This window comes from Hibiscus syriacus, unplaced genomic scaffold (assembly GCF_006381635.1).
Source record: "Hibiscus syriacus cultivar Baekdansim isolate YM2019G1 unplaced genomic scaffold, ASM638163v2 tig00111466_pilon, whole genome shotgun sequence".
NCBI lineage: Eukaryota > Viridiplantae > Streptophyta > Magnoliopsida > Malvales > Malvaceae > Hibiscus > Hibiscus syriacus.
The window spans coordinates 242,538-314,626 of record NW_024063099.1 but is presented as its reverse complement, the minus strand read 5'-3'; the positions used below and the strand labels follow the sequence as shown (position 1 = coordinate 314,626).

The following is a 72,089-nucleotide window of genomic DNA, read 5'->3' as shown; positions in this document are numbered from 1 at the left end:
TTATGTTTAGTGTTTGCTTATGTGCTAGATTTCAATCATGTCCTAAGGAATCACATTTACTAGCTGTTAAGAGAATCTTTAGATACCTTAAGGACACACCTAGTTTAGGACTTTGGTATCCTAGAGACTCTAGCTTTAGCTTGCATGCTTTATCTGATGCGGATTATAGAGGATGAAAAATAGATAGGAAAAGCACCTCCGGTACTTGCCAATTCCTAGGAAATATGATGATGTCATGGTTTTCAAAGAAACAAAATTGTGTTGCATTATCTACCACTAAAGCGGAATACATTTCAGCCGGTAGTTGTTGTGCACAAGTTTTATGGATGAAACAACAACTTTTAGATTATGGAATTGAAGTAGGACTATACCTATCAAGTGTGACAATACTAGTGCTATTTGTCTCACTAAAAATCTCATCCAACACTCTAGAACTAAGCACATTGAAATTAGACATCATTTCATTAGATATCATGTCACAAAAGGAGATATAGTTCTAGAATATGTTGATACATTGCATCAATTAGTGGATATTTTTACAAAACCTTTTGATAAAGAAAGATTTTGGACACTTAGGAGAGAATTAGGTTTAACTGACCTATCTTCACTCAGCGTTTAAAATATTTTTAGCACTTTTAATTAGAAATGAAAAATACTTATAAAAATAATATTTTTGATTGCATTCTTTGCTAATAGTTAGGGTGAGTTTATGATTCTTAGTGAAAATTAATTATATGTTCAAATAAAATTTAAGGATAGATTTAATTGATTGAACATTGTAAATTTTCAATCTATGAGTTGCCAATACCACTAGAACTAATTAATTTAGCATTATAAGTGTTTAAAACAGATTTTTGACATTTTTGTGCAAAGTGCATCGATACACTAGAAAGTGTACCGATGCATTCCTTGAATATGCATCGATACACTACAAAAGTGCACCGATGCATGCCTTGAATGTGCACCAATACACTATGTAGTGTACCAATACACCCGTCGGGTTTTGGGGTATTAAATCCCTAAAACTTCATCTTTTTGCTAAACCCTTAAACTAAAACACTCTCCGCCGTTCTTATTCTCTCAACCCATACTCTCAAAATTGCTTCAAAACCAACAATTTAAGTCGGATTCCAACTCCTAATATTGCTTGCATCAACAAATCCGTGCAAAAATCATCAAATTCCTCTCAAATCCGAAAATCTTCAAGGTATTTTTCTAAAAACTATTATTTTATTAATCTTAAACTTAGGAATAGTTTTAATTAGTTCTAGGTTGAACTTTATAGCGGGCATTGATTATATGATGTTTATAAACTAGTTTCTACAACTAATTTCATGAAAAACACAAGATTTTTCGTAATTTTTCAAACATTTTGAAATAAAAAATTTTATTTTAAAATTGTTGTTTTTGATTTAATTATGTTGTTTTCATGAAAACTATACATATTACAATTTTTCAAACATTGTTTTCAAAATAGTTTTCAAAAACTGCCCATTAGGATATTATTTAGAGAACCTTGACTATTGATGACTCGTATTGAGTTTTGGGATTGATTATATTGAATACATGTGTTTCAAATTTGTAGGTAATCTTACCCTTTCCGACCTTTAATCATGTCTAAATGCCCTAGGTCATCCTCTAGTTGGTATTCAAACCAACCTCAAAATCGACCTCCTATTCCTCCACCCAATCCAAATCCAAACCCGAACGACCAGACTATTCCAAACTCCTGTTTCAATGACCCTAGTCGTAGACAAGATCTTTACCATAGGTATAATAATTGTTTTGTGTCATAAAAATCCAGGAAGAGCGTATCCCCTCGATCCAAGCTATGGTTGATATGAATTTTCATTATCTTCCTACGCTTAAATCCTGGAAATTTGATAAGCTCTTTCACCTTAAACCTATCGTTTATCATCAACTAGTCTACATTTTCTATTCTAATGCGGTTTGTGTCCAAAACGAAGCTCGTAAAGAAACCATAGGAAGTCGATCCTATCTTCTAGGTCAATTCGTTTATATTGACTCTGACACAATCGCTACCAATTTTGGACTAGATAACATAGGTTTAGATAATGAAAAGGAGACTGTAGTGCAAGTACCTTAAGAACTCATCATGAGCGTTTTCTGCACTTGATCATCTCTTGGTGGTTTAGACCATCTGGAGGTAGGTTATCCTCTCTTAGAGTTAGATTTATGGTGGATACATTGTATCCAACATAACAAGAAAATAAATTTGCCACAGATCATTTTCAGTGAATTAGTAGATACCGTAAACACTGTCCCATCCAAAAATGTAGAAACATTAGTTTACGGTTGTCTCCTTAGTAATTTATTTATCAAACTAAACCTTAGGGTCACGCTTGATATTTCCATCCCTCTCAAGAACCAAATAAAGTTCACATTATTAAAGAAATCAGGATGGTCAGAGGACAAGGGTCAATGGTTTCGATCCGTCGAGAAAACACCGGGAGCTAGCTCTTCACAAGTTCCACCGGCACCACCTGCGGACGATGATCCAGAGCTTCAACAACTTATGCAAGATATTGATGATCACGTACCCAGACGAGCCGAAATAGAAAGAGGATCAAATGCCTCCATACTTTCGATCATTTTTGGAGTCTTTTGATCTGAGGTTTGCATCCATAGAGTCCCATTTAACTTCTATAGGGGCTCAACAATTGGAAATTCAATGAGAGATGTGCGCAAACAATGAAGCTATGAACGAACGATTAAATGCGCTTACACTCGAGATGAGAGCACATTATCCTCCTCCTCCCGATCCTCTTATGGATGATTAGACCTTGCATTGCTTAGTTTTCTTGGATTGAACTTAGGATTTATTGTTAAAACACTTTGATGTTTTTGGATTGTTATGTTTTGGATGATACGTATGTTTGAATGTTTGAATTTGATATTTTGAACTTGAATGCTATATATATATATATATATATATATATATATATATATATATATATATATGGTTTTGGTTTGATTAATTTATATTTTTTTATTTAATTTTGCATCATTTTACATTTTAGATAAATATGACCAATTTACCATTACACATTATTTATGAATATTGATTTATGGAACTAATGGTTAACCTTTCTCTTGATTATGATCTTAGCAACTTAAGCTATTTTTATAAATATCAATTGGCTAATTTTTCAATATCTTGTTTTTAAAAAAAAAGTTTTATAGAGTCTTTTTGATTTAACAAAAAGGGGGAGAACATAGTAAGGGGGAGTAATTTTCAAAATTGATTTCAAAAATTATTTTTCATAAAAAATCTTAAAATTACTCAAGTGTTTTGTTATATCAAAAAGGGGGGATTGTTGAAAACATTTTGATGTTTCGATATAACAAATTAAGTATTGTTGAATTTTAAGATTTTACAATCATTTTTAAAAGTATATTCGATTCAATTATTCGAATATCACAAATATTACTCCAAGTTTTTCAAAGGTCAATTTCAATCCTTACTAAAGTGTAAAATTGTGTTTTAAACTTATAATATTTTTGAAACAATTTTTACAAAGTATTTCGAACCTTAATCGAGCCAAAAATTAATTTTTCAAAGATATGTACTGATGCACTATTGAATGCATCGATACACACCTAATTTAATTGAACATCGAATGCATTATGTATACCGATGCACATACCATGCATTGATACACCCTAGGTTTTATTGGAACATCGAATGCATTTTATGTACTGATGCACATACCATGCATCGATGCACTCTTGGCTTTTTTTGAAACATCGAATATAATTAGTGTACCGATGCACACCAAGTGTACTGATGCACTAAGTTAACCAACGGTCAAAATATTTGAATTTTACACACAGTGTACCGATACACCTTGATAGTGTACCGATACACACATTCTCCCAACTGTTTTATTTAATGTTTTTCACACTATAACGACTCTATGGACTTCACCAATGATCCCCAACATTCATAAGTGATCCAAGGTGTATTTAAACAAGCTTAGGAGCCATTGATCAATAACAAGAAACAAGAATTGAGAGAGAATCAAAGAGAAAGCATCAAACCTCATTATTTGAGCATTTTCAAGCCCATTTTCATTTAATATTCATTTTGCTTTCAAGAACACTACTCGTACTCAATTTTTATTCATTCTTGAGTGTTCTTTCGTTGTTCTAGAATTGTGTAAACATCTTTCCTAGTGAGGTTGTTCTGTAAGTTTGCGAAATTTGTATTCTTCTCTTTGAAAGAGAGTGTTCTCAAGAATTTGGGGTATAATTCTTGAGGGAGTTGTAAGGTTACTCTTTGTCCTTAAAAGAAAGAACAAATTAGTGAATTTGTTGGAAAATCCTTAGTGTGGATAACTAAGGTAGTGGACGTAGACTTTGGTTGAGAAAGTCGAACCACTTTAAATCGCTGTGCAAATATTTTCTATTTTCTGCAAAAGCTTCCACCAAAATTTTAATTGCCAATTCACCCCTCTTGGCTATTTCGTCGATCGATTAACTCAACAGATGGTTTTTGTTGTTTTTTTTTAAAAGACTCTTATTTTATACAGTATTTGAAACTTTGGAAGATGATTAGCATAACTAAGCAAGTAGATGATCTATATGAACTGAAAACCTATAACAATAAGGGTTCTTTCTGTTGATTGTAATACTATGAGTTTCGATGTTTGAGATGATATGTTTGATAATCCTGTAAAAAAAGAATGAAGTTATCTCTTAGTTGAGCAATAATGTATCTATTGAAATTGTTTTGAAATATGTCATAGGACTAAGCATAAAAGGCTTCATTTCCCTATTAGTCAGACTATTACAAATTCTTTCTTTGACCTTGTTTATATAGATGTATGAGGACATTTTCTTGTTAAAAGTATAAATGAACACACTTTTTTTTAATTTTGATTGATGATAAAATTAGATTTTTATGAATTTTTTCTCTAAAAGTAAAAAATGAGGTAAGACATTTGATTATTGACTTATATCGATTAGATGAAACTCAATTTTCTGTGAGGATTAAATATTTTATAATTTATAATGCTAAAATATTTGACTTAGTTGATTCTTTCAGGAAAAAAAGAATTGTGCATCAAAATTTTTGCACACATACACTGCAATAAAATAGTGTAGTTGAAAAGAAATGTCAGCAGATTTTGGATTTGACAAGAGCATTAAGGATTCGAGCTAATCTTTTTCTTACCTTCTGGATAGACTGTGTTCTTCATTCTCTATCCTTTATAAATATAACACCTATACCAGTATTGAAAAATCTAACCTCTTTTGAGATTTTGTTTCAGAAAAATTCAACTTTAGATCGTTTGAGATTTTTTCGGTGCTAGGCCTTTTGTAACATTCTCAGATCGATACGGGTGACTCGATCCAATCCAAAGTGTCACATTAGGGCCATCGAAGCGACCGACAATAAAATACAAGAAAAAATAAAATTTTACCAAACACAATTTAAAATCGTAAAACCATGTCAGAATAATTACAAAAATTCAAAAAGATGTTCTTTTGTTAAAACAAGACTCAATAATACAATAAATATCAAAACAAATCACTGACTCACATTATTAGACAAAATATGACCTACATGCCCGTAATTATACTGGAATCGTACTCGCTAACAACACTGAAGAAACTCCCATTGCTGATGTTGATAACTGCACATGATATACTCTTTAACCTGAAATGGTAAGTAAAAGAGTGAGCTTTGGGAAAGCTCAGTAATACAAAACTACCATAAGATGCTAAAGGACAAGTATATAAATGGAAAAGTATAAAACTTGCTTATTGATCCAGATATATACAAGATCAAGTGATGAGTTAAGGTTCCACTAATATTTCTTCATGTAATAGACCAGAAGCTTACAGTTCAGAGGAAACCTTCAGAAGGACAGATTCATGAGATTGAAAATGGGTGTCTAGTGTGTTCCACAAAACCAGAAACAAATGTAAACATAGTAGTAGTTTATCTCAGTAAAACAAATTTAAAAAATATTGTAATACCCTTCATCCGAACACTTCATATGCAGTTCCCCAGAACTGCATCCATAAGGACTTACCCTAGGCACATCGGGCGTAGGAGCCAACCTAAGGAAGCACCTTGGGTCCATAAGGACTTACCCTAGCCGAAGCATAGGAGCCACCTGAGGGGAGTGCCCTCAGGTCCATAAGGACTTACCCTAAGCACAAAGCAAATGAGCCAACCTAAGGGATTACCTTAGGGTCCATAAGGTCTTACCCTATATACCAAGAAAGGCAACATGCATCGAAGGGAAATAACCCCAATCAAATCCCATTGATTTCGGGATCGTCTTTTACCATAATAAGTGGGATTTGTCTCCCCCAAACTGCCTATAAAACTTGCACATGAACAATCGGTGAGAGGAGGCATAAAATATTCGAAACCCACCAAATAAACAAAAAATCAAATAAAGTATATAGATGAGGAAAACTTAGCTTCGTTGTCGATGAGGGGAAGAGTCGACACCGAGGAAAACAAGCTGTCACTTAAGAAATTAAGGGTCGCTAGAGATCAAAGATAAAAATAAGACATTTTAGTCTAGATATACATTGAAGTGATTTGCTTTTGGTGATTCGAGGTTCGAATTTGGGTTCTTGAGAGTGAGACGAGTGTTTTGGAGTATCTTAGTGGTCTCCAGCCACAGTGAGCAGTGGCCAGAATGGTGGAGACGATTGTGGTTTGGTTAGGGAGCTTCGCCAATGGGAGAGTGCTTGAGAGAATTTGAGGTGAGAGCTTTGGTGAGAATGTTTTCAAATGAAGTTGAAAATGGGTTTTTGGGTATTTATATATCAGGGACTGTTGTGTAAATAAAAATAGTTAAATTATTTCTGCAGTCCCCTTATTTTGAAGTGTAATCCACTTTAGTCACCACGTATAATTTTGCCCCTGAAATTTAATTTTATTCAATTTAATCCTCATTTTATTTTATTTTATTTTATTATATGTTGATATATTAACCATTTTTTTTATCTTACAACATTTAATTTTGTTTCCTTTCTTATTTTTTTATTGTTTTTTTCCTAACATTGATTTTATTTTAAGGAGCCATAAATTTTGATTAATCGTCAAAGGTAAAAACTCGGATCGATCATAAATTTTATTTAAACTATAAATTTTCGCAATTAAGATGACTCGATTATCATGTGGTATCGAAAGGGCGATCTGGGGGTGTTAATTCTTCCCTGATTGTAATCGACTCCCGAATCTGACAATTCTTTGGTAAGACGAATATCCTATAATTGGACAAAAATGAGGTGTCTAATGCACATAACTCGAAAATAATCGGTGGCGGCTCCATCACAATGTTCCAAGTTGATGCGTAAACCCAGGGCCACCTGAAGTACTGTTGCGACATCTTGGCGACTTCACTGGGGATTTTGAGAGTCAGGCCAAAATCGATTACCCGATTGTCTTCTTTAGCAAAAATTGTAAGTTTAAATTTTAAATTTATTTTTTATTCATTTTATTTACCTTTGATTTTTTGTTTAAATAAATAGTTGTACTGATGTTTCCTTTCAGTGTTTTCAGATTTTTCAAAAAATCATTTCAAGCTCTATTCCTGAGCTCCAATCCTTTTTAAGTGGGGGTGAAAATGACACATTCATAGGAATTTATTCTTCGCACGGGCCTAGAAATTAGCCTCCTGGGTTCATATACTTTATGTCTTCGTATGAATTCATTATTCACATGAATTCATTATTTGCATGGACATAGAGGAATGTACCCTTCGAGTTTAACTCGGTCCGAATAAGCCTGTGATGGGTTTAAAATCGAGGGACTGGCAGGCCTAAGTGGGCGCCAGCAAGGAGAACTCATAACCTTTTTTAGAACCCAAATCATGTTGCTAGGGGAATTAGAACCACTAAACCTCTTGCAAACCCTAGGATATTTTTGCTTTATTTCTTGCCTTTATTTTACTATTCTAAGCATGCAAACTAGAAATTCACGTGGTTAGATTATTTTCTATTCTATTGGGACTGTCAGCGCATGTAATGCCCCAAATAGTGAATTAAGGACTCTATTTAAAAGATTTAAAATGTGAGAATCTATTTGATAAATTGATAAAAGATAAGAAATGAGTTAGATGAGTAGTTTAGACTATAATGTAACAAAGGAAAAGAAAAAGGGGCATTTTAGTCTTTTATAGGAGAATGAATTTTTAATTAATTTTCCTTAGTGTATATTAAAGAAAAGAAAATGGGAAAGTAAGGGATTCAAAAGTTATCTTCCTTTCCTTCTCCTTCCCGTGGAAAAGCCTCATCCATAGAAAAAGGATTATTTCAAATTTCTAGTTTATTCCTTCATTTTTGGTTGGGTTTTGAAGCATTGAGTATACTAAAAGCTTAAGGAAGGATTAAAGGGGATCAAAACTAAATTACGGATGAAATATTAGAGATTGAAGAAAATAAGTTTTTGAGGGATATTTTAAAATAGGATTTTTATGGATGTTTATTGGTAAAATTGAGTTGTCAAAGAGGTATATGAGAGATTAGAAGCATTGGATTGGATTAATAACACATTAGGAAAAATGGTTTGATTCTTAGAATTGATTGTTCTTGAAAGATTTTAGATGTTTTAAGAGACTAATTGAAGGAATATTAGTATGGATAGTTAAGGAAGAGTTTAATAGTATTGAATGGGGGTAAATATAAAGAAATTTGACCTCATTTTGGTGATTTTCCAGCTGAAAACTGGAATTTCTGGGTGAGGGTATCGATACTACTAAGAATAGTACTGATACTATACGCTAAAATGAGATAAATTAGATGAGTGGTACCGATACTAATTAAATCAATATCGATACCATGATAAGGGTATCGATACCAAGAAACATAGAATCTAATTTTGGTATCGATACCGGTTGGGGGTATCGGTACCATAAAAGGGTTGTATTGATACCAGGGTAAGGGTATCGATACGAGGCAATATCGAACCTATTTTTGGTATCGATACCCGAAAGGGGTATCGATACCATAATATAGAAGTATCAGTACTAGGGTAGTAGTATTGGTACTGTGGAGCCAAAAATGTTAAAATAGGCTGATATTGGTATTAATGATATGTTCTTTTGAGTATTGTTTTAGTATAATGGTTAGAAAATATTCTAACATTGAGTATGGTATATGTTTTTATGAATGCTTGAGTAGATCAGAACCAAGTTCCCGAAACAAGCAAAACTAAGGGCAAGGGCAAAGTACCAGAGTAATCAGCCTTACCTTTTGGATACAAAGTAAGGATAGTCAGGTGAGTGCATTTAATTGTATAATTATATGATGTACTAATCATATATGTATGACTATTTTAAAATGTATGTGGTGATTACCAAATAGGCACTAAGTGTGCATTTCACGGAATTCATCCTATGTGGATGAATAACAGTTTCGGTACTAAGTATGCATTTCACATGATTCATCCTATGTGGATGAATAACCGTTTCGACACTAAGTGTGAATTCCACGGAATTCATCCTATATGGATGAATAATCGTTTCAGCAATAAGTGCGCATTTCACAAGATTCATCCTATGTGGATGAATAACCTTTTCGGCACTAAGTGTGCATTTCATGGAATTCATCTTATGTGGATGAATAACCATTACGGCACTGAGTGTGCAAAACACGGATTTCATAATATGTTTATGAATGTCGTATGGGCACTACGGGTGCATTACCTAGAAATGATGATGAATGGAAAATAAGGAATTGGCATTTTATCTATAAAGGATAATAATATATTGATGCTATTGTATGATTACTTTTTTCCTCACTAAGTAATACTTAACGTGTGTTTATTTCACGCGTAGGTTGAATACAAGCTGAGTAAGGAGAGCATTGTACATCCAAGCCAAAGTCACCTCATTAGTAACCATTTGACATACCTGTCTACTTTTGTTATATTTTAGTTGGCATGTAATAGGGTTTAGTAAAAACACTTTGAGCAGTATTTAGATTAAACCATTGTAAAATGATGAAATGTTTGAACATCTCTTTTTGTTCATCTATTTAAGTTAATGTATGTTATATTTTAGGTGAATTAAAACATTTTATAAAATAAAACAAAATTTTACGGGATTTCAAATTAGGAACAATAATATTAGTGATGCGACATATGTACATTGTATATGTGTATCGGTATACAGGAGATGAGTGTTACATTTATTGGTATTAGAGCTAAAGGTTTAGCCGATTCTCGGCAGAAAACAAATGTAGTTTGATATAAAAATAGTTTACATGCCACTAAGATGTCAAGGTTACTGATAGGGTATAGAATGAATATGAAAGATATCTCTCCTTACTAACTTAAGTATGATTCTTATGAATATTGTGATAGATGTCGGGTTCTACTAATTCAAGAAGAGCAACTAGTCAAGATAGTAGAGACGAATCAGGTAGTGAGAGCTATTAAGAGAATAGCGAACATCCGATTCCATCTGACAATGCCAGTGCACCGACACCTCAGGGTGTGCCTATCCCGGAGTTCAGAGCATTTATGCAAGCTTTAGATGCGATTTTAACAAGGTTTCAACCTCCTCCGCCTCTCCTTGCTCCTCTAGTACCACAAATGCTAATTCCAAAGGAGTTAAGAAGTTTGGGAGCTCCTGAGTTCAGGGGAGAAGAAAGTGAAGGTCCAATGGACTCATATTTGTGGTTGAATGACGTTAAGGCGATGTTGGAAAGTCTGCAATGCTCTGATCATGAAAAGTTGGGCAGAGCAGTATCATTACTCTGAGGTTCGACCCGAGTTTGGTGGATTGGTAGTTCTTTCAAGAGGATTTCAAGAACAAGTATATCGGGGAGTAGTTCATGAGGTCAATGTTGTTGAAGTTTCTTAGCTTGAAACAAGGTGATAAAACAGTGCATGAGTATGAGGCCGAATACAATATGCTCAGTCGTTATGCTACAGAAGTTGTTTCTAATGATAAAGCTTGTCAAGATTGGTTCATAGAGGGTTTGAGATCTAAACTAAAAGAGATGATGTTAGCTTTAAATTTGTCAAGTCTACAAGAAGTGATTAATAGAGCGAAGACGATTGAAAGAGCTCAATAGGAGACTCTAGCTGCATAACAGAGTATGCATACGGGAAAAAGGAGTGAGATGTATTCATATACACATTTTACTAAGAGAGACAAAGGATCCAGTTCCTGATATAATGATAGAATGTATACTGTTGTAGCTACACAGAAGTCTAAGCAGTCCCGTTCTTTTGTTGCGAGCTCAGATAGAGCTTTTGGGGGAAAAATAACCCGTGTCAGACATGTGGTAAATTTCATCGGGGAGTGTGTAGAGTGCTCTCTGGCGTTTACTTTAATTGTGGAGGAACGAGTCCTTATGCTAGGAGATGTCCGCAGAAATCAGGAGATATATCAGTACAGTCTGAGAGATCAGTAGCAGCACCTAGTAGAAACAGAGGAAGAGGAAGAGCAAGCGGTCAAATTGAGGCTAGCTAGAGACTCGGGGAGTGGCCCGAGTATATAATATAAAGACCAGTGAGAACAGGGATGATCCAGAGATCATAACAGGTACATTTCACCTATTTGATGAACCTATTTTTGTTCTAGTTGACCCGAGTTCTACTCACTCTTATATTAGTACAAAGTTGGTTAGAACTATAGAAATTCCTATATAACCAATTTCTAGTGAAATGATAGCTGTAAACCCTATGGGTCATAGTGCAAGGGTAAGACCGGTTTGTAGAAGGTGTCCAATTAAGATTCAAGGGATTGTTTTCTTGGCAAACTTAATGGAGTTACCCTTTGATGAGTTTGAAATCATTTTGGGCATGGATTGGTTGTCTCCACATCATGGATGAGTAAATTGTCACCGGAAACGACTTTTTTTAAAGGATGCAGAGGGCTCCGAGATTATAGTGATTGGTGATAAAGTGAAGTTACCCTCCAATATGATATCAACCATGACAGCAAAAAAATGATGTCAAGAGGATGCGTAGCTTTTCTAACTAACGTCATTGACATTAAAGTTCCGAAAGTTAGATTGTAGGATATCCCTACAGTTAAGGAGTTTCCAGAGGTTTTTCTGGAAGAGTTACTGGTTTGTCTCCCGAACGTGAAGTAGAATTTAAAATTGAGATTTATCCGGGTACCAAACCTGTTTCTATGGCTCCGTATAGAATGACTCCAATGGAGTTAAGGGAACTAAAAGCACAGTTGCAGGAACTGCTTGATAAAGGATTCATCTGACCTAGTGTTTCTCCTTAGGGAGCGCCTGTACTATTCGTGAAAAAGAAGGATGGATCTATGAGGTTATGTATTGACTATCGTCAATTAAACAAGGTAATGATAAAGAACAAGTATCATTTTCCGAGGATTGATGACTTGCTTGATCAATTGAAAGGCGCAACAGTGTTCTCTAAGATAAATCTAAGGTCGGGTACCATCAGTTAAGGATTGAAAAGGAGGATATCTCCAAGATGGTTTTTCAGACTCGGTACAAATACTATGAATTTGTGGTAATGCCGTTTGGATTAACAAATGCTCCTGCAATATTTATAGATTTGATGAACAGAGTATTCCAACCATACATGGATCAGTTCGTGGTAGTGTTTATAGATGATATTCTGGTATATTTCAAGTCAAGTGAGGAACATAATGCTTATCTTCGAATGGTTCTTCATATACTTCGCGATAAGAAGTTGTACGCGAAGCTGTCTAAATGCGAATTTTGGTTAGCTGAGATTGCTTTTCTTGGTCATATAGTATCTACAGAAGGCATAAGAGTAGATCCCAAAAAGATTCAAGCTATAGTGGATTGGCAATCTCCAAAGAATGTTTCTGAAGTTCGGAGTTTCTTGGGGCTTGCTGGTTATTATAGGCATTTTGTGAAATTTTTTGATGTTAGCTCTGCCGCTAACTAAGTTGTTTTGGAAAGATTTGCCTTTTATTTGGATGAAAAGATGTCAGGAAGGTTTTGATATGCTCAAGAGAATAATAACAGAGGCTTCCGTTCTTGTGCAACCTGAGTCAGGAAGGGATTATGTCATTTTAAGGGATGCATCCCATAACGGATTGGGATGTGTATTAATGCAAGAGGGGAAAGTAGTGACCAATGCCTCAACACAGTTTAATAATCATGAGATAAATTACCCAACTCATGATTTGGAATTTGCGGCAGTAGCGTTTGCTTTGAAAATCTGGCGCCATCATCTGTACGGTGACCGTTGTCATGTTTACACGGACCATAAAAGTAAAGTATTTGTTGACTCAGAAAGAGCTAAACTTAAGGCAGAGAAGATGGATTGAGCTCCTAAAGGATTATGATTTGGTTATTGACTATCATCCAGGAAAAGCTAATGTGGTAGTAGATGCTCTCAGTCGAAAGACTTTTGTAGCTTTAAGAGCTTTAGATGCACGTATGTATTTAAAAGAATTTGATGTTTTAATTGCCGAACTAAAGTTAAGGCCGATGTTTTTAGATCGTGTTAAAGAGCTGCAAGGAAGGGATAAGAAATGCTTAATGAGATTGGCACAAGTTGAAAAATGAGAAGCTACAGATTTTAAAATTTGGGATAATGGATGCTTATATTACCGTGGAAGACTTTGCATCCCCGATGATGATGATTTGAGGAGAGATATTCTTGGCGAAGCCCATTATAGTCCTTTGACTATGCACCCAGGCGGGAATAAGATGTATCAAGACTTTAAGAGTCGTTATTGGTGGCATGGCATGAAAAGAGCTGTTACAGAGTTTGTTGTAAAATGTTTGACATGTCAGTAAGTGAAAGCTGAACATCAAGTGCCATCCGGGTTATTACAGCCAATATCTATTCCTGAGTGGAAGTCGGAGTGAGTCACGATGGATTTTGTTTTAGGTCTACCGTTGTCACCAGGTAAAAAAGACTCGATCTGGGTAATTGTAGACAGATTGACCAAAATGGCTCATTTCATTCTAGTTTGAGTAGACTACTTAATGAACAAGTATGCATGGAGTACCGATATCGATTGTGTCCGATCGAGACCCTAGATTTACTTCAAGATTTTGGAAGTCTTTGTGTGAGGCATTGAGTACTCGATTGAAATTTAGTACAACTTTTCATCCCTAGACAGATGGACAGTCAGAGCGAGCTATTCAGATACTAGAGGATATGCTAAGGGTGCGTGTCATTGAATTTAAGGGATCATGGGAAAGGTATTTGTCTTTAGCAGAATTTACGTATAAAAATAATTATCAATCAAGTATTAAGATGGCTCCGTATGAAGCTCTTTATGGAAGGAAATTCAGAACACCATTAAATTGGTTTGAATTGAAAGATCGAGAATTGGTTGGCCTATATTTGATGAAAGATATGGAGGATAAGGTGAAGATTATCTAGAGCAATATAAAGATAGCCTCAGATCGACAGAAGTCCTATGCAGATTTGAAAAGAAAAGAAATAGAATACCAATAGGGAGACAAAGTAATTTTGAAAGTATCAATTTGGAAAAAGGTGTTACATTTTGGGCAAAAAGGAAAGTTGAGTCCGAGGTTCATTGGACCGTATGAGATACTAAGAAGGGTTGGACCCATAGCTTATCAGTTAGCTTTACCTCCGGATATGGACAAGATTCACAATTTTTTCCATGTATCGATACTTAGGAGGTACAGATAAGATCCTTCTCATGTTATCACTCCTGAAGAAATAGAGATCCGACCAGATTTGACGTATGAGGAAGATCAGTGCGAATCTTGGCTGAAAAATCAAAGGAATACGTAACAAAAGGATTTCGTTGGTTGAAGTGCTATGGAAGAATCATAAGGTAGAAGAGGCTACCTGGGAAAGAGAGGAGGATATGAAAAAGTAGTTTCCACATCTCTTCGACTCAAGTACTTCTTTAAATTGAAGGATGAATTTTCTTAAGGGGGGAGAATTATAATGCCCCAAATAGTGAATTAAAGACTCTATTGAAAAGATTTAAAATGTGAGAATCTATTTGATAAATTGATAAAAGATGAGAAATGAGTAGTTTAGACTAAAGTGTAACAAAGGAAAAGAAAAAGGGGCATTTTAGTCTTTTATAGGAGAATGAATTTTTAATTCATTTTCCTTAATGTATGTTAAAGAAAAGAAAAAGGGGAAAGTAAGGGATTCAAAAGTTATCTTCATTTCCTTCTGCTTCCTGTGGAAAAAACCTTATCCATAGAAAAAAGGTGAGTTTCAAATTTCTAGTTTATTCCTTCGTTTTTGGTTGGGTTTTGAAGTATTGAGTATACTAAAAGCTTAAGGAAGGAGTAAAGGGGATCAAAACTAAGTTATGGATGAAATATTAAAGATTGAAGAAAATGGGTTTTTGAGGGATATGTTAAAATATGTGTGTTTATAGATATTTACTGGTAAAATTGACTTGTCAAAGAGGTATATAAGAGATTAAAAGCATTGGATTGGATTAATAACACATTAGGAAAATGGTTTGATTCTTAGAATTGATTGTTATTGGAAGATTTTAGATGTTTTAAGAGACTAATTGAAGGAATATTAGTATGGATAGTTAAGGAAGAGTTTAATAGTATTGAATGAGGGTAAATATAAAGAATTTTGACCTCATTTGGGTGATTTTCGAACTGAAAACTGGAATTTATGGGTAAAGGTATCGGTACTGCTAAGAATAGTACCGATACTATAGGCTAAAATGAGATAAATTATATGAGTGGTATCTATATTGATTCAATCAGTATCGTTACCGAAGAGGTAGTATCGATTCCATGATAAGGGTATCGATACCAAGAAACATCGAATCTAATTTTGGTATCGATACCGGTAGGGGGTATCGGTACCATAGAAGGGTAGTATCGATACCATGGTAAGGGTATCGATACCAGGTAACATCGAACCTATTTTTGGTATCAATACCCGAAAGGGGTATTGGTACCATAGTATAGAAGTATCGATACTAGGGTAGTAGTATCGGTACTATGGAGCCAGAAATGTTAAAATAGGCTGATATTGGTATAGAAAGTTAATGATATGTTCTTTTGAGTATTGTTTAAGTATAATGGTTAGAAAATATTCTAACATTGAGTATGATATATGTTTTTTATGGATACTTGAGTAGATCGAACCAAGTTCCCAAAACAAGCAAAACTAAGGGCAAGGGCAAAGTACCAGAGTAATTAGCCTTACATTTTGGATACAAACCAATGATAGTCAGGTGAGTACATTTAATTGTATAATTATATGATGTATTAATCATATATTTATGACTATTTTAAAATGTATGTGGTGATTACCAAATAGGCACTAAGTGTGCATTTCACGGAATTCATCCTGTGTGGATGAATAACTGTTTCGACACTAAGTGTGCATTTCACAGAATTCATCCTATGTGGATGAATAACCGTTTTGGTACTAAGTGTCCATTCCACGGAATTCATCTTATGTGGATGAATAATCGTTTCGGTACTAAGTGTGCATTTCACGGAACTCATCCTATGTGGATGAATAATCGTTTCGGCACTAAGTGTGCATTTCAAAGAATTCATCCTATGTGGATGGATAACCGTTTCGGCACTGAGTGTGCAAAACACAGAATTCATAATATGTTTATGAATGACGTATGGGCACTACGGGTGCATTAGCTAGAAATGATGATGAATGGAAAATGAGGAATTAGCATTTGATCTATAAAGGATAATAATATATTGATGCTATTGTATGATTAGTTTTTGCCTCACTAAGTAATACTTAACGTGTGTTTATTTCACGCGTAGGTTGAATACAAGCTGAGTAAGGAGAGCATTGTACATCCAAGCCAAAGTCACCTCATCAGTAACCGTATGACATACCTATCTACTTTTGTTATATTTTAGTTGGCATGTAATAGGGTTTAGTAAAAACACTTTGAGCGGTATTTAGATTAAATCGTTGTAAAATGATGAAATGTTTGAACACCTCTTTTTGTTCATCAATTTAAGTTAATGTATGTTATATTTTAGGTGAATTAAAATGTTTTATAAAATGAAACAAAATTTTATGGGATTTTGAATTAGGAACAATAATATTAGTGATGTGATATATGTACCTTGTATAGGTATGGGTATACAGGAGATGGGTGTTACAGCGCACCTATGGCACAGCGGAAAAAACATGATGGTCTTACCAGCGATCCAAGCACGTTAAATATGAAACCAGGTGGAATTTATGCGATTACTTACATTGGGTTCCTTGAAAATCAACAAATACAACGACTAATGAAAATCAACAAATACATCAGCCTCTACTTAGTTCACCCAGTTGAATAGCTGTTAAGACCAAAACCTTTTCCAAAAGGGTTCTAGGAATTTCAACATTTTTTTTAAAAAAAAAGTATAAAATGACTTTTAGACCAATATATCACTTATATATGTGTCGCCCTAGATATTAGGGCTTTTAAGAATTCTAAATTTAATTATGAGTATAATTACTTTAATTATATTATTAAATACGGTATTCTTGAGTGATTAAAATTACTCACTCACTCACACACACATATATATATATTAATATTAAATACACAATTTATAGATGTACAATCGAATTGTACATATGTGACACATTTATGAGTTGCTCTCTTTTCAACCATTGGGTGTGACCCTGTAGGTTCCTGTAACGTTAGTAGTAAAAATTAGAACTATTCTAATATTATAAACAACGAGTGACATCTAGAAATATGTCATTGTTACCTAAGTTACGGGAAGTCATGATTCGACATAACATGTCTATGACTAACTCATTTAATGTATTATATCTTTTTGTTCTTTATATCTAGAATAGACACAAGTCTTGGAACAATCACACTTGTGTAGCCCATATATTATTTCTTGATATCTAGAGTAGACTATAATAAATGAATAATTTGTGATATCTCATATCAACTTATTTGAGCATGGCCATGCATTTGTAGTCTCACTCAATCAAGTGGTTTGTGATATATTTCCTATTATGTAGGAAGTACAAATCCTATCTCGATCATTCACATCCTGCTACATATATCGTGATATGTTCAATGTAAGTCTTTATAGTGCAACCAATTATGGAGTACTCTTAACTTTATCAAAACATATAACAATATATATTGAAATTGTAATGATATCAAGTCTAAGGATTATACATATAGTTGTCACTATGAGCAATATCATGACCATCACATAATAATCCAAGACATATGCTCATAGCGGGTCAATCCAATATATTGTTCTCTGACAATATATTCATGTATTATTTTTGACATCTCTATGTCAATGACAACTATTTGTCATTAATCAATACCATGTTAATATTAAACGTCTTATTATTGTCCATGCCCATAATAATACTCGACTAAGGATCTTTTTAATAATAATCACATTCTTATATGAACATTATTATCTTTTAGATTTTTCGATGCATAGAAATGCAATAAAAGAAATTAACGGTAATGCCTTTATTTGATAAATACGATAAATAAAATGTGTCAATAAAATCATCATATAATTGGTCTTTGGGCATACTCTAACTTTTTGAAAAACATGCGAGATAGAAAATCATGATCGGTAGAAACAAAAGCATGTGGGGGTAGATATCATGTGGGGTAGGAATTGTTATAATTTTTGTCTTAATTATTTCACCATACTAACTCATTTTCTTTTGTTTATCTTTTTTCCTTTTATTTTCATTTGCATAATTGCAAAGAGGTGTTGGTCCACTAAGTGTTCGTCAAACTTTGAATGGCTTTCATTAATGGAAAAAAGGTTTATGATGCAAGAGGCTAAAAACATAGGAACACAATTGTAATCTACGTGATGGCTACGCCAGCTGGCTTCACATCAATCGGCAAAATGATGTCTAAGAGATGCGAAACAAGTGGGGTAAGTAAAGGCATGAAAGAAGGTGTTAATACATCTCTACAGCCCTAGCACAATTATGAAATCCATGATAAAAATTAAGACATGATGCATGATGGATTAAATCTATTTCAAAATGAATATTGCGAGAATGAAGCAGAAGAAGGACTACAATAGGGAACAAACCCAATGAAAATGAAGCATTTATCCGAGAGTTCTTGGGGTCTACCAATCACTATAGAATTTGATGAGAGATGTTGGGGTATTAAGTTATGACAATGACCAATGAAGAAGGGTGACTTGTTGATCTACTAGGAGATGTTTGGAGTTTATAGGAACTAGCCCAAGTGCATTCAAAATGTTTTTGGCCTCATTGTGATAACACTTTTGTCCTAATAAAGCTTATTTATTACGACAAACAACTTTTGGATAAATTCCTCGAAATCCTTATGCATTCATCATACATTCATGCATTCATTATTAAAACATCAATGATTGATAAGATTTGTTTTATTACAAAAAAGAAAAATGAGCTGGACATATCACATCCACATAATTCTCGATTCAAAGCTAGACAAATGGAAGCTAGACTCAAGAAGATGAGGACAACTTCGCCAAACTACAAAAGGAAATGGAGGAAAATTAAAAAAAAACACTCTGGACACCATTTCAGGAAATCAAAATGATCTAGTTGATCAGATTGTGACTAGGCTAGCGGGATTGAATTTCGTAAACGCCCCTAGGGCAGGGGCATCTGAAGAAGCTGTGATACAACCATCGCCAAAGTTAATAATCACACCTGGGGTCTCCAAGGATATCCGTAGAATTCATTAGCCATGAAGTCGTAAGTTCCTTTGAAAGACCCTCTGAATAACCCGAAAGATTACCATATCCCAAATTTTGACGAGGATGACAAGTCTCAAAAAATGGAAGAACAACTAAGACAATTGGAAGACCAGATGAAAAGTTTCAAAAGAGAGGAAAGTTTCTACGAGGTCCATGCCATGAAACTAAGCATGGTCCCAGACCTGATCCTGGATCCGAAATTCAAAGTTTTGGACTTTGAAAATTTGATGGGAACAATTGCCCCTCTGCTCATATAACCATGTTCTATCGGAATATGACGGGGCATATTGGAAATAAACAACTCCTGATTCATTGTTTACAAGAAAGCTTATCATGTTTAGTTATTCAGTGGTACAATCAGCTGAATATGTCTCATATCTAAACTTGGAAGTATTTGGCTTAGTCCCTTCCTTGAGCAGTATAAGCATGTCAATGACATGAGATCTGATCGGGTTGTGTTACAAAGCATGGAGAAAAAGACCAACGAGAGCTTCTGAAAATATGTAGAATGATGGAAGGATGTAGATGTGCAAGTTCATACTCCCTTGGACGAAAATGAGACAAGAAAACTTTTCATACATACTCTCAAAGCTCCCTTCTTTGGACATTTGGTTGCAATTACTTCTGGGAGCTTTGCTGACATTGTGATGGCCGGTGAAATGGTAGAAATGACCATCAAACAAGGGAAGTTATAGGGGATTGAATCTCATGCGGGACCATCCTCACGGAACAAGGAAAAGAAGGTTAATAACGTCACTATCTCAAGGCCAAATTCAACAACACCATTAGGACAAATTGAGCCTATTCCTATGATGTATCAAGAGTTGTTTCAACAACTCTATGATAAACACTAGTATCATCCTATCCAGTGGATCCCCTAAAACAACCGTATCCTAGGTGGTAAGATGAGAACGCGCATTGCGAATACCATGGTGGCATCTTGGGGCATACCATTGAAAACTTCCACGCATTCAAGATGATCATCCAAAGGCTACGAAACATAAATCACATTCATTTCGACGATCCCAATGTGTCTCAGAGTTCTAATCATGAGGATTCAAGAGTTAATGCCATAATGGAAGGAGCTCGTCCATGAAGTTGTGGTGGAAAATAATATGTCTTTTTTGGATTTGTTTTTTTATGTCTGAACTCTTTCCATTAAATAAAAGTCATTTGTTTTTCATAGAGTAATTTAGTTTTTTTTAAATTCAATGAATATCAAATATAATGAAATGCACATTTAAATCGAGGTTATATCATTTTGACATATTATGAGATCAAATTCTCATAAAGACAATATCAATTCATCATTCAACCCAAAAAAAAAAAGAAACAAAGAAACATTTCCCCTACATAATGAAGCTATTAGATACTCAGATAAGTGTGGAAATAGACAAAATAGAGTATCCTTGATATGTGATAAGGCAAGTCTGATTAGCTTGTATATCTATTAAGGAAGTTTGGTGACGATATACAATCTTCACAAGCAGAATGGTGGAATATATGAATTTGGCTTAGATCAGTTGCTTGGAAATTGAGCTCTAAGGATGAAATTTCTTGACTTTCATTGACACTCAGACTATAACAAATTCTTCTTGATGAGCTTAGAAAATCTTGAAATCAAAAAATTAATAGTTAATGTGATATTAATGAATGATAATTTTAATAATGTTGGGGGGTACTCCGTTGAAAGTAGTAGGCTGTTAATCTTCAGAGGTAATGTCTAAATCAGCTATATAGGTAATGTTCAAGCTTTATTAAGTGAATTTCGTTTGAGTTTTTAAGTCAAGGACATATTGAGACTTGAATCCTTTAATTAAGGGTATTTCGCTAAAGTATTGGGCCATGTTAATTGCCCCAACTTTATGAATACGAGTACATTCAGATCATGACACTATTCTCTATGTGTCGAGATGAATCTCCCAACAAAATCTAAAGTGAGGACATCAAAGTTGACAAAGTATAATTTGAAGAAAGGCGATAAGTGTTCACGTTTTGTGAGTACTATAAAATTATACGCAAATAATGTGCAAGTATACACAATTGCTCAAGTAATAAAGTGATGATTGAGTATCATCTCCACATGGTTTGATGGAAATTATAAAGTTTATCCAAAGCAAAGCACTACTCTATCTAAGTATAGTTAGTAATGGTATGTACCAATGAGAAATGTCAAGGCTATATGTATCGGTGAAAATGAAATGATAGTGTGATGTGGTAGCAGATGGAGATGTTGTGACAAAATAAATTGTGTGTAGTGTAATCAAATGAAAAATGTAAAGATAAAACAAAATATAAAAAAACTGATATAATGAAATGACTTGATAATCCTCACACAACAAGCTGCAGAGGGAATGAATAATAAAAGTCACTAGGATATTTAAGCCTAACTTCTCAAGATGATTGTATTTCTATGTTTTACTTGCCTGACAAAGTTTACTGAAAAAGCCATATGCTATCTCTAGTTAAGGGACTTGACAGGATGACAATGCCATGGCAATACATATTAGCGTTAGCAGGTATAGTGATTCCATCAGTGGAATAGAATATGTCATGGCAATACCATTCAGTATTCTGCACTAGCATCTAACCTCTCGACCGAGAGATACTTCTTTTAATCGATTGAAATACTAGCTTTACGATTAGGCTTAGTTACTATCTAAAACTCATTGTTTATGCAGATCTTCCTTAGTTTCTCTCGAATACTAAAGATAAGCTATTTAGTTTCTCTCGAACACTAAATAATTTCCTAAGGAATGACTACTCTCATAAATCCTACAACCTTAAGACATTAGGCTCCATAAACAAAACAAATAAAATCATAGAAAATAACAATCATCCATTAAAGTAAAAACTTAAACATCCATAATGAACTCCTACCAAATAAGGTTAGTTCAGAGTGGGGTTTGAATCATCCAAGAAAAGATTCATAAAAATCATTCGTTCTAATAACCCAAATCAAATGAGAAATAACAACAAAGAGAAAGGAAGAAGAAGCCTTCGACGAGCGCTGCCAGAGCTCTCCTTGACCACCACGGTTCACCTTAGCTCGAAAGCTCCTCTCGAACGCCTAGCTCGCCACTCCTTGGAGCTCGTTAATGGAGGAAAACCACTAAGATGATGGAGAGAAGAAAACAGTAAAGAAGATGAAGAAAATCAAGACGCCGAATGTAAGTGTCTAACTTCACTTTTTCTTTCCTCTCTCATGTGAGGTGTATTAAATAAAAAATATCCAAGGGAATTCATGGGATTTAGCACTCCAAAATACCCATCATACCCTTAGAGTCACTCCTTAGACGTGAGGTATATCCTCCCAGGTGACAGTGGTCCCCAGTAGGTGGTTATACCCATCAGACACGTTCCTTGCCAGCTGTCTTCTTATAAAAATATCTTTTTATCCTTTTCTGCACCAGAAATGCCAAGGCATTTCAATCTGCTTTAGCAACGTGTGATGTCACGACATTCATTCCCAACTTGACCTTCCGCTTTCTATTTCATGTGCATCATTGAAAACCACACCTTCATCCTCATACAACAACTTAACACAATAAAATAACACAACCACCACTAATGCAACTATATGCAGCTACATGCTTCTAAAATGACCTAAATGAGCCTTAAACAAACAATAACTTAAGTGAAAAAGGCCTTAAAAGTAGCCTTTTTAGGGAGTTTTCACATCTCGAAACTTAAGTTATTGCTTGTCCTCAAGCAATGGATAACAATTAACACAAACAAAATGTCATGTCAATTTTCAATAGCAAGATAATAAAGACAAAAATAGAATTTCGACCCTCAGAAAAATTAGGCTCCAACATGCTAGAAATATCAAGAATTCAAGTAATTTCCCTAGGTTAAGATTCTTTGTGGTAGTGTGTGTGCGTGATTGTATCCAATATATACTTAATAAATTTAAGCAATTTCTAATTGGGTCCCTAGTTTTGCTCTGAAATCACTTATTCATTCAACACATTTATACTCCCTTTTTACTTAATAATATTTTTTCATAATGCTGTTATGAGGAGAGTCACCCATCATATCTACCATCCCACACTTTAGGTGAAAGAGAGCATACCTTCCACCCTGAAGCTAGTTAGGTAGAGTCATCCCGTGACTGCTTTCATTCACTCTTATGCATTTAGCTATCATTTATTCAAGAAAGTTCCAGTCAATGCCATAGCAAAGAGGAGTGTCCCTCTACAGCTATGCCGAAGCATTTATTCACAATTTCAGATATAAGGGAGTTCTCATTGATTTATTATTTTAGCACAATACCAAATTTCAATGCCAAGGCTAACCAAAGTTCCTTTATAAAAAATTCCTAAATTTCTTAAGTATAGAGAATATACAAATCGTGTAAGAATAATTAACAAAGCTTCAATCCCCAGAGTCAGTTCTATCATTCTCAACAGTAATTTACATTTAATTTCTAGCCTATAAAGTTTATCATCATCGGGTATCACCAAAATATTTCATCTAAATGTCCTACCATTTACTGATGCATGGCATATTGTTATGCTAAAACTATTATGCATATGTTATACCAAGAAAACTCCCCCAAACTTAAGGAAGTCGTTGTCCCCAATGCTTAAAGAGAACTAATTAATAAATGAAACTAAATACCATGTTATGAAATGCAAAATGAATGAAAAGGGAGGTACCTCACTTTTTCGATGGTAGAGTTGTAGTGGAGGTGCTAGCAGCTCTTCTGTAACATCCTCAATACCGGGTTAGTGACTAAATTGTAAAATTTCAGCATATGGGGATAAAAGTAGAAAAGTTGAATAGTTTAATGATTTATGTGGAGATATTTCCTGAAGGTTATTAGTAATTATTAAAGGAGATTAAGGGCAAAATGGTCTTTGTTATCTAAAGATAATTATCTTATCTCTTTATTAAGAGATAAGCTTGTGGGGAGAGTTATCCGGAAAACTCTTCTCCCTTCTTCTTCCTCCACGTGAGAGCTCAAGCAAAGGTAAGATTTATTGTTGTTGATTATTAGTTGAAATTTAAGGTTGAGTTTTGATTATTAGGTGATAATTAAGCATAAGAAGAGCTTAAATTATCTTGAAACAATAAGATGAAGAGAATATAGGGAATTAAAGGAAAGAGAGGAATAAGTGAAATCTTAAAAGAGGGTTCTTTAATGAGGTTTTAGAGTGAGTTTTACTTGTTATCAATCTAATTAGCATGTATGAAGTGATAGAATTAGATTTGTAACATGTTAAAATTTGGGTATGATTCTTGAATTTCTTAAGGAGAATAGGATATGGAGGTTAAAGAAGTGATTATTAAGTAGAAATGAGTGCAAATATGTATATGTAAATTAGAAATATGAAAGGGGGTGAAATATGAAGCATTTGAGTTGAATTAAATGGATTTTCGGGCTTAAAATGCAAATTCTGGGCAAGGTGTATCGATGCACATTGAATGTGCATCGATGCACTCTTTAAAGAAGAAACATCGAATGCAATTGGTGCATCGATGCATAAGGAGTGCATCTATGTATCCCTTTAAAAATGAAAACATCGAAGGTAATTTGTGTATCAATGCATGGGTAGTGCATCGATGCACAGGTTAAAGAATGAATCGATGCACTGTAGAATGCATCGATGCACTTCAAGGGAAAATTGAAATAAACATTTCTTTTGGTCTAAGAAATGATAGATTAGTGTATATCAATTGGATACTGATATGTATCAATGTATGATTATATAGATATCGAGCACGAACAAGTCCGGGTCGATTGGCAAGTTAAGATTCGATCGAAAGAGAGGAAAATCATAAAGTGTATTGGAACGTAGTGAGGCCAAGGTGAGTGCACATTAGATAGTGTATTATGTATTAATGGAAATATGACTTGTGACAAGTCTATTTCCTATAGTAGAATGCATGAATTCATTAATATGAGCATATGTTTGACATGTTATGTGTGTGTGTTATTGATTGTTACATATGTTAATGATATGAGTGAATAAATGTTTATATGATACATGTTAATTGTCCATGATATATGCACACTTGATATTATGATATAAGTTAAATTATGTAATATGATACATAACTATGAAATAAGTGAAGAAATGTATATATGATAGAGATTATGTATGTGATAAATGAATGATATGAAAAGTGACAGGAACTACGTGAAAAGAAGCTACCTGATTACAGGTACATGTGAAATAAGTTATGAGTTTATAAGAACATGTGATATGAATGTGTATATGTGATATTTGAAAGTGAATCATATTATTACATGAATATGAGAAATGATATGATAAAAGCTATGGTATATGAGATATGATTATGTGAAACGATATAAAATAGAATGCCCATGTAAGTGTTAGGAGAGCTAGAGATATAGTTGGCATGCCAAGAGTCGAGGGTCTACGCGGTCCTTCGGGATATAGTGGTCCTTTGGGACATAGTGGTCCTTCGGGATATATGTGTTATATGTAGTCCTTTGGGACATCTACGTGGTCCTTCGGGACAAATTCTATGCGCCCCTAGTGGGAATTATACGAGCTGTGGTGACAGCATAGTGCACAACCTCAATAGACTCACATATCTACAGTTCTCACATGTGTACATGGGCTAATAAAGAGATAATTGTGAAATCAATGTATGTGATATATGTATATGAATTGCATGATATGATATATGCTTGATATGGGTAATTGTATCTGTTACATGAATATATGTTGATGTATATGTGAGTGAGTATAAATGACTTATATATGATGATATAAGAATTTGTTATAAGTTATAAATATGAATGTAAGAGATCATATGAATAAGAAATAAGAGATATGAAGTATAATAGTATAGGAGCAAGATAAAAACATAAATGATGATATGTATGTAATTGCTATATGAAAAGCATATGAGTGAGATGATTTGATATGATGTGTATGATATGATAATAATAGTTGCTCCTGCATGATTACACGTTAGAGTTTACATTATATATTTATTCACCTCACTAAGTCATAGACTTAGCGTGTGAGTGTTTCACACGCAGGTTCTTACAAGCTTATGGATTGTTGAGGTGCAAGTGAGGTCAGCATTTTTCCTTACAAAGTTCCAGATCAGAAAATAGATGATTTAAATGTATTTTATGGTATAAAAGTCTAGTTGGCATGTATTTAAAGGATTTGAATTGTATAAGCTCTGAATAGTTCTGTAAATATTTTGAATAAGTTATATGTTATAAAAGTTTTTAAATTACTCAATATTTTATACAAGTAAATTTTTTAAAAAGTCAATGTGACACCTCAGACTCGGATCCAGGTCGGATTCGGGTTGGGGGTGTTACATCTTCGTCTTGTCCTTTTGCTGAGTGCTGCATGGCTGGAATCAGAAGAAACAGAATAGTAATGGGATATATTGACACATCAAACCAAGGTCTTTTTACGAAGGCTGCTTTGGCGAGCGGGAGAAGGTTCAAGTATAGGAACGAGACTGAGGGTTTTTTCAGCTGGTACCATAGGAGAGTCTAGAGTCGGGGAATGTGGGTCTGGAATCAACTCATCAACAAAAGGGTTAATATCATCGGGCTCAAGAAATGCCTCAACATTAAATGTTGGCAGAATCCCATTGGGGAACCCTGGGAAATTACGTTCAATTTGAATAAGAATTTCTTGAAACATGGCTTCCACTACATCATCCCTATGCTTAACATAACTATAATAAATTCTTATGTCACCATGCAAAACATGCAAATGAGTCTGTGTTTGTAGGATAGCTTCCTCGAGAGCAAGCATTCTTCCCTCGGCATGGGAAGGTGTGTCATCCGTAGACTCTTCATTAATAGTTGCCTCAGACTTTGGGTTCTCCAAATCCAACAGTAATGGCAACCTAGTCCTAGTTATACCTGAAACACCAGACAAAAATTCATCAAAAGAACTCTCACAAACTTTTTTCTTTCGACACAAAGTAGTAATAAGATTTGGAAAGACCAAAGCACTAGCTTTCTTACCCAAGCTTTCATGCACTTGCTCAACAATAATTTTACCCACATCAATAGAACGTGTGACCATAATAGAGTGTAAAAGCAGTAACCAGGGGAGGGATACCATTTTATTGTGGGTAGTTGGCATAAACTTATGCTTCATGAAATGGTTCCAAAGCTTTGCGCGTGGTTGGAGGCGTTCGTGATTGACAGAGTAACAGCTGATCTGTCGGCCGTTCCAAGTCATGTTCGAAAAGCATAAATCCTCTAAGACTCAATCGTATGTGGAACTATCGGTGTCTTTCTCAAAGCATGTTGGTTTTCAACACTCTGTAAATAAAAATACTAATTAATGGAAGAAAGGGTGAATCGAATGTACTTACCTCGAACGTAAACTATATGTTGGTTCGGTTTGGAAGTATTCGCGTTGAACTCTTTCACCAACGATGCATTCACGGAACCATGGTGCCTCGTAAACTTGTGCCACTTGTTGGGTTCGACTATATCCATTACGTTTGGTCCGAAACCACTATCTTGTTCATAAGTGAAAATGAACCCCAACTCAAAGAAAAACTTATAGTTTTTAAAGTTTTGAAATCGTTGCTTTGTCGCGTGGTCAATGAACTGTTGTGGAATAGGGGCTTTGGCCTCTACAAGTCTCGTTCATGCCATTTTTATGCCGGTTTGAGAGTGAAATAAAGAAAAGTTGAGAGTTTTGTTTGGCTTCAATGGCATCGACTATGGAGGAAAAATGAGAGAAGAAAGAGATGAAGATAAAAAGTTAAAAAATAATGAGAGAGATGGAGTGAGTGGACGGTTAAGAGAACATGAGTGGATGGGGTAAATGGGTAGGTGAAAAAGTAATTGCAGGTAATAAATGAGATGTTAAAAAAATTAAAAAATAGAAATAGAATAAAAAAATAAAGAAAGAATAAAAGAATATTTCATTTTTTTCCATTGCTTTGTCTTTTTCCTATCCTTGGTAACCGCTCCAATGTATGGCTGCAGTATTGGTGGGTCCATATAAAACAAAACAAAATATAATTATTCACAAGATAAAATAAAAATAAAATGAAAGAATAAATTTATTATTTATGCACAATTAGCGAAATTCAATGTCGTGGCATTGAAATTTGGTTTTCAGGCTGGCACACTGATGTGTCGTGCAAGTAAAGCACCGACTTGTCGCAAATAGGTGGAGCTCCATTGTAAATTTTCAGATGATGGACATTGACTTTGAAGATTGTCCCATCATTTATGTTCTTTATATCAACTGCTCCAGTATAGAAAAAATGCACCTCAAATGGTCCTGACCATCGAGATTTGAGCTTCCCAGGAAAAAGTTTAAGTCTAGAATTGTAAACCAACACTTGTTGGCCAACATGAAAATGTCGCGGCATAAGCTTTTGGCCCTGTAACTTTTTAGTCTTTTCCTTGTATATCCTGGCATTCTTAAATACTTGTTCCCTAAACTCTTCCATCTTATTGAGTTTCAGCAATCTCTGTTATCCAGCTAATTGAGCATCAAAATTCAATATTTTAACAGCCCAATACGCCTTATTTTTGAGCTCAACAGGGAGGTGGCATGCCTTCCCATACTCCAAATTGAATGGTGACATGCCTATAGGAGTCTTGAACGTTGTTTTATACGCCCATAATGCTTCATCTAACTTCGGTGACCAATCATTCTGCCTTGGATTCACCGTTTTTTCTAAAATTTGCTTTATCTTGCGGTTGGATATTTCAGCTTGAATATGTTTCCAGTGTGTTGGTATCGATCTCCGAACTTGTAAAATGCCTGAGCATCTTTGAACAGAGTTGGCCAATAAAATCCTGACTACATAACCTTGGTAGCAGTCCTTGCTCCTCCAAAATGGTCTCCACTAGAGGCCGTGTGACAATGGTATAAAATGTCTCGTTGCTCATATTCAGATGCACATCGTCTAATGAGTTGATCAACACAATGCTTGAATAAATATGGCTCATCCCAAAAATATAACCTTGCATCGTGCTTGAATTTTTTCTTACCTTGGTTGTTCAAATCAAAAGGCAGTATTCCACTAACAAGAAAATTAAGAAGGTCAGTGTACCACGAGATTGCGTTGACATACAAAATTTTCTCATCAGGAAATTCCTCTTGAATATATACAGTGTCATGGCATTCAGAATTGTTCTCTAGCCTAGATAAATGATCATCAACTTTGTTCTCAGTACCTTTTCTATCTACAACCTCTAAGTCAAATTCTTCCAAAAGTAAGATCTAACTAATAAGTCTAGGCTTGGCATCCTTTTTGTTCACTAAATATTTTATAGCTGAATGATGAGTGTGAACAATAACTTTAGTGCCTATTAGGAATGGTCTAAATATATCAAAAGAAAATACCACAACAAGAATTCTTTCTCAGTGGTTGTGTAGTTCATTTGTGCTTCATTTAAGGCACGACTAGCATAATATATAACATGAAAAAGTTTACATTCGCATTTCCCTAAAACAACTCCTACGGCATAGTCACTCACATCACACATTAGCTCAAAGGGTGATGTCTAGTTAAGAGGAACTACAATGGGTGCTAAAATTAAACGTTGCTTCAGCTTAGTGAATGCGCTGAGGCATAACTCGTCAAACACAAAGGGCTGGTTTTGTTGAATCAATGTGCATAAAAGCTTAGAGATTTTGGAGAAGTCCTTGATAAATCTTCTATAAAAGCTAGCGTGTCTAAGAAAACTTCTTATACCCTTGACAGAGGTTGGGGGTGGCAATTTTTCAATAACTTCAATTTTCGCTTTATCCACCTCAATGCCCTTGTGAGATATCTTGTGCCCTAATTCAATGCCTTCTATCACCATGAAGTGACATTTTCCCAGTTCAAAACTAGATCAACCTCCTCACATCTTTTGAGAACTTTTGCCAAATTACCAAGGCATCGCTCGAAATCGTCTCCAAAAACGGAGAAATGATCCATGAATATCTCAAGAAAGTCTACAACCATATCATAAAATATAGCTTGCATGCAATGCTAAAAAGTTGTCGGGCCATTATAGAGTCCAAAAGGCATCCTCCTAAAAGTAAAAGTGTCATAGGGACAAGTGAATATAGTCTTCTCCTCGTCCTCTGGTGCGATGACAATTTTATTGTACCCAGAATACCCATCTAAAAAGTAGTAGAATGCTTTACCTACCAATCGATCCAACATTTGGTCGATGAAGGATAGAGGAAAATGGTTATTCTTTGTATATTTGTTGAGCTTATGATAATCCATACATATCCTCCATCCAATGACAGTGCAAGTGGGCAGTTTCTTATTATCTTCATTGGTAACCACAATCATGCCACCTTTCTTTGGTACACATTGCACAGGGCTCACCCATGAGCGATTTGATATAGGGTAAATCACTCCAACATCAGGCCATTTCAGAATTTATTTCATTACCACTTTCTTCATAACATGGTTGAGTCTTCGTTGGGGTTCTATCGAGTTGACATGGCATTCTTCTAGCAGAATCTTGTGCATGCAAATAGTGGGACAAATTCACTTCAAATCAGCCGTAGTCCAACCAAGTGCTTTCTTATGCTACATCAAAACACTTACAAACTTTTCTCTTGATTAGTAGTAAGGATAGAGGAAATAATCACAGATAAAGTATTATCGCTACCCAAATAAACATATTTAAGATGCCCTGGCAAAGACTTAAGCTCTAGGGTAGGTGCATGCAATAACGATGGATTAAGTGGAATAAATTCATCAAAATTCAAGGGTTCAAAGTTCATACATGATCTAGCTAGTAGTAAGCTAGATTTTTCCACCCAAATTGCAAATTTGTTATAGTCCTCTAAGCTTTCATCATCAATCAAACATTCATTATCTGCTAGATGAATGAAATTGTTCTGGAAAAGGTGTTTGGTTTCTTCTTCAATTAACGAGTTTAATTCAGACATGACTTGGAATTCTTCAGGGTCATTAGCATACTTGAGAGTACGAAACACATTGACAGTCACACTGGTCGACCACTCTCATGGTGAGTTCACATTTTTTCCAATCTATCAAAATACGATTAGTGGTTAGGAAAGTTCTACCAAGAATGATGGGTGCCTTGGAATCAACTTCACAATCAAGAATAAGAAAGTCGACTAGAAACACAAATTTATCTACCCTTACTATGACATCCTCGACTCACCCTTCAGGTTTAACATGGGATCAATTGATAAGTTGTAAAATCACAGAGGTAGGTCTCACATCTCCTATGCCAAGCTTTAAGAATATGGATTTCAGCATTAAGTTCACACTTGAACCAAGATCACATAGTGCCTTTCCAACAAAAATTAGCTCATATAGAACAGGGAATAATGAAGCTGCCCGGATCATTTTTCTTTAGTGGCAACTTACTCAATGAAGAGCAAAATTTTGTTGCAGTGGCAACTATCTCATACTTCTCCACTTTCCTTTTCTTGGTGCAAATTTCCTTAAGAAATTTGGCATACGTCAGCATCTGTTCAATAGCTTCCAAGAAAGGTACATTGATATGGAGCTGGTCAAGAATATCCATAAAATTCTTGAATTGAACTTCGTCATTATGCTTCTTCAGTCTTTGCGGGAAATGTGGTGGGGGTGTAACTTCCTTAACTGCGAGAGTCGGAATTGATTTGTCTATGGCATTTAAATTTTGCACCTCGGTAGGCTCACTAGTTGAATGAGCCTCTTTTTCCTTTTTGACAATGATATCATCGTGTAATTCAGCTTTAACTTATTCAGTAATGGGGGTAAAATAATCATGTTGTGTCCTCCCAACCTTGACTTATTGGTTAATTTTCATTTCACTCCTAAGAGTTAACACATTGTATTGTTCTTTTTCATGCGATTTAGTGACTTCAGTGTCACTTTGAAAATGTCCTTGCTGCTGATCTTGTAATGTCGTAACAATCTAACCAACTTGACCTTCCAAATATCTCAAAGGCGAGCTATGGCTTTGAAGTAAGGCACCTTGACTATAAAGCAAAGCTCTTTGATTTTTAATTGAAGTAGAATGGTATTGCAGCATTGTCTTCGTGGTAGATATGAAATCTTGAATTGCAGCTTCCAAAAAACTAATGCTCGCTAAGATGAGGCTCCCTTGTTAGCATTATGCCATGACATAGTGTTTTTGTAGCCTTAAGATTCAGCGTGATTCTGCTGACGAGTAGGTTGACTAGCATTATGAGCTCATTGATTACCCCATGATAAATTGGGGTACTGACGCCATCCTGCATTATAATTGTTAGAATAAGGATTATTATTGCCTCAATTGAAATTACTTACAAAGTTGATGGACTCATGATTGGTTGGACATTCGCTCTCATGGTTATTGCCTTGACATAACAGACATACCGAGCTAGCTGCTTTCACTTCCTTTACCTCAGTGGAGCGTTGTAAAATTTTCAGCATATTAGTAATAACTGAGAGTTGAGCGGACAACGAGTTCTTGGTATCTAACTCAAATGCTCCAGGTGTTTTCCTCCTACTCCCAAGCCTCGAGGAAGGAAATTGATAGTCATTGTTGGCAATTCTATTCAAAATAGCAAACACCTCAGTAGATGATTTATCCAGTAATGTCCCATTTGCCGAGGCATCAAGCATCATCCTCATGGGTGCCTTGACTCCATTGTAAAACATAACTACTTGAGTCCAATCGTGAAAACCATGATTTGAGCACTTTTGAAGTAAACTCTTGTAAAGATCCCAACACTCATACATAGATTCGTCGTCGCCCTGACGAAAAGATGATATGTCATTCCTTAACTAAGTGTTCATGCTCGGTGGGTTATATCGCAATAAGAAACTCTTGCAAAGATAGCCCATGATTCCATCGAACCGGATGGAACAACACTCAACCAAGCCCTTTCTCGGTCATACAAAGAATATGGAAACATTAATTTCAGCACATCTTCATGCACTCCTTCTTGGCGGAAAGAATCACAAACCTCTAAAACGTTACGAATATGGTGTCTGGCATCTTCAGTTGACATTCCCCCAAACTGCCCTATGGAATTCAAAATATTAAACATGACTTGTTTTAGCTCAAAATGTGTAGCTTAAATTTCGAGTGCCACAATTCCAGGATCCAGATCATCTAGAATCGGATTGAAATGATCGCGAATAGCACGATGCCTATCAGCAAGTCCAACATTTTGGATTGCCTTGACATTCTGATTTATGTCATCTTGACCAATGCCCTAGTTCCCAATTTTATACATATTTTCTCTAGCACATTGAGCAAGTCTTCTTTGTCTGAAAAGTCTCTCAATCTCAGGTTATATTGGTTCCAATGGCTCGTTAGAATTTTTTTAGCATACACCAAATAAGCCTGAAAAAGAATGAAGAAAAAATATCAAGTAAACTATACAAAAAATAAAGAAGCAAAAATAAAATGCTCTGGAAAAACTAATTAACTTCAAGTTGTTAATCCCCGACAACAACGCCAAAAACTTGTTCGTGTTTTGTGATTACTATAAAATTATACACAAATAATGTGCAAGTATATACAATCGCTCAAGTAACAAAGTGATGAGTGAGTATCATCTCCACAGGGATTGGTGAAAATTATAAAGTTTATCCAATGCAAAACACTACTCTATCTAATTATAGTTAGTAATGGTATGTACCAATGAGAAATGTCAAGGCAATATGTATTGGTGAGAATGAAATAATGGTGTAATGTGGTAGCACATGGAGATGTTGTGGCAAAATAAAGTGTGTGTAGTGTAATCAAATAAAAAATGTAAAGATAAAACAAAATATTAGAAAGACGAGTAGAATGAAATGACTTGATAATCCTCACACAATAAGCTGCAATGGGAGTGAATGATAGGAGTCACTATGATATTTAAGCCTAACTTCTCAAGATGATCACATTTATATGTTTTACTTTCCCGACAAAGTTTACTAAAAGTGCCCTATGCTATCTCTAGTTAAGGGACTCGACAGGATGACAATGCCATGGCAATTCCTATTGGTGTTAGCAGGTGTAATGATTCCATCAGTGGATCAGAATATGTCATGGTAATACCATTCAGTATTCTGCACTAGCATCTAACCTCTTGACCGAGAACTACTCCTTTTAGTCGATTGAAATCCTAGTTTTAGGATTAGGCTTAGTTGCTATCTAAAACCCATTATTTATGTAGATCCTCCTTATTTTTTCTTGAATACTAAAGATAAGCTATTTAGTTTCTCTCGAACACTAAATATTTTCCTAAGGATTGTCTACTCTCATAGCTCCTACAACCTTAAGACATTAGGCTCCAAAAAAAACAAATAAAATCATAGAAAATAACAATCATCCATTAAAGTAAAAACTTAAACATCCATAATGAACTCCCACCAAATAAGGTTAGTTCATGGTGGGGTTCGAATCATCCATGAAAAGATTCATAAAAATAATTCGTTTCAATAACCCAAATCAAATAAGAAATAACAATAAAGGGGAAGGAGGAAAAAGCCTTCGACGCGCGCTGCCGGAGCTCTCCTCGACCACCACAGTTCGCTTTAGCTCACTAGCTACTCTCAAATGCCTAGCTTGCCACTCCTTGGAGTTCGTTAATGGAGGAACACCACTAAGAAAATGGAGGGAGGAAAACGGTAGAGAAGATGAATAAAATCAAGCTGCCAAGTGTAAGTGTCTAACCTCTTTTTTCTTCTTTCCTTTCTCATGTGAGGTGTATTAAATAAAAATATCCAAGGGTATTCATAGGGTTTAGCACTCCAAAATACCCATCATACCCTTAGAGTCACTCCTTAGGCATGAGGTGTATCCTCCCAGGTGGCAGTGGTCCCCAGTAGGTGGTTATACCCATCAGATACGTTCCTTGCCAGTTGTCTTCTTATAAAAATATCTTTTTGTCCTTTTCTGCGCCAAAAATGTCAAGGAATTTCAATCTGCTTCAGCAACGTGTGATGTCATGACATTCCTTCCTAACTCGACCTTCCGCTTGTTATTTTTTGCACATAACTGAAAACTACACCTTCGTCCTCATATAGCACCTTAACACAATAAAATAGAACAACCACCACTAATGCAACTATATGTAGCTACATGCATCTAAAATGACCTAAATGAGCCCTTAAAAACATTAACTTAAGTGAAAAGGCCTTAAAAGTAGCTTTTTAGGGAGTTATCAGCAAGTCCTAAAGTAAACGTGGATTGATAATGAGTCTCAATGAAAGGTGGACTAAGGGAGTCTAGAAACATCTATTATAGTTGACTAGAAAAAAACACTCAGGAATTTTGTTTTTAGATCGATATTTCTGCACTATCTCTGCTGAAGGAGCCTATGTAACTTGAACAAATGGAAGATTCTTGAGAACTAAAACAAAAATGTTGTCTAAGATGTTTTTGCATTGAAATGTGCTAGTTGTATTATTTTTCCCGCTTCCGAAAACATTCCATGAAATCCTAATGTTGAAAACCATGAAACCCTAATAAGACAAAACCAAATCACATCGCCTTTGCAAATCACCCATGGATCTTGACACTTGTCAAAGGGATACAATTTTTTAAATCAACTTATGTGATTTGTTTATTTGATATTTAGTAAACTAATACTTTGATTCAATTGCTCTGACATCATTTTTACACTAAACCTTTTAAAAAAGACATCTTTCAAACAAGACATATTTTATCAAAAAATCAGTTAAAGAACCTGAAACGATGTGGGGCATCTAAAAAATTCTAATCTCTTCCCTTTCCACCACCTGTGCCTCCTGATGTGGTTCCTATCAAACTAGATCTTGACGCCATGATGAAGAAGACAATATGGATGGTTACTTCTTCTACTATAATGTCTCTCTTTACAATGAATATGGTCGTCCGAGAAGGTGCAGGAGACCTACAACAATGAGTTAGCTGGAAAGAATTTTGCCTATGATGGTAAGAAAAGTTTGGTCACTATCAGATCCCTTTTAAATAACTGTACTTGAGGATGCCATATAGAAGAGAAACACTGAGAATACAAGCCTTGATGGTAATGACAACCCAAATGAGCGTGAAAAGAAGAGAGCAAGATGCCCTTATAACTCAAAGACGTTTAAAGTGGAGATAAGCTTTGCTGTCAAGATTCTCGTGCAAGAAATTCAAAGTACTCCGGGAGTACAGGAATCTGAGAACTCACAAGAAGCACTGAGGGTGTTTGATATAATTTCAAGACATCATGCCTTCTTGTTCGCCAGTCTTTCTTCCGTGACAATCAAAATAATTTTACAGACATTGGAAGAGGTAGCATTGGTTGTAGAGATTGTCATTTGAGCTTCCAAGCCATGTAAGGAAGCCTTTCACTGAATATTTATGTGTCAACTACGACGATATTCAACTAGTTTCAATAGTTGATTATCGATCAATATTTAAAAGAGTCTTACTCCCTCGAGTAAACCAAGGCTAAAAGAGAGCTTACGAATCTTAGGATTAAAATTGATCCATACAATCAAGAGTACAAGAACACTAGATTGAGTTAGCAAATGAGCAAAGATATATATTTTCCATGAAGCCATCAGTGTTGGGGTAAATCAACTCTAAAGACAAAGCCAACAGATGGAGAATGAGACTTCGTCTATGAAATAAAACAATAATTGAAATGATTCATTTTGTACACATCTTAGACATACTTAAGATCATTGCATTTATCATTCTACATATGCATAATTTTTGCAGCTTTAGAGTCAAGTTTCAAATTTGCGATGAAGGATACTCGATTTAAAAGTGTCTTCAAAAATCGATGGAGGTTTAGCTTAACTCAACAACGAAGAGCTACAACTCAACCAACTTGACCTAAAGAAAGATCGACAAACCTTGGAGTCAACTTCAATTCCACGACAGAGGATGTAGGATTCGAGAGTCAATTCAGAATCAACTGCAATATAGCTTAACTTAACAACGAGGAGCTAATTTCTAATTAAAGTTTTTAAGCTAGATTTCAACTCTACGACAGAGGATATCCAGCTGTAAGAATATCTCACATGGCTTTCCCATGAAGGGGAGTCATCCAAGAGCATATCATGGTTTAGACCCGTGAAGGGGAACCACCTGAAGAATATCCCACTTGGCTTTCCCACGAAGGGGAGTCAACCAAGGAATCAAGATAGACTTAAACCGCGAAGGGGCTTTCCCATGAAAGAGAGCCATCCAAAGAATCCTTCACTTGAATGAATCATTTACAACATAACTTAAGTTGAGATGAGCTATATGTTAACCAAAGCTTTCAAGTTAAGGTTTCAACTTCACGACGAAGGATGCTTGACTCGGAAGCGCATCAAGAACCGACTGTATTTTCGCTTAACTCAGCGGCAAGGAGTCAAATTTTTTTCGAAGTTAGTTTCAACTCCACGACGGGGGATATTGGGTTCAGAAAAACAATTCAAAATCGGCTGCATTCTAGCTTAACACAGTGGAGAAGAGCTGGTTTCTATTCAAAGCTTTAAGGTCAAGTCTCAACTTCACGACGAATGATTCTTAACCTAGAAATGCATCCATAACAGGCTGCATTTTAGATTAACTCAGCGACGAGGAGCTATTTCAATTCAAATGTTTTCAAAGTTATTCTCAACTCCACGATGGAGCATATTCGGTTGGAAAAAAATAATTCAGAATTAGTTACATTTTAGCTTAACTCAACGGCGAGGAGCTAGTTTCCAATCAAAGTTTTCCAGCCAAGTCTCAACTTCACGGCGAAGGATTCTTGTCTCGAAAACACATTGCAGTTTGGCTTAACTCAGCGGTGAGGAACAATTATCCAATCACATCTTATAAAGTCATATTTTAACTCAACGGAGGAGGATATCCGGCTTCAAGAACAAACTTCTATGACTTCGACTCAGATTTTAACTTCGCGAAGAAGGATATCAAGTTCGAAGAAATCCCAATTCAACCAGATATTTGATCTGATTCTTGAAGAAAAACTGAACATCCCAAAAGCAAGCTTGCTTTTGGAATCTCTTTATTTTAAGATCGAAAAAAAATCGTCTCCTTTTATCTTTTCCATATTGCCATTACACGACAATGAACAAAGAGAGATAGCTGTAGACACCCATTTTCATCAGGGATGTCGGATTTTTTATTATAATATTTATGTTATATAGTATATATGATAATATATAAAACAATATATATATATATATATATATATATATGAAAACATATTATACTGTTTTTAAAGTATAATATATATTATATAGTTTTTAATATATATATATATACATATTACTATTATTATTTTATTATTACAGAATATTTTTATTTTATTTTTTTATTATTTTTCTTTATTTTCAGGTTTCAGTCCAAGTTCCAATGTCCAGCGGAGGTGACAAAGCCTAGCAGATAGGCATGTCTGATCCAGCAGGCCGAATCTGCCAAGCTCAAGAGGTAAGTCCAAGGAAGGTAGGGTTTTATACTTAACCTTGGCGCTGCACAAACATTAACTGTTAGATCAAGATAGAGATCAACGGTCGGGATCATAAGAGAGTTAGAGTTTTTAAACCCTAAACATATCATCATAAGCACAACCAATCTTGGACCGTTGGATCTGACCCAATCCAACGGCCAACAAATCAACTGGGAGATTCTATAAGGCTCAAATGCACCAAGAAAATCGAATGGTCAGCGGTCATCAATTTTTGGCACGTGAAGACCATGCGTTGACGAGAACAACACCAAGCTCACATTCACACGCAGAAAAGAGCCATTTCAAAGATTATGGCAAGAAAATCGAAACAAATCCAAAGCCAAATCATTAACACAATCGACAGAATCAAGTCAAAATGGCAACGAATCACAAATCAAATAAAGAAGCAAACGCGTCCCCTGTTAAAAATGAATCAAAACTGAGAAAGGAAACATACATCGAAGGGAAATAACCCCAATCAAATCCCATCGATTTTGGAATTGTCTTTTACCAGAATAAGTGGGATTTGTCTTCCCCAAGCCGCCTATAAAACTTGCACATGAGCAAACGCTGAGAGGAGGCAAAAAATATTCGAAACCCACCACAAAAACATAAAAAATTGAAGAAAGCAGAGAGACGGGGCAAACTTAGCTTCCTTGCCAAGAAGGGGAAGAGTCGCCGTCGAGGACACAAACGACCACTTAAGAATAAAAGGGTCGTCGGAGATCAAAGGTAAAATTTCGGTCTAGATCTGCATCTAAGGGATTTGCTTTTGGTGATTCGGGTTTTGGATTTGGGTTCTTGATAGTGAGATGAATGTTTCAGGGTGTCTTAGGGGTCTCCAACCACCGTGGGTGGTGGTCGGAGCAGCGAGGGAGCTACGGCCGATGGGGAGAGAGCTTGAGAGAATTTGGGATGAGAGCTTTGGCGAGAATGTTTTCAAATGAGGTTGAAAATGGTTTTTTGTGTATTTATATACCAGGGACTATTTTGAAAATACAAAATAGTTAAATTAGTTCCGAAATCTCCCTTATTTTGAAGTGTAATCCACTTTAGTCACCACGTGTAATTTTACCCCTGAATTTTAATTTTATTAAATTTAATCCACATTTTATTTTATTTTATTTTGGTATATTAACCACTTTGTTATCTTGCAACATTTAATTTTGTTTCCTTTCTTATTTTTTTATTTTTATCCTAACTTTGATTTTATTTTAAGGATCCCGTTAAATTTTCAATTAATCATCAAAGGTAAAAACTCGGATCGATCTTAAACTTTAATTTTTCGCAATTAAGGCGACTCGGTAATCGTGTGGTATCGAAAGGTTGATTTGGGGGGTGTTAATCCTTCCCCGATCGTAATTGACTAACGAATCCGACAATTCTCTGGTAAGATGAAGATCCAATAAATATTTAAAAATGAGGTGTTTATCCACCTAACTTGAAAGCAATCGGTGGCGACTCCATCACATGATTCTAAGTCGAAGCGCGAACTTGAGGCCACCCAAAAGACCATTGCAACACAAGAAATAGGCCTCTACCATGTTTCACTAAAGACAGCGAGCATTTATTTTAGAGGTAAATTATAATGTGATTAAATTATGAATTTTATTTTTTGGGGAAAGTATATAAATAGTCCCTAACTTTTAGGGTACTTGTATTTTGGTCACCTAACTTTTGAAACTTACAATACATTCATCGAACTTTTAGTTCGTTTCTAGTAAGATCGTGTTGTTACCTTCGTTAATTTATTTTTGTGCTGATGTGGCTGGTAACCTCACATTAACCTTATCTTCTTCTTCTTCTTCCCGTTAACTCTTCTTCTTCCTCCTCCAAATAAAGCCACATCACCTATAATCTCAAAAACCAATCTAATAAGGCAATGAAGGTCAAAGTAGTGAAAAAGTGTCCACTAAATTCTAGCTACCTTACTGATACGACCCATAAAGAATCAATCCAGCAAGGAATATTACCCTAACAAACCCATGATTCCTCAAATGCAACCTTAAATTCAACTAGAAACTAAAAAATACAACACACAAAAATAGGTTAACATAATATAAAGTTGGAATATTTTATTTCTTGATAAGCCAATATAATCAAATTCTCACACTCAACTTATAGCAGTCAATGAATACCAGTGAAGTCAAAAAAGAGGGAAATGCTTACTTTGCCCTGTTTTTTCAATTTAAAGAATGTATCAGAAAGGCCAAGAGTTGGAGCAGTGGTTACGGTAGCCATTGGAGTGAATCTCTTTCCCTGACTTCTACTATATACATTTGACTAAGTTAGAATCCACTGCTGCGCGTGTCATTCTATTTTTTTATCGTAATTTGGCATTGCTGTATTTGTCCCAATTGTGAGGGTTGTTTCTTATGCAATTGACACTTCTCTGACACAGAGAAGGTGCAAGGGTATTTGGGGCTATGTGGATAGAATACTGGGACAACCATCACTTATCAGAGAATCTTCCAGAGGAAAGTATCCTTGGTCCAACATGTTTGCACGGTCTATGAGCACTCTATCTCGCAATGACAATAAGGTATCATCTTCAAAACCTGGAAGTGGCTTTGGTAATGTGATTTTACATCATCCTCTTCAAAAAAGAATTCAGCAGCTAGCTGGTACAACTTCCAATACAAAAGCCCGCCAAGCACCATTTTAGGAACATGTTTTTCTATGGCCCTCCAGGAACAGGAAAAACGATAGCTGCAAGAGAACAATCTACTAAATCTATATGAGCTCTTATACCTTCGTTTTTCCATTTATTGATAGCAACTTATATACCTTCTGTTTTACAGAAGTTCATTTCTTCATTAAAAAAGAATTACTAATTTTTTTTCTAAAGAAATGCATACTTCAATTATTTGACCATATTTTAGATTCCGTTTGGTAAGAATGTTAAGAGTTTTGGTGTATATTAAATTGCATGGACAATCATGCAAGCACTGAAATTTGTCAATCATGCCAGATTTGTTGGTTTCGTATGCTTGAATGCTATTAGAGTATCTAGAATACACGATTGTATTCTAGAATATGCAATGTAAGCATATGCTCCTAAATGAGCATTGTGTGTGTGAGCTGTTAAAGTTTGTTATGAATGTTAGTGTCTGTTTTGAATCTGTTATAGAGGTAGAGTAAACTTAAAGCACAACTATTATATAAGCTGATGTAATGCAGAGTATTTTATGACCATTAATAAAAGCTTCATTTGTCATCTCCTCCATGGCAGCATTCTCACATGGTATCATTCGCCAAAGATCCTGACATCGTTTTCTCTTCCACAGTTGCGCCGACGATTGAGTTCCTTTACTCTCACTTTCTTTCTTCTCCAAAACTCTCACCTCGTCCTCTTATTTTTCTCCGATCGTTCTCCCTTTCTCACTTGAAAAGAGAGGTTGATTCGCGTATTCTAAAAACCTGTTGCTATTGAGAACTCTAATTTTTAACTTGATTTAATCGATTCTGGAATAAATGAAGTTGAAGATCAGCAAAGCCTGTGATCTTGGCTCCATCTCTGTTTTTCCTCCTCATACAAGGAGATCAAGCCTGCCGCTGAGTGTACCGCAATCATCATAACTTAGATCACAACCATCACAACAATCGTTCTCACAGGGGATTTCTTCTCAGTATGCCTTGTTTTCTCAGATCTCACAAAACTCACTTGATGAAATCATGACAACTGATTAGATTCTGCAGAAAACATATTTGTTTTCCACTGTTTTTGTTGAGATTGCAACTTGGAGAAAATACAATTTGGAGCAGTTACATCTCCGACAGTTTTCCCTTCTGGTGTTCATGTCGCTTCACACGGTATTGGCCCTCCAAGTCCATCTCGATCAGAAATTCAAATGTCTCACCATGTTTATGAAGCCGAGAATGATTGTAGTTTTTTCTTTGAGAAAAAGAACTCAAATGAATCTTGTCTTCGTTTGGAAGATAGTGAAGCTGAAGCAGAAATAACTGCTTCTGTTGTTGTTGTTACAGCTATTACTAGTGACGATATTGTTGGGAAAGTTACGTGTAGCACCGTCGTATTCCGCTGGTAGGAGGCCTACAGGTTTCTCCTTCATGAATTCAGCTCCTTCTTCCTACAACAGCGTTCCGCCACCGCTCGACGGCATCGAGATGGCCAAGCAGAGAGCTCAGGAGGTTGCCGCTCGCCTTACTACATCCTTGCCTCTGCTGGCGCTGAGCTAAAGCGCCCTCGTGTCGAAAACGGATCTGGCGGTGGCTTTGATTACGAGAAGGGATTTAGCTCCGCTCCTTCTAATATAAAACCTTCATCAAACTCTACTCCTTCAGCCATACCGGTTTCTTATGGAAGCTACCATGGTAGTAGCAATAAGATTGATATTTCTCAAAATAGGTTGGTGTTATAATTGGGAAAGCTGGAGAAACCATCGAATATCTTCAACTACAATATGGGGCAAAGATTCAGATCCAAAGAGATACTGATGCAGACCCAAATTCCATGACTAGGCCTGTAGAGCTCGTGGGTACTGCTGAACAAATAGCTAAGGCGGAGCAGTTGATAAATGATGTTCTTGCGAGGCTGAAGCAGGGGGTTCTGGCATGGTTTCTCGACGAATGATTGGACAGAATAGAAGTGTACGGAATGATCGGCACTTTCGATTCATGTCGAACGGAAGAAGGTATCGGCACTTCTAATTCAAGTCGAACGGAAGAAGGCATCGGCACTTCCGATTCAAGTCGAACGGAAGGAAGCTTCGGCACTTCCGATTCAAATCGAACGGAAGGAAGCATCAGCACTTCCAATTCAAATCGAACGGAAGGAAGCATCAGCACTTCCGATTCAAATCGAACGCAAAGAAGCATCGCACTTCCGATTCAAGTCGAACGGAAAGAAGCATCGCACTTCCAATTCAACTAGAACGAATGGTTTACTAAATCATTGTCCAAATCTTCATTTGCGCAATTTTAACCCAAAGTGCAGGTTTTCTCATTTGCTCAAGGAGAAGGAAAAGAGTAGGGAGAATATTAGAGTATCTAGAATACACGATTGTATTCTAGAATACACAATGTGTGCATATGCTCCTAATATGAGCATTGTGTGTGTGAGTGAGCTGTTAAAGTTTGTTATGAATGTTAGTGTCTGTTTTGAATCTGTTATAGAGGTAGAGTAAACTTGAAAGCACAACTATTATATAAGCTGATGTAATACAGAGTATTTTATGACCATTAATAAAAGCTTCATTCTGTCATCTCCTCCATGGCAGCATTCTCACAAATGCTGCTACAATAATTCATGACAAACGTTTGAAATCTGTTTCTTTTTTATTTATTTCATCTCATTCTCTAATATTTTTGTATTAATCTTCAGGGGCTAGATTATGCATTGGTGATGGGTGGAGATGTTGCTCCACTTGGAACACAGGCGGTTACCAAGTTACACCAATTATTTGATTGGGCAAGAAGTCCAAGAGAGGCTTGTTGCTGTTCATCGATGAAGCGGATATGTTTCTGTGCCAGTTTGAATTTTGCATGGATAAACTAAAAGCAAAGTTGAAGAATTTAGAAATAGGGTTTGTTGATTGGGTTTAGATTAGAGAGAAGCAGCAAGAAAGAAGAAGAAGAAGAAGAACATGGGATTAACGGAAGGTTAACTGCCACGTAGGCAAAAAACTAACGGAGGTAATTAATTCTCGATAAGATTATGACATGTATCATCATCTTATTAGTAAAAAATTAATAAAATAGAAATAAAGGGATTTTTTAAGAAATGAAATATTGTCATTCAATTAGAGTATAAATAGAACTATTAAGTACATCATTTGGTGAACATTTGAATGATTTCTTTTTTAATAAATTCTAAATCCTACTTAGAGGGAAGAAGAATGAGAGACTCCAGAGGAGAAAAGAGGAGTGCTTCTAATGAATCTGGAAGACTGGAACTAATAATCTAAAAGAAGATAAACAAATAAAAATGAACACTTAATAAACAAACCAAATGTACACGTAATAAATTTTTATTGTTTTTGATTTGTGTTGTATGTTAATTTTCTCTTTCAAAATCATCGACATCAACATTGCAGACAATCTGTTTCCAAGTCGTTTACCTCAAAATATAGTATGTATGTACAGTGGCGGAGTCCCATATAATTAAAGGTGGGGCATATTGGTCTAGTGAGATGAGATACTAGGTCCCTTAAACAAGATCAGGGTTCGAATCCTGACGTTTGCGAATGGAGTAAACTGGGTTGGGAGGGTCGCCCTCGCCTCTGCAATACCCGATCTGGATTAGTCGGTCAATAGATCGGATACCAGTGATTAATTCAAAAAAAAAGGTGAGACACGTTATCACCCTGAAATCTAAATTTTTTTTGATTAGTTTCTTATTTTACCGATGATGTCTATATAAGATTTTATTTATACTCTTCTCGTTCAAAGTTTTGTATTGCAAATTTATAGGTATGTACCCTAAAAATATTTATGGACCCGGCATTATTTTGTATTGTATCATGCCGTTTGTTTTCTATGATAACAAGAAGATTAAGTTTTCAAACAAAGTCACAGCTGATGAGGTTGATCTTGTAAATAACGACCCAACTATAAAACAAATATTTTGACTTTAATTATAAGAAAGAGACATATTTTTTTATTACTGTGATGCACAAACGATAAATAATCAAAATTCAACAATCCATTGACTTATATTAATATGTTTTTTAAAAGAAAAATAGAATATGTGTACCAAAAATAAAAAGAAGTGTTATTTTTTAAAATTTTGAATTCAAATAATTGTTTTTATAGAATGTGTTATTAATGAATAAAAGATTATGAACTTATATTATATGATATTATAATTATCATATATTATTAAAACATCAATTTAATTCAATTGTTTCTTTGTTTAAATTTATGTTTTTAATTTCGAAAACAATCAGAGAACAAATAAATTTATTACATTAGCCGTCGAATTGGTAATTTCTACATGATTTCTAAGGTCAACTCCCTCCCATTTGTCTTGTTCATTTCTCATTGGATTTATCTTATTAAGCTCCTACTTTTGGTATTCTGCTTCAACAACAAACAGTTCGGCCATGAATTAATACGGTTCTAGGTAGCGTGAGCAAAACTCAATTCGACTCGAAAAATTAAATTTTTTGACTTGAAAAAACTCGACTCGAATTGATTTCGAGTTGCAATTTCATAAACTCGAGTCGACTAAAAAAATTCAAATTCAAATCGAGTTGTAAAATGCAACTCGAAAAACTCGAAATTTTTAGTAATTAGTGAATTTATTTTCAAGTTTGAGTCGAGTCCTTGGACATTGTATGGTATATGTATATCACGTATGAAAAAATATGAATAAATATATTTGAATTTATATATGGTTAAAGATAATCACTTAAATTGGAATAAAATAATAATCTCGATTTTCTTTTTGTAATTTATCATTGGAATAATGTCAAAAAACTACTTTTATTTTACACACTTTAGTCTCTTAATGATTCATTTCTAAGTAAAATGATATCTAGAAAAACTTCAGTAGACTAATGGTCAATGTTTGTGATTGATGTGGTAAATTTTATATATAAAATAATACGTGACACATACAACGTGTACATAAGTAATGACGTGACACATACGTGTACATAAGTAATGACGTGGCACATACAACGTATATTTAAGTAATGACATGACACATACAACGTGTGCATATTTAATGAATAGGCATATTCTACGTATACATAAGTAATGATACGATACACATCATGTCATCACTTTAAATTAAAAAAATTGTCATGTCAACAAGAAATGGGATCATTAGTCACCTAAGGATTCCCATTTCTTATATACACATAGTCAAGGTTAAAATGCTTTAAAAAATATAATACAAGTATTTTATCAAATCTTAGGGATAAATTTTAAGCATTAAGCATTAAAAAGAACCAATATTTGGCGTGAGGTAAGAGTATAAATTAGATGTTGGGATGGTGAGAAAACCTCCATCCCTTGCTCCAATAAAGAGAAACTAAACAACTAGAATATATAAAATGGATTCCAAGCTTTGTTTCGTCATCTTTTTCACTCTTATATCATCGACTATGAGTGATATCTGTCAACCACGATGCGGCTATCAGGAGATTAGCTTCCCATTTCAGCTCAGAAACGAAAACCGCTGTGGATATCCAGGCTTCGACCTCTCATGCAATAATCAGAACGACACCATCATCTCGTTTCCGTCGTCGGGTAATTTCAGTGTCGAAACGATAAACTATTACGTACAATTCATCGCGATTGGCGATCCGGATGGTTGCCTTCCAAAACGCCTGCTGGAAGGTTTTGATACCGCTGCTACTCCGTTCCACCAAGATTACCTGCAAAACTTCACGCTGCTCAATTGCTCCTATAATGTGCCCTATATGGACATATATGTGACATATATTCCTTGTCTTAGCAGTGATGGTAACTGTACTGTGGCGATACCCGTGGACCGACCCGACCTGTTCGAACCGTTTTCATCGTGCCGGGAAATAGCGACTGTTTCGTTGCCGTTGCTAGAAAAGTGGGAATATCTTTCCGATAGGATATGGTTAAGGTGGAATGAACCGGATTGTAAATGGTGTTTAGAAAGGGAAGGCGTTTGCCGGTACAAGAAAAATACAGGCTTCGACGTTGGATGCTCTAGTTTTCTGGATCCAGGTATGCTTTGATTTTGCCAATTAGCCTTCAAAAACTTGTACATTCTTTTTAAAATATAGTTTTAAGTTTTTTTTATTATTCAGGGTATGGAGAGAATTTGTTTTTAACAATTTCTACTTCGGAGAAGAACAACTAGAATTTTGTCCAATAAAAGTTAATTAGTTCAAGTTTCTAGAGCAAGATTTATTCTATTTGGTAAAGTATACATAGGATACTTTGATTACATGTTATTTTGTTGAGTCTTCGACTATTAAAAGTTATAAAATGATCATTCGACTATTCATATGTTTTAATCTCGTCCTTTTCCATTAAAAATTTGACAGTCGTTTGAGCTGAACGGTAACTTCCTGACTGAGATATGATAAAATCATATATTAATGATGTTTACTGACATCACCGTTGATTTCAACCCCTAACTCAACGACATAATATTTCAACCACTGACTTGATGACATAATATAAACAGAGAATCGATCCACAAAATACAACTTAAAGGGTTATGAGATCAGATTTTATTATGTCATAGTCAACAGGTTAATATCAAACTCAGACAACATTATTTTTAACAGAAAATAACGATTTTAAAACATATAAATAGTTTAGTGACCATTTTGTAACTTTTAGTAATCGAAGGACCTAACAAAATAACGCCATATAATTAGATGACTATTTTGTAACTGTTAATAGTATTTGATTCAACAAAACAACGCCATACAATGGTATCATTTATTTACTTCATCCTATTTTATTCAACAAACTAATCTATAGTTTATGTTGTCTGATGTGATGTAGCATGTTTTAATTATTTGAGTTATAAAGGGATTTTTTTTAGTTTTACTTCTTTTTTCCTAATACTAAACTTAAAATATTTCATTAAATTATTGGTCACATTCTAAGGATTCCACTTTAATTTGCATTAAAATCAGGTGCTTCAGACGTTGCCAAATATTTCCCACTGTATACGGTGCTTTGTCTCATGGTCTTGGCGGCGCTTGTACCATGCATCTCAATCCTGAAGCAATACATTCATAAACGGCGCGGCACCAACACTGAAATCTCCTATGCCTCATCGGTCCTACAGTCGGAAAGAGGTTTGGAGCAGCGGGCGATCGAAATGTATCCGACGACGTTGGTCGGCAAAAACCTGGAACTGCCAAACCCTAACGACGTTATATGCTCTATCTGCCTGTCTGAATACAAAGCCAATGACACTTTAAAAACTAAACCATTTTGCATGCATTATTTTCATGCTAATTGCATAGATGAGTGGCTTAAACGTAATGCCACATGTCCTTTGTGCCGTGAGTAAGACGTTTATAGAAGGATGTTGCTTTACTAAAGTAAAAATGTTATTCAATCAATGAAAGAAAAGATCTGCTACATTGTTATTGTTCTAATAAATAAGTGGAACTCGGATGTCATTGCTGTTTTCTAATAAGATGGAAAAAATACCAATGGTAGTTAGACAGAGAGAACAACATAAAGAAACATGTCACTGCAAGTGTATCAAATAATGAATTATGGCTTGATATTTATAAGGAAAATCATGGGTAAATTAGTAAAAATAAGATGGAGGCAGTCATCATAAAATTTTAATTGTCCTCAATATCTTCTTAAAATAGATACAAAATCTTATTTTAAAATAATACTTTCGCTTCATTATTTGCATTATCTAATAATCTCACACTAATGTAAATAAGTAAAGAATTTTGAATGTAGAAAAAGAGCAACAACATAATTAGTCATTTAAGTATTAGTATATATTATATTAGAATTAATACGTATTGAAATAAGTAATTATTCTCTCAACAAGTGAACAAAATCTTGAACTTGTTAAAAAATGAGTAAACTTATGACAAACGACTAATCTTAGATTCAATTTTTTTGCTCAGCAAAAGAATTTTATTAAGCAAACCTAAGCCAGGAGCCTCATTAAAAACCTCCCTAGTCCTAGATGGAGGAAAATAGTACCCCTAACTAGGCAAAAGTACAATAGATCTGACAGAAATCATAACCAAAAAATTGAGTTCCACAATAGATCAATCAATTTAGTGAGTACACTTTAGGATGTTGGTAGGTTCTCCAAAAATATAATCCAACGTCTTTCATGAAAGGTGGTTAGTTCTTCGTATATATGTAGGTGATTTGACCAAGTCTACCTCAATATAGACCACTCGAATGAGGACTATGAATCATTAAAAACATTTAGTAAGTTCAACCTCGTAATTTTTTAAGATTAAGTGAATTCATTAAGCCCATCTCACAGCGACTCCTCAAAACTTGGGATATGAACTCATTAAGAACATTTAGCGGTTCATCCTATCAAATCAATAAATTTATCAAGTCTATCTCAAAAAGGACCACTCAAAGCCTTATGAACTTATTAAGAGCACAATAACTCATCCCTTCACATCGATGGATTCATCAAGTCCTTCACATCAGGATCACTTAAAGCATGAGCTATGGATTCTTTAAGAGAAAAAGCTCAACCTTATTAATGTACATGGTTTTCCAAAGGGATAGATAAAGATGCAAACTGTGAGTTTTTCCATGATTTCGTTTGACCACATTGAACTTAGAATATTAAATTAGATATTTTGAGCCATGTTTGAATTGATTTTTTTTGTCTTGCTTAAACCATGATAAGTATGCCATTGTGTTTTTGATATCTTTTAAACTTATGCATATTATGTTGTCAAAGCAGTAAGAATGTGACCAAACATTAATCCATAGTTAGCAAGGTGAGTTTAACATGAGATCATGTGTTGTTCATGATGAAATATTAATTAATATTTATGTGATATGTACGATTTAGATTTCTTATGTACATTATTGAATCTATGATAAAATTGATGATTTGTGTATATTTTAAGTGCTATTGATTATGGCATATGTTGCACATGGATTAAGTAAAGTTTGATTGGTATTTAGCATGTTTTATGGTTGAATTTGACCAAATAATGGGTATCGATACTAATCGCAAGAATATTGATAACTAAAATCATATTATAATATATCATTTTGGTATTGATAATGAAAATTAACATTGGCACTGTCACATCAATATTGATATCCAAATTTTGAAATTGGTATTCTAAATAAGGTTCAAGGTTTATGAACCTCAAATAGACATCAATATTATCTAAGAGTGTAAGTATTTTATCCATACAATATAGATATCCAAAGATTAGTATAGATGGTAAAAGAATTGTTATTCATTGAGGCCTCGGGTTCGAGCACAAAAAATGCTAGGGGTGTGAGCGCTCAATGCCAAATGGTGAAATATTATCTATGAATAGATACTTCCTAGTACTTATCTCGATTAATAAAAAATTAGTATCGATGGCAATTGTTTAAAATAGTTAAATTATTCAAGTAGTCCCTCAATTATGCAAAGTTTATCTTATGACCTCTTAAGTTGTTGTAATTACATGTAATTTATATTACCAACCTCAAACATTATAATTTTCATATAATAGTTATTAAACCATACTATTGACTAATTGACTCTATGAGAATTTAATTAGGGCTCATAAAATTATCAATTATATTATGATCAGTCAATGTAACATCATCGATTTGGTTCACGACCATATCAGGTTGAGGGTGTTACACCCCTAATTTGGACTCTTGAGTTGGTTCAATCGATAGATGCTCATAATCATCCACATAGGTCGTGCTTGAGTTATGATAAAGCTAATTTTCAACATGTAGCCATTGCTATATTTATTTGTATAGTAGTGTTGATGGTACAACTTAGGGTCCATTTGTTTCAATAAAAATATTTTCTGGAAAAATATTTTTCGTAAAATAAATTACATTTTCTGGAAAACATTTTTTAGAAAACATTTTACGGTGTTTGGAAGAGGTTGGGTATGTAACACCCTAAACTTGATTGGGCCTAAAATGACACACTGTGCTCCTGAGGTAATCCTTGATTTTCAAAACCTGTTCATTTTCTTTTCAACATACTGAATGATATCGTAACAAAACATAAGTAACTGATATAAAAACATTTTACAAAATCGAACTCCGTGACACATAATTTTAAACAAAATAATACACATTCAAGTTTACAACTCAAATACATAAGTAAGGTTCTATGAATACACATGCCCACTAAATCTACACTATAATACTCTGTCAGAGATGCTGGAAGTCTTGTTACAACGGTGCTCCACGAACTGTCAGAGCTACTGACATGCCAACGAAAAACATCTGAAGGCTGAGTTTACAAAGACCAATAGTATAATCACTAATCTAGAGCATCATAAGAATTTCATAAACATAGACATGCTGAGACGTGGTACTAAGAAGTAGATACATGCATGACCTAGATCAAGTGCAACCTACTTAAGTCTTTACTACTCTATCACTGAAGAAGGGTTCTCACGTTTCCCTTAATCCTATGCTAAGGGCCTCGCCATGAATACACCTCTAAAGGGTCTCTAACCCTAACAACTAAACATGTTACACATTATCTAAATGCGAACCTGACATACTGTACATTATCTGAATGCAACCTGACTAGTATCTGGTCTCACATAGCTCTCAGATACTAGTTACTGAGGGATCCCCGGTGTCACATAGCATCGGCGTAATTCCCATAAAACATACTTAATGATCTAATGGTCCTCACATACCCACCAGGTAGATCATTGAGGGGAACTCGGTGTTATATAGAATCGATACAATTCTCGTACAAACTAAAGCTTTGGATCAATCTCACATAACCTTCAAGTCATTCTTTAACATATCTCACATACTGAATTGATGGGACTACACTTGCATGATTGACACAAACAGACATGGGAAAGGTCTAGTGGTGTGGTCGGAGGAATTTACGTGCATCACATAGCAACGCCCTAGCCCACCTTTAATACAAAACAACCTAAGGGTAAGAACCAAAATTTACATGCATCGAAAGCTGATCGCGTGTAAATATATAGTGCTGTGGCATTCAAACCTATGCAAGTATACACAATCGATGTAAGTAATATAGTAGTGAGTGAGTATCATCTCCACAGGGATTGGAGGGGCTTTTAAAATATTGATATAGCTAGGAATAAATGTCACTAACTAATCCTAAGTATCTAAGTCTAATGATATAAACAAGGAAAATATACAGTGACAAATGGTATGAACAAATGGAAAAAAGTTTCCAGAGGTAAGAAAAGTGTGAAATGAAGTAAACAGATATATTTTGTCATGGCAAGAAAAATATACAATAGTAAATAAAAATAAGTTGCTAAGGCTAAACTTGTCAAAACACTGGAAAGATACTGGCGACCTCACACAATCAGACTTCTAACGAAGCATTTGGGTTGGGTTTGCTATGATGAGAAATTATTCTATGGCTAGGATTATCTAAGTCACTATGCCTATGTTGCCCAACAAGATTTACTAAAGTGTTCCAAGAGTATCTTTAACACGAACCTAATAAACTATTGCTACGGTAATACTAATCAGCGTGAACTGCAACCCTTTGTTTGTCAAACTGCTGTTGTGGCAATATCGCTCAACGTAAACTGCAGCGCTAGCCTATCTACTCAAGCATTTATCCTTATTAGTCGAATGAAATCTTTTCCTTATCTCTAAGGCGGATTAGAACCTCACCATCCCAATTAGATCCCTGGTTCAAGTAGATCTAACCTAACTCTCTCGATATTAGGTATCAACTCCTTAAAAAACAAAAATCTTTCAAAACATCTAACAAAGACTAGGAATATTTTGCAAAGGCACCATGCAACCTTTCAAAAGCTCTTACAGTGCTACGAAAAAAGATTAAAATGGTGAACAAAACAACATTTGAAAAAAACATACTTAATCATCCATTAACCGTAAAATAAAATATCATCCAACCATTTCCATCACCAAATAAATCAGTTTATGGTGTGGCTAACATTATCCCAAAAGATAGTCATTAAGTACAAGCCCTTAAAAAAGAAATAATAAATGAAGAACAAGGGTAAAAAAAAACTCCCAGAACAGAGCTTTGACGTGACATAAGACCACCACCAAGACTGCTCTAGCGCACTAGCCTCTCTTGAGGGCCTAGCTATTGCTTCGGCGAAGCCTGGCTATGGAAGGCACAAAGGACGAACGAGATGGGGAATAGTGGAAAAGAGGTGATGCAACTGCCTTTCTCTAAGCCTTTTTTAGGGTATATGATATAGAGTGTCTCATGTGGTGGGCATCATGTCCTATTTATAGTGAGGAATTTCTAGGATTTAGTGCCCTTGAAATTTTCCTAACTACCTTGAATTCACACCCATTGTGTGAATAAAATGGCAGCTGACAATTTTCTCAAATCCTTAGCAGGGGTAGGGGTTCGCGTGAGGTGTATTGGACAATAGGCCACACGACGTCAGTAATTTTGTCTCGTACTGCGTTAGGCTTGCAAGATAAAAATTAATGCGACAAAAGTAATTCCTCATGGTCACCGTCTTCAGTTCCTTTATCCCTAGCACAAAATTTGTCACGAAAAATAAATTCTTCCTCAGTCATTTCCTATCACCTGCGTCATCACAACCAACACACAACCTTTCTGATCAGCAACATCTGTTTAATCAAATAAACTTTGCAGAGGCAAAACTTATCCACCACATGCAGAAATGTCCTAAATGAAACTATATATAACTAAAATTCTATGTCAATGTCTTTTAGACAATCAATAACTTGAGTAAAAAGACCTAAAATATAGTCTTTTTACGAAGTTATCTAACCCCCAAACTTAAGCTATTACTTGTCCGCAAGCAAAGGATAATGAGAAATAGAAAAATGAAATGTTATGATAATGTCTAAATTAGGTCAATCAAGTGGTTTAAAATTTCAACCCTCAGCAACAAGTTTGGCCTCAACATGATAGACTAACTGAGAAGTCATGCACCTTTCCCTAGATCAGGATCCTTGTTAGTGTGTGTGTGTGATTGTATCTAGTCTATGATTAACGAATTTAGAAAGCTCCTAAGTGATTTTTTTGGTTTACCAAGGCAAAAAATTATTCATTAAGCATAGTGTCACTCCTATTTATTCAACACTTAATTTCATATATATTTTTCTTTCTTTTCTTAACAATGCTACGAGGGGAGTCAGCCCATCACACCTACCATCCCACACTCTAGGTGAAAGGGATCATACCTTCCACCCACGAGCTAGTTAGGTAGAATCATCATGTGACAACTTTCATTCACTCATGTACTAAGGCTACCATTTATTCAAGGGGGGTGTTTATACCATTGCACAGAAGAGTGTCCCTCTACAATTATGCCAAGGCATTTATTCACAAGTCACCACAATTCAATACATTAAAGAGTTTAACTTAGCCTTTCAAACATTGATATAACAGTTTAGTTCATTACCAGAATTTTATACCATGGCGCACAAAAGTTCTTTCATAAAATTTTTCTAAGTTCCTTAAGCATAGAAAACATACAATTGTGTTCAAAGAGTCACAAAGAATCAAGTTCTATGGTTGGTTCTATCATTCTTAACAGTCATGTACAATAATTTCTAGCCATGACAATTTTTTATCATCATCGGGCATCATCAACTTATTCCAAGTAACCTGATCTTAACTAATACCATAACAAAAAAAATCTACTAAACATTATCAATATAAATGACTAAGTATGAACAATACACCCCCAAACTTGAGGGATGTATTGTCATCAATGCATTAAGACTAAACTAAAGATGAGATGAAATGCAATGTACCTTGACTAACATCCATTTTGATGGTGTTGCTTAGATTCCTCAGGTGGAGAAGTCCAAATATGATTGGTTATCCTCTTTAGGCGATGCTTGGCGACAAGTGTTGCAATTTACTGTGGTACTTGTGCATATGGGTGGACATCATCAGCAATGTCATCGTTTTTGCCAACATCAATTGAGTCTTCTTTCTACGTAGGTGCAACTACCATAAGGGTGTCCACATGTTTGGAAGTTTATTATTCTAAAAAAAATAATATTAAAAGTAAATAAATAAATAAATAAAGTAAATAAAAACAAACACACAATAAAAAAAATTAAAGAGGGTTGAAGGGATGCAAACTCCAAAATATCCTGAATTGATATGGCAGTTTTGTCACGTTCGATCAGAGCACCTGTATAGACCAAAATGCCCCACACATATAACATTTCCACCTTCACAATATTTTGCCCTGGCATTTTGCGTCTTGCACATCTGAATTGTAGAACATTTGCAGTAGTCATCTCTCCTTTAAAGCGCTCTTCGCATGAAGCTGAATCGTAGTGGAATAGGATCTCTTCGTTATGCTCTAAGATTCGTTGTTATTGCTAAATCCTTTTTGTGGTTAAACTCACTCAACTGAGTTAACTCACTGCATAACCTGACAACCTCTTTTACTTGTTGAACATAGGAAACTCATCATACCACACCCTGAGATCTTATGACGCTTGCCAACACTATCTCGATACCAACTATTGAAGAGTTGATGATAATTCTCGACCAACGTTGATCTCTATGCTTCTTCTGCACAACTATGATTCAATACTCATCCACAAAACCTCGATGTTTCTCATACACTTTACAGCTTGTATAAGCTTTGCTCACCTGATCGAGCCCTAAGATACTCAGAACTAAAAATCGGTCACTCATCTAACGAAACTTGCAACATTGACTCTCCTGGAGAGTACACAACGCAAGAAAGAGATCTTATAATGCTGAACTCTGACTTAGGGGTTCTAAGACTCTACATCTTGCACTCACTAACATTTACCATCATGGAGGTAGTCGATGACAGCTAAAGCTAATCACACAACACTTAACGAACTTGATTTTCTTTAATCTAGATCACCCAAAGTCTGTAATACTACACAACGATGCATACTGTTATGTGTTATATATTAGCTCAAGCTCATATATCAAAATGAAGACATAACTAACAAGGCTTGGCTCACTTAGTTGATTCACTTATTGTTCACGCGTAAAACATATTGAAAAAATAAGAGGAATCTTTGTACCTTGAGACTCGCAACTCACTACCTGACTTATGGTACTCTTGGTACTTGGGGAGGAACTTTGAAAATAATTAATCAAAATATAAATCATACTAACTTACTCATCAAGAGTACTTGGGGAATTTGCGCCCAGTTAGTATATGAAGTACCATGGCACTAACTAAGGTACATAATGACGTTTCTGGAAAATAGAGTGATCGACATACTAGTTAGAGTGACTTGGGTATTCTTAACACTCGTGAGATCTTCATCTCTAACGCAAAACTTAGGATTTAAAAATTTTAGGTAGGTTGATCACACAAACCCTCAAAGAAAATCTAAAACAAACTTTGCTTATTTTACTAGTTAGTAGACATTTATGTGGTGTTTGTTTTTACTGTGCAAGGTCTGCAAAGCTCTTATGTTTGTGCCGCACAGACCACACGCAGACATTGGGCTTCGCAGACCGTTTGTTTTTTAGAAGACAAAAGCTCTTCTAACGTCTGCGTGAGGTCTTCTTAGTGCAGACATGGTTTTATGTATTCAAAGGTCTTCAAACCTCTTCAAAGAAAATAAAATTATTTAAATCTATTTTAAAATTTTATTTTAAAATATGGATTGATTTATTTTAAAATATGGATTGATTTATTTTAAAATATGGAAAATTTTATTTTAAAATATGAATTGATTTATTTTAAAATATGGAAAAATTTATTTTAAAATATGGATTGATTTATTTTAAAATATGGAAAATTTATTTTAAAATATGTATTGATTTATTTTAAAATATGGATTGATTTATTTTAAAATATGGATTGATTTATTTTAAAATATGGATTGATTTATTTTAAAATATGGATTGATTTATTTTAAAATATGAATTAATTTATTTTAAAATATGAAAAATTTTATTTTAAAATATGGATTGATTTATTTTAAAATATGGATTGATTTATTTTAAAATACGGATTGATTTATTTTAAAATATTTATTATTGTAGTTGTATGGATTATTTAAATTTCAGTATTATAAAACTAAATTATTTAAATTTCAGTATTGCAAAACTCTTTTAAGTTTAAAAAACCAGTTTATTTATATTTCAGTTTATTTTAGCAGTCTGCAGACGTTAAAAAACAAACAATCTTCTTCTTGCATACTGCAGACTTTTGGTCCACCTCTTCTGCTGTAGATGCCTGCATATGTGGTCCGCAGACTGTAAACCTTTTACCTCTGCAAAAACAAACACCACTTTAGATCCCCACATGATGGTTCTCCTTATCTAGCTTACTTAATACCAAAAACGAATGCATGCACTCGTGCCTACTAAAGTAATATATAAAGCTGAGACATCTGAAAATATACCTAGCATCTCATATGATTCATCGACATCTTTACCTTACTCCTCTGCTATCTGAAAAAAGGATCGAACATCGTCGATCCAGAAACAGGTTGAATAGCTCATCTACTATCCTGCCCAAACATAAAACCAGGGACAACCAAGCTGGGACAATCCCTCACCATATGTGCTAAGGATCCACATCCATAACACTTCCTAGAAAGCTTGAAACATCTCCCACAATGATTTTTTACCACAATGATCGCACTCGGATACCTCAAAACTCTATCAGATACTCCAAAGCTCGCCATAGACGGTGAAACTGGCGGTCTCCTACGAGACCCTACGTCAGACTTCTGACTGGAGTGACAAAGCTGATGTCACTCTCCTTTGCTCTCGAGACCTGTAGTTCTTTCTTCCACTGAATAAGTTTGCTTGTACATGAGTCCTTATACTTGGGCTACCTGAATCACATAACAAAATCTTCCTCATAGCTTGCTTCATCTCCAAGGGCCCGTGTCAACTCTGAAAATACCTTTGACGGATTTGTCGTCAACTACTCATAGATGTCAAGTTGAAGTCCCTCAAGGAACCTCTTGAACCTTATGGACTTAGTCGTAACTAACTCTTAAGCGTAACATATCAACCAACCGGAGAAAATCTCTTTCGTACTAGAACACTAAGCAGTCCCCCTAAACTAACTGAGAGAAATGCATCCTCAAACCATCTATGCACCCCATGCCGATATACTTGCCTATGAACCCATCTAAGAACCGATCCCACATAGGCACATCTAGATATAGAGTCATCTCTATAGTCTCCCACCAATCGATAGCATCACCCTTGAGCAAAGTAGTGACACACACTGACTTACCCTCTGGGGTAAGATGAAGATGCCTCAAAGTCCTCATGGTCTCTCTCAACCACTGATTGGTCGAAATCGGGTCATCATCGCCTAAACCACATAAGTCAACTATATTATACCTCCTTAGTCTCTCTACTGGGGTCTCGATCGACACTAACATATTCTGACTGGTTGGCTGAGCAGTATGCAATCTAGGAATGATGTTCTTTATCTCCATGAGAATAAAGGTCAGACCTCTAAAGAAGGTCACCTCTGCGACTCCTGCTCCTAACTTAATCCCCTGATCCTCTACCCTAGACAGGAACTCCTCACTAACATTGATTGAATGAGATACTCAGATCTCTATCCTATCCTCAAAACCATGCTCAAAATTATCAGCAATCAAAACGTTCTACAAAACAGATGAAGAAAGGAAGCACCATCATAATTCCAGACTTATAAAAATACTTTAAGTACCTAGGGGCATGTATTCACTAATATCTTACTAAAAATGACCACTGGGCCCTACAACTGACTCAACCTGACACTCTAATACCACTAAATGTAACACCTTAAACCCAATTGGTATAAAGTGCCACACTGGGCTACCGAGGCAACCCTTGATTTTCAAAACATGTTTATTTTCTTTTCAAAATACTGAATGGTATCATAACAAAACATAAGTAACTGATATAAAAATATTTTACAAAACCGGAGCTCTGTGACAGATAATTTAAAACAAAATAATACACCTTAAAGTTTCTAACTCAAATACATAAGTAAGGTTCTATGAATACTCATGCCCAATAAAGCTACAGTACATTACTCTATCAGAGACATTGGAAGTCTTGCTGCGACGATGCTCCACGAACTGCCCAAGCTACTGACATGCTAATGGAAAAACATCCGAAGGTTGAGCTTACAAAGCCTAGAATTATAATCGCTAATCTAGAAAAGCATAATAATTTCATAAATTTAGACATGCTAAGATGTGGTACTAAGATGTAAGTACATGCATGACCTAGATCAAGTGCTACCTACTTAAGGCTTTATTGCTCTATCACTAAAGTAGGGTTATCACGCTTCCTTTAATCCTCTACTAAGGGCCTCAGCATGAATATACCTCTAAATGGTATCTAACCCTAACGACTAAACATGTACGCATTATCTAAATGTGAACTTGATATACTGTGCATTATCTGAATGCAAACCTGACTAGTATTTGGTGTAACATAGCTCTCAAACACTAATTACTAAGAGAACCCCGATGTCACATAACATCGGCGTAATTCCCACAAAACATACTAAATGATCTCCTAGTACTCACATAGCCATCAGGTAGATCACTAAGGGAAACCTGATGTCACATAGCATTGGTACAATTATTGTACAAATTGAAACATTGGCTCGGTCTGATATAGGATTCGATCCAAGCTTTAGAATATCTAAAATACTGAACTGATGGGACCGCACATGCATGACTGACACAAAAATACATAAGAAAGGTCTGGTGGTGTGGTCAGATAAAATTAAGCGGCATTTCATTCCTACGGCTTAAATTACCTGTACGTTGACATCTTTCAGTCCCAAAAGATATTAGGCCAAAAGAAACCGCATTCAAGAATTTTATGAGCTGTATGTTTTGGCCCAAAATGACCATCACAAGAATAAGAGTGACAAAATTGTAAAATTGAATTTACCTCATTTTCTGCAATACATCGCCGAATTACCTCATCTGAGAAGTGCTTCCATAAATAAGGATCATCCCAAATATAATATTGGGATTAACACTTAATTCAATTGATTTTAGCTCTCAATAAATCTAATGGTAACTTACTGTGGCCAAATAATTAACCATGTCTGCAAGCTATAGGGTTATGCTTTGCGCCACCATCAATTTTTCTTCAAGAAATTCTTCTCTAAGTGGTAAGTCAGATGTGTAAAGGGGAATTCGACTCAAGTGATCTGCTACCAGATTTTCATATCCCTTTATGTCTTTGATTTCCAAGTTAAATTCATGTAAAAGCATGATCCATCGGATAAGCCTTGGTTTTGCTTTCTTTTTGCTCATCAAATACCTTAAAGCTACATGATCATAAAAAATAGTAATTTTAGTGCCAAGAAAATAAGATCTAAATTTTTCTAAAGCAAAAATTATAGCAAAAAGTTCTTTTTCCGTAGTTGAATAATTTTTCTGAGTCGAGTCCAAAGTTCGGGATGCATAGGCTATGACATGTGGGTTTTCCCTATTTTTAGGCAGAGAACGGCTCCAACATTAGTATCCAATGCGTCACACATAAGTTCAAAAGGGTAATTCCAATATGGTGGCTGAACAATTAGAGTTGAAATAAGCTTTTCCTTTAGTGAATCCAAAGACCCCTTGCATTTTGAGTCGAAATTAAAGGCTTGATCCTTTTGAAGAAGATTGCATAAAGGTTGTGCTATATTCGAAAAGTCATTAATAAACCTGCGGTAAAATCCTGCATGGCCAAGAAAATATCAAATTTCCCTCATAATTGTGGGGTAAGGAAGTGAGCGTATAATATCTGTTTTAGCTTTATCAATTGCAATCCCTTTTGAGGAAATAATATGATCTAAAATTAACCCTTTATCAACCATAAAATGACATTTTTCATAGTTTAAAACAAGGTTATATTCTAAGCATCTTTTTAAGCACATTAGTTAAATTATCAAGACATTCATTAAAAGAATCACCATAAACCGTGAAGTCATCCATAAAGACTTCGATGCCCTTCTCCACATAGTCTAAAAATATACTTAACATGCATCTTTGGAAGGTGGCTGGTGCGTTACAAAGACCAAAGGGCATTCTTCTATAGGAAAATGTACCGAAGGGACAAGTAAAAGTCATTTTTTTCTTGATCCTCTGGTGCTACTGGAATTTGGAAAAACCTGAAAAACCATCAAGGCAATAGTAATGAATTTTCCCAGCTAATCTTTCAATCATTTGGTCTATAAAGGGAAGAGGAAAATGATCTTTTCGAGTAAGAGAGTTCAACTTCCTGTAATCAATACAAACTCGACATCCATTTTGAATTCTTATTGGCACTAACTCTTTTTCTTGATTTTCGACTACTGTTACTCTCTTTTTCTTGGGAACCACATGAATCAGACTTACCCAATTATTATCCAATATCAGATATTACGTCCACATCAAGGAGTTTTTGAATTTGCTTCTTTACTACTTCCATCATCAGTGGATTTAATCAGCGTTGTCCTTCTCGTGATGGCTTTGCTCCTTCTTTGACTTTGATCTTGTGCATGCAAATCGAGGGACTTAATCCTTTAATGTCAGCAATGGTCCATCCTATGGCTTCTTTGTGAGAGTGCAACACTGTTACCAAAGCTTCTTCTTATCCTTCGGATAATTTACTTGAGATGATCACCAATAAGGTTCCATTTTTCCCAAAAAGGCATATTTCAAATGTTCTGGTAACTGCTTCAATTCTATGTCAGGTGCCTACAAAACAGAAGGTAAAATTTTAGTTTTAGAGGATGGTAAAGATAAATCGGAATTGATTGAATTAATATTTTCAAACTCCCTTTCTTCATCTTCGTGGCAAAGTTCATGATCCTTGGAAAAATCATAAGAGAAATTAGATTCAATATATTCATCAATTAAAGGATCTAAAACATCAACCGAATTAATTTTTTCAACATGATCAGGGTATTTTATTGCTTTGTAAACATCAAATTCAACGATCTCACCATCAAATTCCATCAACAGTATACTAATTCTAATATCGATCTTTGTATATGCAGTACTTAGGAAGGGTCGGCCTAAAAGTATCTCGGAATAAGTATCTGACCTATCATGGTCCATGTCAATGACATAGAAATCTTCAGGAAAAAAATAATATATCGACTTTTGCCAAGACATTTTCTATCACTCCCACTGGATAGATCATAGATCGATCAACCAACTGTATGGTTATTCCTGTTTCCTTCAAAGGCTCGTTAGTAATCATTTTATAAATAAAAATGACATAACATTAATTGAAGCTCCTAAGTCACACATTACACGTTTAATTTTAAAATCACCTATTTTACAAGGTATATCAAACATACCTTGATCCTTCATCTTTGGTGGGAGCTTTCATTGAAAAATTGCAAAGACATGTTCTCCCAAATTTACCTTTTCATGCCCCATTAATTTCCTATTTGTAGTACAAAGTTATTTTAAAAATCGAGCATACCTCGGTACTTGTCGAATTACTTCAAGAAGAGGGTATGTTAACTTTAAATTTTTGGAACACCTCTAAGATCTCCTTTTCTTTATATCTTTTATCACGCTTCATCAACCTTGATGGGAAGGGTGGTGGCGTTATTTCATTAGAAGAAAGAGAAGGATGTGAGTCAGACTTACCTTGTATATTTAGAGGTGGCATTTCCTCATGTTTTTCCTGGTGTGCAGCTTTTTCTACTGGAACTTCGGGTGAGATAACTGTTCCACTTCGTAGTGTGATGGCACTAACATTCTCTCTCAGATTTAACTCCGTTTGAGAATATAGTCTTCCTTGTGATTCTAATTTCTCCACAGTTTGAGCTAGTCGACTTACTAGGTCATCTAACTCTTGAAGATGTGTCTCAGTTCAGCTTTGGAATTTTTCCTGAGTTGCAATGAACTTTTCTTGGGATGTAACCATATTTTCTTGTGAAATTGCTAACTTTCCTATGATTTCTTTCAATGATGGCTTTTGCGTTTGCTGTTGGACAGGAGGTCTTGGTTGATAAGTTGGCTTTTGATTTCCCACATAGTTGAAGTTTGGGTGGTCTCACCATCATGGATTTTAAGTATTGTTGTATGGGTTGTATTGTCTTTGTGGAGGACCTGGAAAGTTTCATACGACATTGATTTCTGCATTGCCTCCTTCTTGTATCACTGGCCAGTAGTCCGTCGGATGGTCTTGCTTCGTACATATCCCATATGCTCTTATTGCTCCAGATTTCCTGCAACAAGTGAATTAACTACTTTAGTTAATTTGTCTAACTTCTTTTCAAGGGAAAATGTACTTATCTCGTGAACCAGTCGGCTGGGTTCACTTGAAAACTATTGAGAGTTGGCTTCCATGGTTGAAATCAATTCTCTTGCTATTGTTGGGGTCATGTTGACTAATGCTACTCCACTGGCGGCATCTACCATTTTCATCTCCATTGGTAAAAGACCTTCATAAAAGTATTGAATTAACGTTTGCTCACTTAATTCGTGTTACGGAGAACGTGTTCAAAGCTTTTTAATCCGCTCTTAATAGTCATAAAGACTTTCTTCACTCTTTTACTGAATGAAAAGAATGCTCATTCGTAACTCGCTTGCTTTAGCCGCTGGAAAGAACCTGTCAAGAAAAATTCGACTCATGTCTGCCCATGAATTAACTGAATTTGGAGGCAAATAAAATAACTAATCATTAACCAAATCGGCTAAAGAGAAAGGGAAAGCCCTCAATTTAATTTGATCTTCGGTAACTGCCTCTGGTTTCATGCTAGTGCAAACCATGTGGAATTCCAACAAGTGTTCGTACGGATCTTCAGTGGGAAAGCCATGGAAGGTGACAAAAAAGATGAATAAGTCTCATTTTTAATTGAAACAGAGTCCCGCCACTAGGAAAATTGATGCATAATGGCGTCTGAGTGATAGGAGCTGTGGGTAGCTCTCGGATCGTTTGTTCTTCTTGTTCCATCGAGATTTGACCTTCGTTGTATGTGTCTGCTTCAGAGTTTGTCTCCAGATTTGATTCTGCTTTTGAACTCTACTCTTGTTCTTCTAGTCTTTTTCTCTTTTCTCGAAGCGTTTGTGCGTGGATTCTTCGTGCTTGTGCTTCGATCTCCGGATCTAGATCTGTTAATTCACTTGGGTTTCTTCTGGTCATAAATAAAAAACTAGAAAAATAAATCAGTACTTGTTGTTAGTCCCTGACAATGGCGCCAATTTGAACATCGTTTTGCTATCAAAATAATTTTGGCTTCTTAATAAATAGAAAGGAAAAGTAGTATAGAGAAGCATGATCGATCCACATGGACTGTGGTGTTTCTGATTTAGTAAAACTCTTTCTTGATTTTAGAAGAAGATAGAATTTTAGATGAAATTGAAAAGATAGAATAAAATAAAATAAAATAAGAAAAATAATAAAATAATAAATAATGATTTAAAGATAGTAATAAAGATAAAAGGGGGTTTTAAATTATTTAAAGAAGTATAATGAGATAAAATTAAATAAACAAATAAATAAAATAAATAAATTGGGATAAAGAAAACTTATGGTAAAAGCACCCTTAGACTTCAGCTTTGTCTCAAATTCTCGGACCATCGAAACAAATCTTTACTCCAAGATTCATGTCGGTTTACAAGGACAATTCTTCGCTGCCGACTCGGATTATGTTGTTTCAATAATAACTGATTCCGATCTCGGTTTCCTCTTAGCAAACAATTTTGCTAAGTGTGTTTTTGGGAAGTCGAATGTGCTTCAATAAGCCAATCCTTCTTCCAACGTTAACCATAACAACATCTAGACCAACGTCAACTTTTGGTTTTGAAAATCGTTTTGATTTGAAAAGTAAGCTCAGAAAATAGAGAGAAAAATCGAAGCGATTTATGTGTCTTACAATTCTCACGTTTGGAATTAAGCTTTCGCTTTAGCCTTCAACTTAAAGAAAATTAGCTAAGCATGAACAAAGTCAAACTTAGCTAAGCATGAACAAAGTCAAACTTAGCATATTTGAAAACAAAATTTAAATATGCGAAAAATAGAGAGAAAGCTAGAGAGAAAAAGAAGATTTAATTCTCAGACGAGAGATATATGTTTCTAGGCTTACCTTGAGAGGGTATTTATAGACTTCAAATTCCTAAAAACAAACTAAAGATAATTTATAAAATAATATCTTAAATCCTAATTAAAACACTTAAAACTATTTAAACTAAAATTCCTAAAACAAAGGTAAGAAAATATATTAAAAATAATATCCTAAATCCTAATTAAAATACTAAAAACTATTTAAACTAAAATTTCTAAAGATAAAATTAAAATAATATCCTAAAACATGAGTTTAATTCGAATCTAAATTGCAGAAACGTGCGGCTGATCTATTCGTTCTTCTAGAAGCGCTGACTGGATCATCTAGAAACTGCCACGTCAAGCCGTGTCATGCCCAGAGTTGTTCTCACCTAACTATTTTACTGCCTCACTAGGTTTTACTTAGCACGTGATGATTTCATGCGTAGGTTAGGAAAGAGGAAAGAACGTGAAGTGATGAGCATCTTTTCAGCAAATTGTACCTAATATCAGTATCAGTTAGATATCTTATCTTTGACTTATTAATGGCATGTATATTATATCAGTTTATTTACTTTATCGTAATAATTTTCAAATGGCCTATAATAGTAAACTAAGACCAATTATTTTGGTTAGTTTATTTATATTTAAATTTTTGCATGAATATTATATTCACATTTTATATTATTAAGTGATTTTCAAATTAAGCAATATTTAGGTAGTTTTGAGTTTGGGATACAATCACTAAATTGTCTAGTCGCTGTCAAAAATCGGATTTGTTTTAAAAGGTTAAATACTATTTTTTGATTTTACACGAAAAACGAAATAGATGTAAAGTTCATAAGAGGGTGTTTTGTAATGAAACAAATTTTTAAGCATTTATGTCCAACGAAATGTCTATAAGGTTGATGTAACATCTTTAACTTGTACTTCGAGACATAAACGGGATATGGGTGTTATATTTATTGGTATCAGAACTGCAAATTTAGCCGATTCTTGGCCTAAAATGAGCTTATGTTATGTTGAAAATGTGTACATGCCACTAGGATGTCGAGATTACTGATTTGGTGTGGTTAAGTGATTTTTATTGATGATGTTGCTCATTAATAATGCGATTTTGAAAATGTATGTGTTAGATGTCGGAAGTTAAGAATCAAGGTAAGAAAGTTAATGATGCTAAAAAGAAGATCGAGAATGAAATCGATCGAAACAGACCCGAGAGGACTTTAGTATCTCGCCCTAGAAGAGTTGAAGTTGTAAGGGATTTTCCTCTATTTTGTGGAAGAAATGCCCCAACGTTTAATGAGGTTACTAAATTAGAGGAATCTATCAAAAGGTTTAAAAGGGTTACAAGAGAAGTTGAGTCTGATGAGGATTCGAATATTATTGAATTTATTAGTGATTCTAGGGTTTCTACAGGTAAGTAAATTATCTGCAAAAATTTTAAAGAAAGCTATGTTCTTATTGAATCAAATGAAAATTATGTTATCCTCGAAAGCATTTAAAATGAGTTTGAATGACAGTAGCTGTTGACCTGAAAGACTTGAAGGGTTTCAAGATTATAGCAACCGAAGTAAGATATCTCATCTTTGACTTATTAGTGGCATGTATATTATATCATTCTATTTACTTTATTGTATTAATTTTAAAATGGCATGTAATAGTAAACTATGATAATTTATTTGGGGTAGCTTTATTTGTATTTAAATTTATGCATGAATATTATATTCACATTTTATCTTCTTAAGTGGTTTTCCAATTAAGCAATATTTAGGCAGTTTTGAGTAGTTCGGGATACAATCACTAAACTATCTTGTCCCTACCTAAAATTAGATTTGTTTTAAAAAGATTAAATAATATTTTATGATTTTTCATGAACAAATAAATAGATGTACAATTGATAAGAGGGTGTTTTGTAATGAAACAAAGTTTTAAGCATTTATGTTCAACGAAATATCTGTAAGGTTGATGCAACATCTTTAACTCATACTTTGAGACGTATACGGGTTATGGGTATTACATTCAGTACTTCTACAAAGTCCTACACCCTTTAAAGATGAAGATGATTGATGTATCTAGTGGAGGAGAACTCTTTAATAGGACTTAGAATGCGGCCAAAAATCTGATTTCAACTATGGCCGTCAACTTTCAATAATTTGACTCTGCGAGTGAACCTACTCGACGGATTCACAAGATAAGTACAATTTCTTTGGAAAATAAAATTTATAAACTAGCTGATATTGTTCAATCTCTTGTTGCAGGTAAAATAGGTCTCGCTAGACTTTGCGAAATATGCAGTATGGCGGACCATCCCAAGAATTATTATTCGATGTTACAAGGAGACAATGCAACACAAGTTGATGCAACTAGAAATTTTCTGGGACCTCACCAAAGGCCTTATATTCCAAACACAAATAGCTATAACTCGGTGTGGAGAGATCATCCAAATTTTAGCTATGCACAAAATTTAAGGCCTAATCAAGCCTATCAGCCGATGCCATCTCCACCTCAGTAGTATCAACCACCAAAATCATCATTGGAGTCCATCGTCGAATGGTTGGCATTGTCTCAAGAACAATTTCAGAATAGAGTTGAATCCCACTTTTACGATATTGAAAAACAAATTAGTCAATTGGCTCAGACAGTGGGACGAATGAAATCACGATGGAAGTTACCATCTTAAACCGAGGTGAATCCATGAGAAAACATTAGTGCCATCATTCTTCGAAGTGGCACTGTTATCATACCACCAATCCAAGAGGATTATATCGTAGGGCTCCAAGAAGAAAGAAGTTGTCATAGTATCAAAGAATGAAAAAGAAGAATTAAGATCCTAGAAAGAAAAGGAATAAGTTGACACAAAATTCCAGTGGAAAAAGAATGATGAATCACAACTTCTTCCCACGCCATCTCCCTATGGGTCGCTAGCTCCTCCCCCTCGAGGTTAGTAAAACGTGATAAGAAAATGGAGGAGAAAGAAATTTAGACGTTTTTTAAAAAGTGGAGATAAACATACCTCTCCTCAATTAATCCGAAAAGTGCCGAGATACACCAGATTCTTAAAAGACCTATTTACAAGTAAAAGGAAACTCACCAGTACTGAAAAGGTAAACTTAGGTAAAAATATTTCAGTTGTTTTTAAATGTAAGCTTCCACCAAAATTAAAGGATCAAGGTATGTTTTCTATGCCTTGTAAAATTGGTAAGGTAGGAATTAAACATGCTATGTGTGATCTTGGTGCCTCTATAAAAGTTATGACACTTTTCTTTATAGTTCACTTAGTACAGAGCCATTAAAGGAAATGAGGGTAACTATTCAGTTCGCTGATAGATCATTCATTTATCCCGAAGTACTCCTTGATAACGTATTGGTTAAGGTAAATTAACTTGACATTCTGACAAGTTTCTATGTCATTGACATGGAAAATGATCAAACTAATTCTTCCTTCGAAATTCGTCTACTTTTTCTAAACATAGAAAATACTAAAATTGACGTCATGAGTGGAATTCTTAGTATGGAGTTTGATGGTGAGGTTGTAAAATTTTACGTTATAAGGCGATACAACATCCTGACTCTGTGACTAACGTTAGCTTTATCAATATAATTAAACATTCTGTGAATGAACATAATGTTTTTGATGAGTTGTACAAGAATTCGAAAGTTGAAACTAATATCGCTTCTAACATGGACTTGCAGTCATCATGCGAAAAGCTAGGTAAGAATTTAAATTTGATGCATTCTCAATCTAAAATTTTCTATATGTTTTGCATGCATTAAAGTTGGAATTAAAATCACTTCCAAAACAGTTGAATAATAGGTTTCTGGGTGAAGGAAATAATTTATCTATTTTAGATAAACCTCCAAAGCTAAAAAAGATAAAAAAAAAGCTTATGAGAATGTTCAAATCTACAAGGAAAAAATGAAGGAACTTTATGATCGTTATATTTCTCTTAAGAAATTTCTTCGATGGAAAAAGCATATGAAGTGGAGAAAGAATATCTTTCGAAACAAGTAGTCTGAACCAGGTCGTTGAGCCAACAATGTTAGATAAAGCGCTTTAATGAGAGGCAACCCATTTTTATTTTATTTTTTATTTTTATTTATTTTTATTTTCTAAATTATGTGCGGTAAGGTTTTTATCGATTTGTTTTGAGTTCAAATGCTCAACCCTAGTGTTTTTTTTAGAAAAGAGAAGCCTTGCGATTAATCGTGAGTACTGATCATAAACAAATAGAGAACTTCGACATTGATCTGTATTTCGATAGCTTCTCCATCATTTTATTGAAGCCACAGACGTCACTAAACATGGGTAGTATCTCTATTTATTCTCCTATGCTTTAATTTTACATATCGAGACAATATGATTTATGTGAGGGGGTAGAGAATGCTTACATCAATTTACCGCTCGCTTGTTTATATGCTTGAAATTGAGTTGTCTTGGTTGATTTGTTGAAATCTCTTGTTATTAATCTTGAATCTTTCTTTGCTCCATTGATTATCATATGAATTTGTGATCACTCTTCTGTCGAATTTAGGGTGCATGATAGTAAAAATGACATTATTAGTATTTTCCTTAAATTTTTTGCTTGATAGTTCATGAAACTGTAGGTTGATATGTTTCTTGACTCGATACATAATACACCTTCTTGTGAGATTTGAGCCTAAATGAGAATACCTTCTTATTCTTGCTCATTTGTTCGATTGAGCACGCCAGATTAATTTTCACATTATAGAACTTGTTATTAAATGCATATTGAGACCACACATTGAACTTGATGATTTAAGATGATTAGGACACTTAGGATTAACCCACTCTTCTACCCAAAATTGCCTACCCATTTCTTTTTATCCATTAGTGAACCAATTTTGTGCCTTTACTCATTTCTTTGTTTCCACCACATTATAAAACCTGAAACCTTTTATTTTTCCCTCTTTTGTTATCTTAGTCGAGACAAGAGATAGATTTGTTCCATGAACGAAAAATCAAGAGAATAAAGGAGATTTTTTTGATCATTGATGTGATCACTGGCTCCTTTGATTTCTTTGTACATTGTGAGACGAAAGATTAATAATTTGAGATTTTAATAATTTATTAAGACATGCTTGAGAATAATCATTGAATAAGTGAGGGGGAATTTGATGAGTGTTTTATTTTGTTAATATTTTTTATTAATTAATCTTTGTCACCTCTTTTTATAGTTCTAATTTGGGTTATTTATGTTCAAATATGTGCAGGACTCTATTTTAAAAGAAACAACGATTAAAGGGTAAATTAAATAGATTTTCCTATTTTCTGGGAGTAGTTGATGCGAGCTCCAATTAAATGACCAAGTAGACACCAACTTCAATCGAATAATCTAGTTAGCAGGATAAAAGGATAAATTCTAGGTAAAGAACAATTCTTTAGGAAATAAAAATTGTAATTATATTCAAACATTTAAGACTTTATTATTTAATTAATTAGGATTCTAGTTTGCTTATAATTTCAATTAGGATTTTTAGTTTATTACTAATTAATAATTAAGCATTTTAATGTTCTTAAGAGTTAGTATTTTATTTTTGTTAGATTATCTCAAAGCTATAAATACCTTATAGAGGTGAAGGTTGAGATATGTTCAGAATTCAATATAGTAATGATTTTGGCTTTGGTTTTATTTTAGGTGTTTATTTCAATGATATCATTTTTCATCTACTTTTCTCTCTTCCACATGCCAATTATGACCTCTATCACAATTGGCTAAACTTTTTCTTAGCTGACAGCTGAGCTACGAATCGACCCGATCTTGTGATAATTTCAAAAGTGATTCATATCTTCATATTCTTTCTTGACTTTTAGTAGATAATGAGAGTCAATCGACTTTTTCTTTAAGCATCATAATATCTTCAATCCAAAGAGTGCATATTGGCTTCAACGTTGTGATCTACAGATGGGAGGAGAGTTAGCTTGCAGCAAATTTAATTCCATAAGAACAAACTTAAAAGTGGTCCGCTAAGAGAAATCAAGATCAGGTTCGATTCTCATTGAGGCACCATATTCTAAGTATGTCATTTTCAGTTTCGAAACCAACATTGACGTTAATATCGATAGTCGATAGTAATCCAAACAAGGGATAAATTTCAAGAATTGGCTTTGGAAATTAGTTCACCAGAGAGAAGAGCAAGTTAAAAAAGGTTGGGCCTTGTAGAATGTAATCGACAAGTATCCGAAGTAAATTTTATTTCAGTGGTCAAGACGGATCGAGGCAAAGCAAAGCTGAAGGTTATCTCTCATCTTAATTAATTCTCTACAACTTACTTTTTTTATTTTTATTGCTTTCATTTTAGTTTGTTTCATTTATTTAGTTACTTAATTATTCAAAACCCTCCTCTTTCTAAATTCTTTTATTTTACAGATTTCTTAGTTAGCATCAAATCAAATCTAGTTAGAATTTTCTGAATCCCTGTGAACGACCCTTCTTCCCTATTATACGTTTATA

The 72,089-nt window shown here is 34.8% G+C and overlaps 1 protein-coding gene and 1 pseudogene across 1 annotated transcript; both read left to right on the top strand.

The window, feature by feature from the left end:
• The first annotated feature begins 43,085 nt into the window (after nucleotides 1–43,085).
• On the top strand, nucleotides 43,086–44,532 carry LOC120163600 (annotated as a pseudogene).
• A 2,554-nt stretch (nucleotides 44,533–47,086) lies between these two features.
• On the top strand, nucleotides 47,087–47,820 carry LOC120163599 (putative RING-H2 finger protein ATL21A). The gene is made up of 2 exons (XM_039173493.1): nucleotides 47,087–47,684; nucleotides 47,768–47,820. Exons 1-2 carry the CDS (start codon nucleotides 47,087–47,089, stop codon nucleotides 47,818–47,820), a joined length of 651 nt encoding a protein of 216 aa, XP_039029424.1.
• Nucleotides 47,821–72,089: the final 24,269 nt, after the last annotated feature.

Excerpts from the sequence above, each read along its gene's own strand:
- LOC120163599 (XM_039173493.1), top strand. The coding sequence starts at position 47,087 with ATGAGTGATATCTGTCAACCACGATGCGGCTATCAGGAGATTAGCTTC. Across the intron at positions 47,685-47,767 it reads CTCTAGTTTTCTGGATCCAG|GGTATGGAGAGAATTTGTTT; the intron begins GTATGCTTTGAT and ends TTTATTATTCAG.